Source organism: Neoarius graeffei, chromosome 11 (genome assembly GCF_027579695.1).
Source record: "Neoarius graeffei isolate fNeoGra1 chromosome 11, fNeoGra1.pri, whole genome shotgun sequence".
NCBI classification, from domain to species: domain Eukaryota; kingdom Metazoa; phylum Chordata; class Actinopteri; order Siluriformes; family Ariidae; genus Neoarius; species Neoarius graeffei.
The window spans coordinates 35,250,098-35,322,186 of record NC_083579.1 but is presented as its reverse complement, the minus strand read 5'-3'; the positions used below and the strand labels follow the sequence as shown (position 1 = coordinate 35,322,186).

At 42.4% G+C, this 72,089-nt stretch overlaps 2 protein-coding genes across 2 annotated transcripts; one reads left to right on the top strand and one right to left on the bottom strand.

Moving 5' to 3' along the window:
* Positions 1–46,179: 46,179 nt before the first annotated feature.
* jkamp (jnk1/mapk8 associated membrane protein) lies at positions 46,180–67,440 on the bottom strand. Its single transcript, XM_060933781.1, has 7 exons — positions 67,306–67,440; positions 66,682–66,761; positions 58,863–59,017; positions 54,040–54,246; positions 53,470–53,651; positions 51,047–51,123; positions 46,180–47,593 (listed from the first exon to the last, which is right to left on the bottom strand). Exons 1-7 carry the CDS (start codon positions 67,307–67,309, stop codon positions 47,375–47,377), a joined length of 924 nt encoding a protein of 307 aa, XP_060789764.1. The 5' UTR covers positions 67,310–67,440; the 3' UTR covers positions 46,180–47,374.
* A 2,522-nt stretch (positions 67,441–69,962) lies between these two features.
* LOC132893817 (G-protein coupled receptor 135) lies at positions 69,963–71,760 on the top strand. The gene has a single exon (XM_060932959.1). The coding sequence runs from the start codon at positions 70,072–70,074 to the stop codon at positions 71,410–71,412; it is 1,341 nt and encodes a 446-aa protein (XP_060788942.1). The 5' UTR covers positions 69,963–70,071; the 3' UTR covers positions 71,413–71,760.
* Positions 71,761–72,089: the final 329 nt, after the last annotated feature.

Here is a 72,089-nt window from a genome sequence, read left to right as displayed (position 1 = left end):
TCTTGTACGTGGCTTATAGCCAACTCGGTGCTATGCGCTTCATCAGCTATCAGCTCATGTATGATTTGATTTCATGGAATAACTTAAATGAACAATCCTAGTTGTAATTATCACATTAATCACTGGTTTAATTTAACAACTTTTTCCACACTCATTAGCATATTAACTTATTTGTCAGGAGTGAAGTGAGGACCCAAGAGCAGACTCAGAAAACAGGCAGTGTAAAAAGAAAATTTCTTTAAATGAAGTAGATGGCAGAAAGGCAAAAAGGTACAGTAAGGCTCAGGCAAAAATCAGTAGTCAAAAAACAGGCCAGGAGGTCAAAAAAATAGGAGCAGGTAGACACGATACAGGGACAAAAAACAGGGCAGAAAAATCTTCACAAAAACCAATGAACACAGGGACAAGGGAAATCCAGGCAGAGGTAGCAAAAGACACAATCCAAAAGAACAAGCGGCAAAAAACTAGACAGAAAAACTTGACAAAAAAAAAAAGCAAGGAGGAATTCAGGCAGGGGGAATCAAGAAGCCACAATACCAGTGAGCTACAGCAAGGAAAGGAAAGTCTACAAGAGACAGTCGGGCAAATGGAGTAGCTCCAAACAGTTCTTAAAAAGCCCTGGCTGATGGGAGAGGAGTGGTAGCAGGTGTGGGAGTGTCGCTTCGGTAAATGGTCTTCAGCAAGGCAGGACTGAATTCCTGTCCTGGAGCCAGCGTGGAAGTCCCACAATCTACGGCATGGATGGACTGGACCGGACTGTGACAGTTATTTATTAGCACACTCATTATTTATTAGTACTTGATCCAGCACATCCTGTTAACATTTTGCACTTTGTATTGTTATATTGTGCATTGACAGTTACTGTACTTACAGTAGTTGCAACTTAATGACGACACCAGATACTAAATCAAGGTTTATATCACACAAGAAAAATACACTTAAATCCAAAATTAGAATCTTGCAAAACTGAGTGGCCTGTTTTAGAAAAAGCTGCGACCCACGTGAGTAATTCTCACATAACTTTTGAATAATGCTCAAGTCTGTAGTTACATCTGAGTTTTGAATACCGATATGCACAATTTCAGTATTAGATCTTCCCAGCATATGGAACTCTCAAATTGTAATTTCTTTTAACATGAAGAACCCGGGTGGCATGGTGGTGTAGTGGTTAGCGCTGTCACCTCACAGCAAGAAGGTCCGGGTTCGAGCCCTGTGGCCGGCGAGGGCCTTTCTGTGTGGAGTTTGCATGTTCTCCGCGTGGGTTTCCTCCGGGTGCTCCGGTTTCCCCCAGTCCAAAGACATGCAGGTTAGGTTAACTGGTGACTCTAAATTGACCGTAGGTGTGAGTGTGAATGGTTGTCTGTGTCTATGTGTCAGCCCTGTGATGACCTGGTGACTTGTCCAGGGTGTACCCCGCCTTTCGCCCGTAGTCAGCTGGGATAGGCTCCAGCTTGCCTGCGACCCTGTAGAAGGATAAAGCGGCTAGAGATAATGAGCTGAGATGAAGAACCAAAATATTTTTCCTTCCTCCTCTGATATAACATTGCATTCCTCATCATCTGTAGCCGCTTTATCCTGTTCTACAGGGTCGCAGGCAAGCTGGAGCCTATCCCAGCTGACTACGGGCGAAAGGCGGGGTACACCCTGGACAAGTCGCCAGGGGCCTCATGTACAAAGCTTGTGTACGCACAAAAAAGCTACGTACGTCACTTTCTGCGCAAACATTCGGATGTACAAAGATTGACTTGGCGTGGAAAAGTGCGGTACTCTATGCAAACCTCATGGCTGGCGTACGCACATTTCTGGTGCATCTTGGTACTTGGCGACACTTAGAGGCAGAGCAACACAACTACATTTAGGCCTACTCGGTCAAGAGTCATGACATGGCGATAAGAGGCATCCAAAAATGCATCGGAACATCAGGATGCGTGAATTGAAATGTATGTCAGTCATACGACATTGCCGAGACACATAATGCGAGACTGTTAGGTAAATGCCAACAGATCCATCAACCATCCCTTCCATATTGTAATTACGGGAAATGAGAAACCCCAGCAATATCATTTCGATATTATTCCCATTGACTATTGGTTAATTAATTAAATTAAAGAATGCACATGCAGGACCATGCATTGCAGCTAGCTTAATAGATCTTCCTCGCGCATTTGCCGCGAGGTGTCAGACTGAAATATTATTATTAGTTGATGTTGCGTGGGGTAGCCTTATCACATAATTACTAAGATCAATATATGAAACGATTTCCAAGTGCATACAAATCAGACACAACCGCGGTGTGTGGGGACCAATCACTAGCATGCATCAAATTAAATGAGGATATAAAAGCATGCGCAACATGTGGCGATAACCGATAGAATGACAATGGCATGGTTGGCCTTATTGGAAGACGCTGCAAATGGTCGGATTAGGAGGGAACGGGTGTTCCGTGATTACACCAATTTCCTGGCTCACGATGATGACTGGTTTATCAGCCGATTCAGACTTCCAAGAGCCATTTTTTTGGAGCTCTGTGCTGAGTTGGGCGCGGGGTTGGAGAGGGAGACAGCGAGGAGTCACGTCTTACCCGTTCCTATCCAAGTCCTGACCACGCTTGGGTTCCTAGCAACAGGCTCATTCCAGAGGGAACTGGCCGACCGGTCGGGAATGAGCCAGACAGCTCTCAGCCGCGCTATTCCATCTGTGTTAAATGGGATCATCCGACTGTCGGCCAGGTACATACGGTTTCCCTATGATGTGGCAGACCAAGCACAGATAAAAGCGCAATTTGCAGCGATAGCCGGTTTTCCAAATGTAATCGGAGTGATCGACTGCACGCATATTGCTATAAAGGCGCCATCTGAGGGTGAATATGCGTACGTGAATAGGAAACATTTCCACTCTATAAATGTACAGATTATATGTGATGCCCAAATGCGCCTGACAAATATCGTGGCAAGGTGGCCTGGGGCGACCCACGATGCATTCGTCCTGGCGAACAGCTCGGTGGGAAACAGGCTGGATGCCGGCAGAGTGCATGATGGGTGGTTACTTGGTAAGCAATCTAAAACACTTGAAGTGAATTCACTTGAAATATACACATGTTGGATAGCTTATGCTGGACCTATCCCAATTGCTCATAGGAGACAGCAGCTACCCACTCCAAAAATGGTTACTGACCCCCCCTAGCCAACCCACGGACTGATCAGGAGCAGCGCTACAACAACCTCCACGCACGGACACGGTCAGTGGTGGAGCGCACCATTGGCCACCTGAAAAGCCGGTGGCGCTGCCTTGACTGGAGTGGGGGGGTGCTGCTCTATCAGCCCGACAAGGCGTGCCGTATTGCGCTGGTGTGTGGCGTGTTACACAATGTGGCGCAGCAGCACGGCATGCCAATAATGGAGCGAGACCTGCTGGAGGACCCAGACCCTGGGCCTCACAACGAGGTGCCACAGCGACATGGCATACAAACCCGGCAGCGCTTAATAGCCACAATGTGAAAAGGTAAGGGCAGACGGGACACAGGACACCATTCATTTTTTAAGATATTCTTTGAATGTGTTATTCAGTTCCTTCAATTCCTCACGGATTCCCTCGAGGTTGTCGTTAATCGCCTCTATCCCCTTTAAAATTTCCCCCTGCGACTCAAGGACCACGCGCGTCAGCACCCGGCCTGTGGACCCGGCGACAGGGGCAGGCGGTGGAGAAGGGGGGCAGGTGACAGTGACGCTGGATCCGCTCGGCTGGGGGTCCTCTTCCTGCTCGGGTGGGATGGACTGGGGGCCTCCTGTTGTTCCCTGGCACCCTGCTAGAATACATTTGTCATTAAAATCCTATTATGGAAAATATGTGCACGTTTTATTTCTGGTTACATGTGGCTAGGAATATTGGGCCTACTAAGAGAGGAAATTTCCTCAAATACAGGGTGTCCCCGAAAAAATGTACACATTAGAGCACTAAAGGTGTTTTTTTGTTTTCAAAACCCATGTAACTCAAATAGACACTCATTGTGGCGCAGGCACTGCGGACGATGCGAATCATACCGTTATCTTGGTATAGGCTACATTCACATTCAGTGGCATACAATCAGTGACCGTTGCATGTCTCATAGCATACACTTTGAACATCACTTTAATTGGAGGTGACAGAACAATTAAGTGATGTATGTGAATTCTGTTACACTGTGCTAAAGGCAGGGATTTCGGTTCACACATACTTTATGGCGATTTAGACTATAGGCTACATTTTTTGGGATGCCCTGTATGAAAATGATTACAGCACCTGTGAGATCCTGCTGGGCCAAGTCGGAGTCCCCCTCTTCGGGCGGAACCACGCCGACTAATGCATGGTCACCGAGGACCGCGGTCACCATCTGGTCGAAAGGGGAGAGGGCCTCGACCCCCGGCCCGCCACCCGTCTTCATTGTGCTCCTGTGCTGCGCAGCCATCCTCCTTTTCACATCTACTTTGATGTCCGACCATTTTTTTTTAGTGTCGGCTGTGGATTGATTGTTGGCCCCGACTTGATTGATGACATTAGTTATTTGCTCCCAATTCAGACGTTTGGTTTTGGTGCTGATTCCGGAGGAGAGGCTTCCGAACAAGATCTTGTGTCTTGCCTCTACCTCCGAAATCAGCGCCTCCACCTCGCAATCTGTGAAATTTCTTTTTCGAGATTTCGCCATGTCTTTTACCTAACGCGGGCCTTACTGCAGGTCTATTTATACTAATTAACATATTCAGTGTGGAATAATTGAGGGAGGAGACGGGGCGGGGATCGGGGCTCGTGCATGTGCGCCGAATTCCACGTTGATTGGGATGTACAACAGGAGAGTGCGTGGAAACCTTCGTACGCACTGATTGATACATCCGGATTTTTTTGGTCGTATGCAAATTTCCCGATTTTGACGTGCGCACATATTTAGTGGGAAATCCACGCAGGTCTTTGTACATGAGGCCCCAGGTCATCACAGGGCTGACACATAGACACAGACAACCATTCACACTCACATTCACACCTATGGTCAATTTAGAGTCACCAATTAACCTAACCTGCATGTCTTTGGACTGTGGGGGAAACCGGAGCACCCGGAGGAAACCCACGCGGACACGGGGAGAACATGCAAACTCCACACAGAAAGACCCTCGCCGGCCACGGGGCTCAAACCCGGACCTTCTTGCTGTGAGGCAACAGCGCTAACCACTACACCACCGTGCCACCCACATTGCATTCCTGTTTAGGTTTATTTTAAGTGGCTAATTTTCATCTCATCTCATTATCTCTAGCCGCTTTATCCTTCTACAGGGTCGCAGGCAAGCTGGAGCCTATCCTAGCTGACTACGGGCGAAAGGCGGGGTACACCCTGGACAAGTCGCCAGGTCATCACAGGGCTGACACATAGACACAGACAACCATTCACACTCACATTCACACCTACGGTCAATTTAGAGTCACCAGTTAACCTAACCTGCATGTCTTTGGACTGTGGGGGAAACCGGAGCACCCGGAGGAAACCCACGCGGACACGGGGAGAACATGCAAACTCCACACAGAAAGACCCTCGCCGGCCACGGGGCTCAAACCCAGACCTTCTTGCTGTGAGGCAACAGCGCTAACCACTACACCACCGTGCCACCCACATTGCATTCCTGTTTAGGTTTATTTTAAGTGGCTAATTTTATAACTGGAAATCAGGATAAGTAAAGCACAGTTGGTGCCCTCGTTAGGGAGCTATTCATCATGTTTAAAGTGTAATAATTAAAACTTGCTTGTGGCTTTTTTTTTTAGCAAATCTCATTGTTGGAGAAGAGTATGGTCAGACTGAAGACATCACAACAGAAACACGTAGAACAGATCAAGAACAAGATTGAAAAATCAGACGAGCTCTTTAAGCAGAAGTAAGCTAGCTAATGTAGCTTCACCTTTGATTCCTTGCTGTTTCTTTTTTTTTTTACACCCCCACTTTGGGTTATCGCCAGACAGCTCTGTGAGAAAGAGCTACAAGAGCTGAGAGAGGCATTGAACCTGCAGCTGCTCAACCTTCAGGAGAACATCAGAATGGTAAGAAATGTGCTGAAACTTTAAAAACATCTCTTTTTTTCCCCCAGACAGAAGTCAAAGCACTAAATCCAGTCTCTCAAATGTGAGATTTAAGGCATCGATTTGTCACCTAGGCTAGATCTCACTGAGCCGATTCTTCACACTGAGCTTTTGAAAAACAGACCTTCAAAGGTGCTTCATGTAGAGATGACCTTTAGCAGAAACAAGGATTGGATGGCTCACACCAAACGGCTGGAGGCCATCACTTCTGAGATAACAAAACACAAAATGGACTCAGATAAGCCTTCAGAAGACCTGCTCAGATCAAGATTGGCCAGTTTCTTATTTTTGTTAAAGTAGAGCAGGATTAACCATTTGTTTCCAAGATGAAGCTGAACACACACATTTGAAAAGTGATGTTTAAGATATTCAGGTCATATACACTCACTGGCCACTTTAATAGGAATATGTTCTTGATTCTAAGATTCCTGTTCTTGGCTGCAGGAGTGGAACCCAATGTGTTCTTCTGCTGTTGCATGCTGAGATACTTTTCTGCTCATCATGGTTGTAAAGAGTTGCTATGAGTTGCTACATCCTTCCTAGCAGCTCGAACCAGTCTGGCCATTTTCCTCTGACCTCTCTTATCAACAAGGCATTTCCACCCACAGAACTGTTGTCCATTCAGTGTTTTTTGTTTTTCGCACCATTCTGTGTAAACTCTAGAGACTGATATGTGTGAAAACCCCAGGAGATCAGCAGTTTCTGAAATACTCAAACCAGTCCATTTGGCACCAACACCCATGCCACAGCAGAGATGGGCAAAATGCTCAACTTCATTACGTCAAAGTAGAGATCCCACTGGTCAAATGTTACTCCGATACAAGTGAAAGTTGTACAGTCAACTTTTTACTTAAGTGAAAGTACTGAAGTACTTGCTTTTAAAAATACTTAAGTATTAAAAGTACATTTTCTGTCAACGAATGTTTGTATTATTGCCACAACGCTTACAATACCGAGTGCCTCTGAAGCAACCGACTGGATTTACGAAATGAACGCATGCTGTGCCATCATGGTGGTTTAACGTTAAGCTAGCTAGTCAGTGAAGCACCACCTGACATGCTAGCATACGCTTTTCAACTTGAAATCATATTGGGTAGCTAATGTTACTAGAAAATAAAGATTTCTACATTCTGTTTATTTGGCAAGATTATGCTAAAACATATTTCTGAAAGGACTTCAGATAAGTTAATGTTATTCATGTTAGCGTAACACCATTTTTACATGCTAACTAACAGTGTTCAAGTTAACTAGCTATGTGTAAATGTTAGCTGTGGACAAGGTGATGGCAACTTGGCGGGCAAATCCATAGAAAGTAATTTGACTAACCAGACTTCATAGCTATTGCAACATTATTGCTAGCTCTAAAAGCACAGACAACTTAATTGCAAGCTTTCTCTTGGAATAAAACGTTTACATACCTCAATATGCTTCTGCAGGTTGGACGGTGAGTTTTCGTAGGCCATGATGTGGTTAATTTTAGGCAAACAAAGCAAACATTTAAAATGAAACAAATCTTTAATCCTTTCAGAAAACTGAAACATGGTTTCTCTGTATGGCCATGGGTGCCTGCATTCTCCAGAAGAACCAACTCAATCTTTCTGCCATCAACTGATCATGTTAAATAATGCTGCTGAGAAATCCTTGAACTTGATTTTATACAGTCTATGGACATGACGTGACCCTAGTGATTACTGATAGGCTGTCTCAGTGTCACCTGCGAAAAAAACAATCAAATTTTAGAAGAGAAAAGAAAAAACATCCACTTTCAAACTGCTTCATAGTGACGAGTAACGAGGACCTCGATAGAAATGTCTCATCTCATTATCTCTAGCCACTTTATCCTTCTACAGGGTCGCAGGCAAGCTGGAGCCTATCCCAGCTGACTACGGGCGAAAGGCGGGGTACACCCTGGACAAGTCGCCAGGTCATCACAGGGCTGACACATAGACAACCATTCACACTCACACGGAAACCCACGCTAATAAAGTGACTGGTGAGTATAGATTTTTTTTTCACTTCTAAAAAGTGGAAGAAATAAAACATAGTAGTCATTATATAGAAGTAATTTGATTACGGATAGTGCAGTTATCCATTATTTCCTCTAAAGGGGACCCAAACCATCCATCCATTTTCCGTAACTGCTTATCCTGTTCTACAGGGTCGCAGGCAAGCTGGAGCCTATCCCAGCTGACTACGGGCGAAAGGCGGGGTACACCCTGGACAAGTCGCCAGGTCATCACAGGGCTGACACATAGACACAGACAACCATTCACACTCACATTCACACCTACGGTCAATTTAGAGTCACCAGTTAACCTAACCTGCATGTCTTTGGACTGTGGGGGAAACCGGAGCACCCGGAGGAAACCCACGCGGACACGGGGAGAACATGCAAACTCCACACAGAAAGGCCCTCGCCGGCCCCGGGGCTCGAACCCAGGACCTTCTTGCTGTGAGGCGACAGCGCTAACCACTACACCACCGTGCCGCCCCTTCGATAGAAATGTAGTGGAGTGAAAAGTATGATATTTGTCTTTCAAATGTAGTGAAGTTAAAGTCATAAGTTTCCAAAAATAATAATGGTCAAGTAAAGTACAGATACTCAAAAAGTGTACTTAAATACAGTACTCAAGTAAATGTACTTTGTTACTTTCCACCTCTGTGCCACAGTGAAAGTCACACTTTGTGATTGCAATTTTTCCCAGTCTGATGCTTGAAGTGAACATTAACTGAAGCTCTTGATTTGTATCTGTATGATTTTATGCATTGTGCTGCTGTCAAGGGATCGGCTGATTAGAGAACTGCATCAAACAGCAGGTGTATGGGTGTGTAGATGTGTGTGTCCACAAAATGTTTTATTCCTCTTATAACACAGTAGTTGCAATCGATATTTATTAAAGAACAACATATTGTACTTTTTATCCATTTATTTTTCTATTTAATATCGAGGAACATTCATGAAACAAGTCAGTTCATGTTGTCATTATTTTAGGGGGGATTGTTATTTTAAGAATTTTGACTTTTCCATGTGGCGGCACGGTGGTGTAGTGGTTAGCGCTGTTGCCTCACAGCAAGAAGGTCCAGGTTCGAGCCCCATGGCCAACGAGGGCCTTTCTGTGCGAAGTTTGCATGTTCTCCCCGTGTCCGCGTGGGTTTCCTCCGGGTGCTCCGGTTTCCCCCACAGTCCAAAGACATGCAGGTTAGGTTAACTGGTGACTCTAAATTGACCGTGAGTGTGAATGGTTGTCTGTGTCTATGTGTCAGCCCTGTGATGACCTGGCGACTTGTCCAGGGTGTACCCTGCCTTTCGCCCGTAGTCAGCTGGGATAGGCTCCAGCTTGCCTGCGACCCTGTAGAAGGATAAAGCGGCTAGAGATAATGAGATGAGACTTTTCCATGTTTTACCCCCCTAGAAATATGGAGATGGTCCATCTATGTGGGAAAATGTCAAATTTTATTAAATTGAACCTTGCTAACCCCCCTGTACATACCCTCTGAAAGTTTCCATTCTTACAATATGACAAAATACATTACAGTGCTGTTTGATATTAGAATGCTGCTTGTTTTAATGTGTTTTAAAGTTATCGATGAATGCGAACCTCTTCAGGTATGTCACTAGGTACGACTACAACATTTTCAGTGCAGATGATCGTTATTTTAAGGTAATAAGCTTAGTGGTAAGTAACCTTACATTCAAGTAAATTAAACATATGGTAATTCTGCTCTTTTTCAGCAAGTTTTAAAGTTATTGATGAATGTCACACTCTTCAGTAATACCTCAAATATGAACTATTTTTAAGCACAGAGGATCATTACTTAAGGTTACTAATTTAGTGTTAAGAACCAGTATACACAAATGATTCATATCTGAATTATATCTCCCAATGTATTAAATAGTCATTATTTGTATTCTTGCAGGTAAATAATAGCTTCTGTTGCAACACGGTCAAAAGCTAAGAAGATACTAGGTGTAGTAGAGTACATAGAGCAGGCTGAGTTCCCTTCTGGGATGCTTCCAGTGGCGTAGCCAGGATTTTTTACATGGGGTGGCCAAAGGGGAGCCAAGGATATACAAGGGGTGGCCATGCTGTGACTAAATAAGGGGGGTCTGGGGGTCCTCCCCTGGGAAATTTTGAATTAGCTAGATTTGATTTCCTGTATTCTGATGTATCTGGTGGCATATCTGGTGCCTAACTCATGAACAAAACCCATGTGAGCCAAGAGGTCAGAAATTAATGTATTAATTTATTTATGTAACATAAAGCATCTGGAAAACAAAGAAACCATCCAACTTGTTTACTCTAGTTAAGCATCAGGATTTTAACAATCACTACTAAAATGCAAAAGTAAAAACTAAAAGATCACCTGTCCCAGGCACCTGGGAAGTAGTAAGGATATTAGTCAGGCTTGAATAAAGAGTGCTTTGCTCAGGAAAAGGAAAATACTTGTATACTTAACTCATACATACAACATACACTATATTGCCAAAAGTATTTGCTCACCCATCCAAATTATCGGAATCAGGTGTTCCAATCACTTCCATGGCCACAGGTGTATAAAATCAAGCACCTAGGCATGCAGACTGTTTTTGCAGTTTGGAGCTGGCCCCTTCCTCTTCCAACATGACTGTGCACCAGTGCACAAAGCAAGGTCCATAAAGACATGGATAACAGAGTCTGGTGTGGATGAACTTGACTGGCCTGCACAGAGTCCTGACCTCAACCCGACAGAACACCTTTGGGATGAATTAGAGCAGAGACTGAGAGCCAGGCCTTCTCGTCCAACATCAGTGTGTGACCTCCAGAGCATTTTTTAACATAGTTACTGGGAGACCAAATGGTCTCCCAGTGGCCAGATTTGGTCACCTAGTCAATGCCAAACCAGCTTCACTGGGAGACCAAATTTTAAACCAAGTTATGTCTTATCATTTGGTTCAATCAGTTGCAATTAATTAACCAAGTACCATGTAAGTATACATTTAACAAGGAAAACTTGGCACTGCATTAACTATGTTGATATTATGCTGGCTGAAACGAGGATTTGTAATGCAGCAATTTGCATCACAGAATATGCTGCAGCGGTGCAGCCGTATGGACTCTGGGGCCTGTGATTGTATTGCCCAGACCAGTTGGTCTCCTAGTAGAAAATCCTTAAAAAATGCTCTGGTGACCTCAGAAATGCACTTCTGGAAGAATGGTCAAAAATTCCCATAAACACACTCCTAAACCTTGTGGACAGCCTTCCCAGAAGAGTTGAAGCTGTTCTAGCTGCAAAGGGTGGACCGACGTCATATTGAACCCTATGGATTAGGAATGGGATGTCACTTAAGCTCATATGTGAGTCAAGGCAGGTGAGCAAATACTTTTGGCAAAATAGTGTATGTAAACACTTACAACATGTTGTGATATTGTCCATTGTAAGTACTGTACAAACTAAATGTGTTGAGTCACAAAATGTGTTTGTGTGTGTGTGCATGCGTGTGAATGAGTGAGTGAGTGAAAGTGTTACACTGATGTAACACATGACATAGATGAGGTGTAGTGCATGAGTGGTGTGTGTGAGAGAGAGAGAGGGGGAAGGTATGTGCACTGCATGTAGACGTGTGTGTGTGTGTGTGTGTGTGTGTGTGTGAGAGAGAGAGGGGGAAAGTATGTGCACTGCATGTAGACGAAGTGTGTGTGTGTGTGTGTGTGTGTGTGTGTGTGTGTGTGTGTGTGTGTGTGTGTGTGTGTGTGAAGATATGTTACATGTAAATACAAAAATGAAGTGCATAAGTTTTGTGTGTGTGTGTGTGTGTGTGTGAGAGAGAGAGAGAGAGAGAGTGTATGTTGAGAGTGCATGAGTGTTGTGTGTGTTATATGTGAATATAGAAATGTAGTGCATGGGTGGTGTGTGGGTGAGTGTGTGTTCAGAGTGCATGAGTGTTGTGTATACCAGTGAGTGTGTTACATGTAAATATAGAAATGTGGTGCATCATGCATGAGTGGTGTGTGTGTGTGTGTAAGAGTGCATGAGTTGTATCTTATAGTGAGTGAGAGAAAGACATAGTGTGTGTTAAGAGAGTGAAGTACGTGTTCATATATGAGAGTGAGAGAGAGTGTTAAGACAGGGCATGAGTTTTCATTTCATCTCATCTCATTATCTGTAGCCGCTTTATCCTGTTCTACAGGGTCGCAGGCAAGCTGGAGCCTATCCCAGCTGACTACGGGCGAAAGGCGGGGTACACCCTGGACAAGTCGCCAGGTCATCACAGGACTGACACATAGACACAGACAACCATTCACACTCACATTCACACCTACGCTCAATTTAGAGTCACCAGTTAACCTAACCTGCATGTCTTTGGACTGTGAGGGAAACCGGAGCACCCGGAGGAAACCCACGCGGACACGGGGAGAACATGCAAACTCCACATAGAAAGGCCCTCGCCGGCCACGGGGCTCGAACCCGGACCTTCTTGCTGTGAGGCGACAGCGCTAACCACTACACCACCGTGCCACCCCCAGTGCATGAGTGTTACATTTAAATATAAAAATTTAGTGCATGAGTTGTGTGTCTGTGTTGAGAGTGTATGAATGTTACATGTAAATATAGAAATGTAGTGCACAAATATGCCTTTTAAAACTTTTATAACTTACCTCCCAAATTAATCGCACGTTCACGTAGTTCGTAGGTTGTTGTGTTGTCGGACTAGAGCATGACTATCTGATACCACCACTGTCACGACAACCTGCTCATCCACCTGCTGCTTGAACACGCGAAATGTTTATGTGCGACGGTCATATGCATCCCTGCAGAAACCAAATAGGCGGAACAAAAATCCAGCGGACAGAACTAACATTTCGTGGGACATATCGGTTTTATAAATTTTTATTGTCTGGCCCTGGGGTGGCCAGGGCGGGGCCAAGGCGTGCCCTGGGGTGGCCACGCCCCCCGGCCACCCCTTAGCTCCGCCCCTGGATGCTTCTAACAGGGAAGGACATCATTCAGAATATGCTCTATCTGCTGCGGCCGAAGCATGCTGGTCAAGCACAGATATCCAGGGATGCTGCTGCTCAGTTGCTGGCAGAACTTGTTCAAGAGCACTGGTTATTTTGTAACCATCCACACCAGACATATAAAGAAGCATATCTTGAAACTTTATGGAGAATTTGTTACTCTGATTCAAACCCGTAAACAGAGACAAAATGAGGGTTTCTAACAACTCTTTTTGTGAGAAATAAATGTTATTACTGTGATTTTTGATGTTATATTTAAGAGTTATTTCCATTAAGGAATGCTTATATTAGTGAAAAAGGCAGTTTTTGACTATTTGGAGGGGTTATTAACTTCAGAGGGTATGCACAGGGGGGTTAGCATTTTTCAGTTGGCCAAATATTGGTATTTCCATACTTAGATAGATCATCTCCATATTTTGGAGGGGGTAGAAAAAATTTTTTGGTCTAACCCCCCCCCCATTATAGCAGCTATAAACAGCTATTCCTTCACCAGCCTCTCTTCTTTAATGAACTTAATGAGACAAAAAAAAAAAGAACTCAGCCTGCCAAGCATAGCCTCCTCTGTCCTGAAGACTTTCCCGGATCAGAAGCTATTATTTTTTACTTATTATTTAGACTTATTATCACTACATTTTGGGTTAAAGTTTTTTTTTTTTTAATGTTTGTTTTGTGTTCAGGTTGAACAAGAGATAGAAGAAGAACAGAATGAGAACTGTGTTCATCTCGACACCATCTCTAAGCTTTCATCCACCTTCAGAGTTCAGAGGAAAAAGGAAGACGATGCTTTGGCGGATCACAGCAGCCTGAACAGAAAGTAAATATCAAGTCACATGTTTCATACTTCACATGCTTGCTCATGTAATTGATTTAATGAGCTTTAATGAAACCACAATGCTGTTGAATTCTGGATTGTGATTGCTCAGAAGGTGTTGAATCATTTTCTCTGACAGTAGTGTTGCTGCAAGTCACAGGTTTATATTAATGTGCTTGTTCTAATGCATTATTGTTTCCATAGTAGCAGCTCATTCACAGGGACCTGAAAAGTGGGTGCACCATATAAACAAAAAATATGTAATTGTCAATATGGTGACATTTTCTCTCATTTATTTAGCATTTCCATTACAGTATGGAAGGAGTCTCCAGTAAAGCTGTAACTTTTATGTTTCCCGACATCTTCAGGACAGAGGAGTTTACACTGTTTGCAGTTTCATAGCTGACAAGCTGGATTTTTTTTTTTCTGTTTCATGCATGTCCTTCAACATTAAATGTAACTGTAAAATATACAGAGATTTGAAGAAGAGGTATAAGAGGAATAAAACAAATGCAGACTTTTACAGAACATTTTCCTTTTTTTCTTTCAGACTGGAAAAATCAAAGCAGAGACTGGATGAGCGTTTTGCCTCAATCGCCAAATATAAACTTGAAATGAAAAAGATGGAGGAAGAGATTAATCAGCTTCATGAAACTAACAAGTATGACTCGGTTCTGTTTTAAGTATGCTCTGTTTTATGTTCCGAAGCTTTATATATTATACGAGCTACACAAGTGTTTTACTGGGAAATACACCACTCATAGTTTTCATACAAGCTACGGTACATCCGGGACATGGAGAACCAAAACTGTGACATAAATCTCTATATGGCACTTGTGAGGAAATTGATGAATTGTTTTTGTTTTTTGATTAAATATTTTTTTGTTTGTGAATGTGTCTATATAATAAAAAGAAAACCATGCTTTGGCTTGAAGATATGAAGTTTATCTTGTGTTGAAAAGCTCGTATTTTTCATACAAAATACATCGTGGATCTCAGAGACATATTTAAATAATATTGGCTGGCTTTTTTGTAGTATATCAGATATATTCAATTCAGCTAGCATGATATTGAACGAGTCAAAGATGAGTTCAGTGTCATGCTAGCTGAATGGAATATATCTGATATAGATGACTTGCAACCACGTGATCAAAATGTGCTACATCATGAGCATCCACCAAGATGGTGGATATACAAAGCAACTAGGATGGCAGCCACTGAAAGTGTGTCTGTAAACAATGCTGAATTTTCTCAGTATTAACATGATTGGAATGGTCAAGCGAAGATTCAATACAAAGAGAAGATAGATATTTGTGGGTTTTGACCCATATTATTTAAAAAAAGTTGGATTTTTCTGAGGATAAGGCGCTTCTACCAACCATCGAGTACCCAGATGAGTTTGGAAAACTTACGGTATATTTATGGAAGTTTTGAAATAATATTACTTTGTTTGTCAAAATTAGCTGACCTGGTATTAATTTCTCAGCTTCAACTGTGGTTTCTTGGATGTCTTGGAACTCCATGGGCGAGCTACCACATGCAGCTTCCGCAAATTCAGCTGTCTTCCTCCTCCTTTGAACTCTTTGGTGTCATTTGGCTGCCACAGAATCAAGTCCGACCTTGGACGAAACATAGCCCATTTTCTGAGTGGGGGCCCAGACTGGATTGTTTCTATCATACAATTTTGTTGGCGCTCCTAGAAGCGAAATGGTAATACACGTGTTAAAATTATAACCACAACAAGAGAACACTAATTTTATAGCAAAATTCTAGCAACACGGAATAAAATTCTTCCATGATATTATTGAGAGAGCTTTTGAACCTCACCTGAGATAAAATGATTAATGCAAACACAAGCTGTTTTGGTTTTAGCCTCTGTTAGATCAGCCCTGCTGATGTTGTTCAGCCGTGCTCGTCTCCTTTCCATACTAAGCCTCAGTTTCCTCACCTTCTTCCCAAATCACGGATAGAATTCTAAAAAATCGGAACGTGCCATGGTCATGAGTACTGTTGTGACCACAACTATGTACAGCACGAAGATATGGCATAGCTAAAAGAATGTTTTTCCACTGCTTTAACAAAGAGAGTTGTGCATGCGTGACTGGAATGTTGCTTGACCCCGCATTTGTATATCCACCAACATGGCCGACATCCTGGTTTCTATTTTGCTTTGACGTCACTTGCAAGTCAAGGATACCATGAAAAAAGCCAGCCAATATTATTATTATTATTATTATTATTATACAGTGGTGCTTGAAAGTTTGTGAACCCTGTAGAATTTTCTATATTTCTGCATAAATATGACCTCAAACATCATCAGATTTTCACACAAGTCCTAAAAGTAGATAAAGAGAACCCAGTTAAACAAATGATACAAAAATATTATACTTGGTCATTTATTTATTGAGGAAAATGATCCAATATTACATATCTGTGAGTGGCAAAAGTATGTGAACCTCTAGGATTAGCAGTTAATTTGAAGGTGAAATTGGAGTCAGGTGTTTTCAATCAATGGGATGACAATCAGGTGTGAGTGGGCACCCTGTTTTATTTAAAGAACAGGGATCTATTAAAGTCTGATCTTCACAACACATGTTTGTGGAAGTGTATCATGCCATGAACAAAGGAGATTTCTGAGGACCTCAGAAAAAGTGTTGTTGATGCTCATCAGGCTGGAAAAGGTTACAAAACCATCTCTGAAGAGTTTGGACTCCACCAATCCACAGTCAGACAGATTGTGTACAAATGGAGGAAATTCAAGACCATTGTTACCCTCCCCAGGAGTGGTCAACCAACAAAGATCACTCCAAGAGCAAGGTGTGTAATAGTCGGCGAGGTCACAAAGGACCCCAGGGTAACTTCTAAGCAACTGAAGGCCTCTCTCACATTGGCTAATGTTAATGTTTATGAGTCCACCATCAGGAGAACACTGAACAACAATGGTGTGCATGGCAGGGTTGCAAAGAGAAAGCCACTGCTCTCCAAAAAGAATATTGCTGCTCATCTGCAGTTTGCTAAAGATCACATGGACAAGCCAGAAGGCTATTGCAAAATGTTTTGTGGACAGATGAGACCAAAATAGAACTTTTTGGTTTAAATGAGAAGCGTTATGTTTGGAGAAAGGAAAACACTGCATTCCAGCATTAGAACCTTATCCCATTTGTGAAACATGGTGGTAGTAGTATCATGGTTTGGGCCTGTTTTGCTGCATCTCAGCCAGGACAGCTTGCCATCATTGATGGAACAATGGATTCTGAATTATACCAGCGTATTCTAAAGGAAAATGTCAGGACATCTGTCCATGAACTGAATCTCAAGAGAAGGTGGGTCATGCAGCAAGACAACGACCCTAAGCACACAAGTCGTTCTACCAAAGAATGGTTAAAGAAGAATAAAGTTAATGTTTTGGAATGGCCAAGTCAAAGTCCTGACCTTAATCCAATCAAAATGTTGTGGAAGGACCTGAAGTGAGCAGTTCATGTGAGGAAACCTGCCAACATCCCAGAGTTGAAGCTGTTCTGTATGGAGGAATGGGCTAAAATTCCTCCAAGCCGGTGTGCAGGACTGATCAACAGTTACCGCAAACGTTTAGTTGCAGTTATTGCTGCACAAGGGGGTCACACCAGATACTGAAAGCAAAGGTTCACATACTTTTGCCACTCACAGATATGTAATATTGGATCATTTTTCTCAATAAATAAATGACCAAGTATAATATTTTTGTCTCATTTGTTTAACTGGGTTCTCTTTATCTACTTTCAGGACTTGTGTGAAAATCTGATGATGTTTTAGGTCATATTTATGCAGAAATATAGAAAATTCTAAAGGGTTCACAAACTTTCAAGCACCACTGTACATATACACTCTCTTCATATCAGAATTCTCGAAGTCCAGCGTGAGCTTACCCATGAGTCAGCACCATCAGTGCAGCAGTGAAGTCATCTTCCAGCCGGTGTAGTGTTCATCAGTATTGTTAGCAAATGCTAATAAAGTGGTCAAGCTAGTGCTATCGAGAGCACGTAACACAGGCTAACAACTGAGAAACTAAGATTTCTATCTCCAGACTCTTCTTCCACACTCGCTCGCCACAGTATTTTTCATTCAGACGTCAGTATTCATTTTCCTGTGTAATTTACTTACCTACTTTTGAAATCAACATCGACAACTGCACACAATGCAGTGAACTGGCAGCCTGCCACTAAGCCCTTTGCAAAATTTTTTGCCCTGTTGCATTTTTGGTGTCTGGCTAAGTTTTGGCTGAGCTGAAGTCCCAGCTCTAATAGTAACAGTACGTCACTGCTTGTAAATACAGTGGGGCAAAAAAGTATTTAGTCAGCCACCAATTGTGCAAGTTCTCCCACTTAAAAAGATGAGAGAGGCCTGTAATTTTCATCATAGGTACACTTCAACTATGAGAGACAGAATGGGGGGAAAGAATCCAGGAAATCACATTGTAGGATTTTTAATGAATTAATCGGTAAATTCCTCAGTAAAATAAGTATTTGGTCACCTACAAACAAGCAAGATTTCTAGCTCTCACAGACCTGTAACAACTTCTTTAAGAGGCTTCTCTGTCCTCCACTCATTACCTGTATTAATGGCACCTGTTTGAACTCGTTATCAGTATAAAAGACACCTGTCCACAACCTCCAACAGTCACACTCCAAACTCCACTATGGCCAAGACCAAAGAGCTGTCAAAGGACACCAGAAACAAAATTGTAGACCTGCACCAGGCTGGGAAGACTGAATCTGCAATAGGTAAGCAGCTTGGTGTGAAGAAATCAACTGTGGGAGCAATTATTAGAAAATGGAAGACATGCAAGATCACTGATAATCTCCCTCAATCTGGGGCTCCACGCAAGACCTCACCCCATGGGGTCAAAATGATCACAAGAATGGTGAGCAAAAATCCCAGAACCACATGGGGGGACCTAGTGAATGACCTGCAGAGAGCTGGGACCAAAGTAACAAAGGCTACCATCAGTAACACACTACGCCGCCAGGGACTCAAATCCTGCAGTGCCAGACGTGTCCCCCTGCTTAAGCCAGTGCATGTCCAGGCCCGTCTGAAGTTTGCTAGAGAGCATTTGGATGATCCAGAAGAGGATTGGGAGAATGTCATATGGTCAGATGAAACCAAAATAGAACTTTTTGGTAAAAACTCAACTTGTGTTTGGAGGAGAAAGAATGCTGAGTTGCATCCAAAGAACACCATACCTACTGTGAAGCACGGGGGTGGAAACATCATGCTTTGGGGCTGTTTTTCTGCAAAGGGACCAGGATGATTGATCCGTGCAAAGGAAAGAATGAATGGGGCCATGTATCGTGAGATTTTGAGTGAAAACCTCCTTCCATCAGCAAGGGCATTGAAGATGAAATGTAGCTGGGTCATTCAGCATGACAATGATCCCAAACACACCACCCGGGCAACGAAGGAGTGGCTTCATAAGAAGCATTTCAAGGTCCAGGAGTGGCCTAGCCAGTCTCCAGATCTCAACCCCATAGAAAATCTTTGGAGGGAGTTGAAAGTCTGTGTTGCCCAGCGACAGCCCCAAAACATCACTGCTCTAGAGGAGATCTGCATGGAGGAATGGGCCAAAATACCAGCAACAGTGTGTGAAAACCTTGTGAAGACTTACAGAAAACGTTTGACCTCTTGGTTTCATCTGTCATTGCCAACAAAGGGTATATAACAAAGTATTGAGATGAACTTTTGTTATTGACCAAATACTGATTTTCCACCATAATTTGCAAATAAATTCTTTAAAAATCAGACAATGTGATTTTCTGGATTTTTTTTTTCTCATTTTGTCTCTCATAGTTGAGGTATACCTGTGATGAAAATTACAGGCCTCTCTCATCTTTTTAAGTGGGAGAACTTGCACAGTTGGTGACTGACTAAATACTTTTTTGCCCCACTGTATGTGTGAAGAATATCTAATGAAGTTTTGGGAGCCTTTTGGGTGTTCAACATGTCTTTCTCTTTCCCAGTGAACAAAGAAATGCTTCTGTGCATGGGCAGCAGTAAACTTTCTCATTGAATATTCGTATCAACTTCAACGTGTGATTTCATGTTGGCTTGACAACCATGCAATATCATAAATCATATTCAACGCTCATTCTCCATTGGGTAGAGTGGCATAATACATGTAGGATAAGTGATATGTTAACAGTATTGCATGCTATCAAACCAAATGAATAAAACCCGCTAGAAGGGAATAGAATACATGTTTTTATTCCATCAAAAAAGTGTCCTGTATGTACAGTAATTCCCAATATTTCACTCCGATGATGTCACTCCCAGTGTTTTCCTGCTGACTTGATGTGCGTTGTCAAACTGGCTAATCAGTTCAAAATTAACTATTTTTGATTAACTTGCATTTTTTGTGTGGACGTGTCCATATACCATAATACAACCCCGATTCCAAAAAAGTTGGGACAAAGTGCAAATTGTAAATAAAAATGAAATGCAATAATTTACAAATCTCAAAAACTGATATTGTATTCACAATAGAACATAGACAACATATCAAATGTCGAAAGTGAGACATTTTGAAATTTCATGCCAAATATTGGCTCATTTGAAATTTCATGACAGCAACACATCTCAAAAAAGTTGGGACAGGGGCAATAAGAGGCTGGAAAAGTTAAAGGTACAAAAAAGGAACAGCTGGAGGACCAAATTGCAACTCATTAGGTCAATTGGCAATAGGTCATTAACATGACTGGGTATGAAAAGAGTATCTTGGAGTGGCAGCGGTTCTCAGAAGTAAAGATGGGAAGAGGATCACCAATCCCCCTAATTCTGCGCCAACAAATAGTGGAGCAATATCAGAAAGGAGTTCGACAGTGTAAAATTGCAAAGAGTTTGAACATATCATCATCTACAGTGCATAATATCATCAAAAGATTCAGAGAATCTGGAAGAATCTCTGTGCGTAAGGGTCAAGGCCAGAAAACCATACTGGGTGCCCGTGATCTTCGGGCCCTTAGACGGCACTGCATCACATACAGGCATGCTTCTGTATTGGAAATCACAAAATGGGCTCAGGAATATTTCCAGAGAACATTATCTGTGAACACAATTCACCGTGCCATCCGCCGTTGGCTGCTAAAACTCTATAGTTCAAAGAAGAAGCCGCATCTAAACATGATCCAGAAGCGCAGACGTCTTCTCTGGGCCAAGGCTCATTTAAAATGGACTGTGGCAAAGTGGAAAACTGTTCTGTGGTCAGACGAATCAAAATTTGAAGTTCTTTATGGAAATCAGGGACGCCGTGTCATTCGGACTAAAGAGGAGAAGGACGACCCAAGTTGTTATCAGCGCTCAGTTCAGAAGCCTGCATCTCTGATGGTATGGGGTTGCATTAGTGCGTGTGGCATGGGCAGCTTACACATCTGGAAAGACACCATCAATGCTGAAAGGTATATCCAGGTTCTAGAGCAACATATGCTCCCATCCAGACAACGTCTCTTTCAGGGAAGACCTTGCATTTTCCAACATGACAATGCCAAACCACATACTGCATCAATTACAGCATCATGGCTGTGTAGAAGAAGGGTCCGGGTACTGAACTGGCCAGGCTGCAGTCCAGATCTTTCACCCATAGAAAACATTTGGCGCATCATAAAACGGAAGATACGACAAAAAAGACCTAAGACAGTTGAGCAACTAGAATCCTACATTAGACAAGAATGGGTTAACATTCCTATCCCTAAACTTGAGCAACTTGTCTCCTCAGTCCCCAGACGTTTACAGACTGCTGTAAAGAGAAAAGGGGATGTCTCACAGTGGTAAACATGGCCTTGTCCCAACTTTTTTGAGATGTGTTGTTGTCATGAAATTTAAAATCACCTAATTTTTCTCTTTAAATGATACATTTTCTCAGTTTAAACATTTGATATGTCATCTATGTTCTATTCTGAATCAAATATGGAATTTTGAAACTTCCACATCATTGCATTCCGTTTTTATTTACAATTTGTACTTTGTCCCAACTTTTTTGGAATCGGGGTTGTATAAAGAACATTACATGGCTGCATGAAGATATGGAAGTTTATCTTGTGTTGAAAATATTTTCACTTGTTCGCTTCACTCACTTGTGAATGTGTTCACCACTCGAAAATAAACTTCATATCTTCGTGCAACTGTATAATATCCTCTATGTATGCTCTGCTGTAAAGGTATAACACGGTGATTCTTGGCTAGTTCTGATGTGAGCACATTTCCTCCTGTTTCCACAAGCAGCTAATATTCAAGCTAAATTGTATATTACTTCATGCTCCTGGTGACATTTCTCAGTAGGTTTAGTGGTTGGTGCTCAGTATAATTACAGTTAATTAGTTATACAGGTTTTTTTCTAATAATTTACCAACATATTTTTGGGAAATGTTGACATTTCTGATGTTTCTGTCTCATTTCTGGACCTCTCAGAAGTTAGCAGTTGATGCTAAGTGTAATTAAAAGGTAATTTCAGTCACATGAAGTCCATTTTTCAGCAATTTATCAACATGTCTGAGAGAAATGTGGTTATTCCTGATGCTTCTGCCTCATTTAGAGTTACCAGTAAGTAGAACCCTCAGAAGTTAGCAGTTGTTGCAAAGTATAATTAAGATGTAATTTTAGTCACCTTGAGGGGTTTTTTTTTCCAGCAATTTCCCAACATATTTTCAGGAAATTATGATTTTTGTAATGTTTGTCTCATTACCACTGTTACTGTTCCTTTACACTGTTTTAAAAGCTATATACTAGCAAGCTAAACCATTGTCCTGGTTTCCAGTTAGACAGCAGATTGAATTAGCAACAGAATTCTCACAAATTCAACAACTTAACATAAGCACTTGTTGTGATGTTGAAAGTGTGTACAGTGTGCGATGGGTCAGTAGAGACATAATAAAGATGAGTGTAATAGCAGTAATGATAGTCAGTGGTGATACTTTTTGTCTTTCTCAGAGTTAGCATGGAGTTGTTTCAGAAGAACATGGTGGCGCTCGAGGGGCAGCTGGCCAAAGAGAAGACGAGCAGGTTCATCTCAATTTAACCACTACTCCACGAAAGCCTCCAGAAACAGAATATACAGTATTAATGTTTTATACTATATATATATATATATATATATATATATATATATATATATATATATATATATATACCGTATAAACAATTATTCACCGAAGGTGAAGTGACTGTTGGTGAATAATAGCCGAGACAAAGTCGACGAAATCACTGATATTCACTGAGCCTGAGGCAGATAATTGTTTTAGTATAAATACACAGGTGATTATTATTGTTTTAAAATCTTATTAAAAAATAATTTATTTCAGTCTTCAAGAGCGGCATGCAAATGTAATAATGGCGCAGAGCAGACTTGTGTCACTTATCTATGCCGACTCACATAAAATACTTTGTTTGGAAATAGATAAAATAAATCACAATTCCACCTTACCTTTGAATAGTTTTAGACCAAACTTCGGAGCATCTTTAGTGCTTTTAGGAACAGCATTTTCTTTCATAACTTATAATTCTTCCTCATTTATGGTGACAAAGCAGTTGGCCGCCATTTTGCCTAGTCGCTCGAGGTCATTATTGAGAAATAGTCCGAATTTCTATAATCACCTGTGTGTGTGTGTGTGTGTGTGTATATATATATATATATATATGTATATGTATGTATGTGTATATATATGTATGTATATATATATATATATATATATATATATATATATATATATATATATATGTATATGTATGTATGTGTATATATATATGTATGTATATATATATATATATATATATATATATATATATATATATATATATATATGTGTGTATATATATGTATATATATATATATATATATATATATATATATATATATATATATATATATATATTAGGGCAGCATTTGAGGTCGAGAAAGAAGAACTCCTTGTGCAGATTGAAACTCTAAAAGAGCTGCATGAGGACAGCATGAGGAAGCTCTGTTCAGCCATCTCTTTAAACAAGACAAGATACAGCAAGCTCGCTGAGGAGGTCAGAATTACATTATTTTTTTGTGGGGTATTCACTGAGAAAAGAAAATTGAAGTCTAAGGATACTTGTTGAATTTAGTCTATAAACAATTAAAACTGTCAAACTCCAACAATTACCGTGGTGTTTGGATATAAGACAAATGTCAGCTGTTCTAATGGAGGTTCTGTTTTTGAGAAATATGCTGAAAAAAAAAAGTTTCTTTAATTTCCTGTTAAAAAAATACCAGTTTTGTGGTATTCATCCAGCATCACAAATTCTTCTGTCTAAAAAGTTTGGCTTCCAAAAAGACCACTTTTACAGATTTAGAGCTTCATTTATTAACAGCTGATGAAGAGTTAATAATAGTATTCTAACCAAATGTGTTTCACATAAATGCTTCTTGTTCAGCATCTTCCCTTAGACTTCTATTATAACCGAGTTGACTGTAGAAAATGTAGGTTCTTCTTTCTGTTCTCTTCTTGTCTGGTAATCAAAGTCTTACACACACACACACACACACACACACACACACACACACACACACACACTTCAGACACAATAGATAAAGATCCTATTGAAAATTCCTGTATTATTCCTTTAATAATGTTTATTATATTTTATAGAAGAAGAAACTCCAAGAACATGAAGCCATGAGCTCTATAATCAGGGAACTAACACACCAGATCTCCAGAGCGGAAGAGGAGCATAAACAGACGGAAATCATGTACAGCAACATAATACAGCAGCTCACTGTAAGATACATTTCATATGATGTGCAAAAGTTTTGGTGCCCTGCATTTTTTCCTTTTCTATAGAAAAGAATAAGAAATACATTTCCAAACACTATTTTTCTAAATATTCGATGTTACAGATAACTTTTATGTCCAACCCCGATTCCAAAAAAGTTGGGACAAAGTACAAATTGTAAATAAAAACGGAATGCAATGATGTGGAAGTTTCAAAATTCCATATTTTATTCAGAATAGAACATGGATGACATATCAAATGTTTAAACTGAGAAAATGTATCATTTAAAGAGAAAAATTAGGTGATTTTTAAATTTCATGACAACAACACATCTCAAAAAAGTTGGGACAAGGCCATGTTTACCACTGTGAGACATCCCCTTTTCTCTTTATAACAGTCTGTAAATGTCTGGGGACTGAGGAGAAAAGTTGCTCAAGTTTAGGGATAGGAATGTTAACCCATTCTTGTCTAATGTAGGATTCTAGTTGCTCAACTGACTTAGGTCTTTTTTGTCCTATCTTCCGTTTTATGATGCGCCAAATGTTTTCTATGGGTGAAAGATCTGGACTGCAGGCTGGCCAGTTCAGTACCCGGACCCTTCTTCTACACAGCCATGATGCTGTAATTGATGCACTATGTGGTTTGGCAGTGTCATGTTGGAAAATGCAAAGTCTTCCCTGAAAGAGACATCGTCTGGATGGGAGCATATGTTGCTCTAGAACCTGGATATACCTTTCAGCATTGATGGTGTCTTTCCAGATGTGTAAGCTGCCCATGCCACACGCACTAATGCAACCCCATACCATCAGAGATGCAGGCTTCTGAACTGAGCGCTGATAACAACTTGGGTCGTCCTTCTCCTCTTTAGTCCGAATGACGCGGCGTCCCTGATTTCCATAAAGAATTTCAAATTTTGATTCGTCTGACCACAGAACAGTTTTCCAGTTTGCCACAGTCCATTTTAAATGAGCCTTGGCCCAGAGAAGGCATCTGCGCTTCTGGATCATGTTTAGATACGGCTGCTTCTTTGAACTATAGGGTTTTAGCTGGTAACAGCGGATGGCACGGTGAATTGTGTTCACCGATAATGTTCTCTGGAAATATTCCTGAGCCCATTTTGAGATTTCCAATACAGAAGCATGCCTGTATGTGATGCAGTGCTGTCTAAGGGCCCGAAGATCACGGGCACCCAGTATGGTTTTCCGGCCTTGACCCTTACGCACAGAGATTCTTCCAGATTCTCTGAATCTTTTGATGATATTATGCACTGTAGATGATACGTTCAAATTCTTTGCAATTTTACACTGTCGAACTCCTTTCCGATATTGCTCCACTATTTGTCGGCACAGAATTAGGGGGATTGGTGATCCTCTTCCCATCTTTACTTCTGAGAGGCACTGCCACTCCAAGATGCCCTTTTTATACCCAGTCATGTTAATGACCTATTGCCAATTGACCTAATGAGTTGCAATTTGGTCCTCCAGCTGTTCCTTTTTTGTACCTTTAACTTTTCCAGCCTCTTATTGCCCCTGTCCCAACTTTTTTGAGATGTGTTGCTGTCATGAAATTTCAAATGAGCCAATATTTGGCATGAAATTTCAATGTCTCACTTTCGACATTTGATATGTTGTCTATGTTCTATTGTGAATACAATATCAGTTTTTGAGATTTGTAAATTATTGCATTCCGGTTTTATTTACAATTTGTACTTTGTCCCAACTTTTTTGGAATCGGGGTTGTATTTTGTTAGGTAATAAACCACATTTCTGATCTACTTTGTAATTTTATTTGCAGAGACAGAAGGACTGTAGCTGGTTGTTCAAAAAGTCAGTGTAGCTAAGAGAATTTATGCAGTTTTAAGCACAACAGTTATGATTTTATTTAATTTATTGGTTGTTTTTGTGTTTCTTGTTCATAAAACTAATAATTGTGATACAAGGAAATGGTTCATTTCGTGATTTCTAAAATCATCTTGTTACAGGATTTCTTCAGATGCTTCTAAGACTTTTGCACAGTACTAGTTTTAATTGTAACCTACCAAGGGATTTCACTCTAGTACAATACATCAAGTGGTCACATTTATGTTTAATATCGTACATGGTCCCTTGTAAATAAAATAAACAACTGTACAATATTGCAGGCTTATTATGTAAAATGTAAGCAAATTTTTAACTGCTTTCAATTTTAACCCTTTACAATCCCAGGAGCTCTCTGATGTTTCTCATAGTTTTACTGGGTATACTTAATAATGTGCTTTAAAATGAATAATAACCCAGGGGTTAAGAGCTACAATAATTTCCTACAGATTACAAAATGCTCAGAGACATACTCATCAAAAAATCAAAGGCAAATTTATTTCGATAGTGAGGAATGAAATGAATAATCTGTCAAATTATAAACATGGTGCTGTGGCATACATCATGTTCAAGATGTGCAACATGCAAATTTATGCAAATGTATGGTGTTGAATATCAATTGTCTCACCTATTGAATCTTCAAAAGCCCTTACACACACACACACCTAAATAAAGCATGCATGTTATGTTTTTTATGAAAGATGGAGGCTGATTCAGTCGCTCGAGCTCGACTAGATGAAGAAAAGAAGCTGAAGGATCAAGAGTCGGTGCTGTCGAAGGTCGAGGCTCAGTTTGATGTTGAGCATTCTCGATATCAAGCCCTCAAGCAACAAACAACCGGTACACACACACACACACACACACACTTCACTTTATTACAGCCGGCTCCAAATATCTGTAAGAATTATCTCATAAAAACTAACATCATATCAATCATACTGTACCAAAGACTTCAAAAACTCTACCTATACGACGACTGATTGTACTCTCTGCTGCTGCTGTGTGTGTGTGTGTGTGTGTGTGTGTGTGTGTGTGTGTGTGTGTGTGTGTGTGTGTGTATTTATTGTCCATCAGTATGTCTTATTATTGCACTGTGTGTGTGTGTGTGTGTGTGTGTGTGTGTGTGTGTGTGTGTGTGTGTGTGTGTTTCACTGCAGTGTGTGTGTGTTTTCACTGCAGTGTGTGTGTGTGTGTGTTTTACTGCAGTGTGTGTGTGTGTGTGTGTGTGGGTGGGTGGGTGATTTTTATCAATAGTATATGTATGCTTAGTTAAACTTGCACATTGGAGACTGGTCAAACGCAATTTCAAACTTCTGTGCTAACCCTGTTACATAGATTTTTGACAATAAAGTACACTTGAACTTGAACTTGAAAAACTAATTTTGTTGACAAAAAATAAAAGGATAGCACATATAGCAGCGTGTCCTACAGTACCAATGGAATCATTGATATGGTGAAGTTTTCTGACATGGGAACATGTACGATGTTGCACATTATTACATGAAACAACTTGTATAGCCTACACTGATACCAAAAAAAAAAGTCATTGGCAAATTGCTGTGGTATAAGAGGAGTAGAACATTTGCTGGATGGGTGGTTAGGGGCCGTGGTGGCTCAACAGTTACTGATCTGAAGCTCATGGATTCAAGCCCAAGCACTGACAAGCTGCCACTGTTGGGCCATTGACCCCTTAGCCCTCTCTGCTCCAGGGGCACTTTGTCATGTACCCCCTTGTCATATATCACTCTGGATAAGAGCATCTGTAATGTAATGGTTCTAGGAAATAATAAACTTTGGGATGGTCATCGTACACCACCCTGTTACTCAGTATTTTATTGTAACAGCGACATACACACTGAGTGCTTTATTTAGTAAATACTGTATATACACATTGTTTTCAGTTTTATGCAGTGGGTTTTTGAATTGAATACAAACAGGCAGCTCAGATGTCTGGCATGTCTGAATTTCTGACCATTTGTCTGACCAACAAACAGTTCATGCACATTTTATTTGCTGCGCATTGATTCTTGAGAAATCAGGATATTTATTAACCTATTAGTATGTTCGAACTACTGAAATAAAACCTGGTAACACAGTCTGACTTTTGGGACTTTGTATTTCAGACCTCCATAAATACTGAATATGGTCATCTTTTTTTTACTGCTTTCTCAATGTTTTGTTTCCTTCTTTCTTATTAGAGCTGAAGGCCAGAGAATATCACCTGGAGCTTTCGATACAGGAGGTGAAAGAGCGAACAACAGCGATGCTACAGCCAAAGGTAACACAAAGATGGAGTTACTGTTATCAGCCTAAAATCACATCACATCAACACATCATAACTGATCCGTATATCGTTATGTTTAATGTTATGGAATGTCCATGAAACAAGTTTGTGTCTAGGCTCAGTTGAAGTTAATAAGGGAAAAAATGCAGTTTGTCATATTACTGAGAAATCTCAAAGGATAAACTCCTCTGTCCTGAAGATTTTAGAAAACTTAGTTACAGCCTTACCTCTGACTGTTGCACTGACACTGGAGACTCCTTCCGTAAATGTGAAATAAATTACAGAGAATATCGCAATATCAACAATATCAAACACTTTCTTCATCCGTTTACGTGGAGCGTCTGCTGTAAAAGTCCCTGTGAATGAGATGTTACTATAGAAACAATAACGTATTAATAGAAACGAGTGTGTTAATATAAACCTGTGATTCAGAGCTACATTACTTTCCGAGCTACTGTTATAGAAAATTAATCAACACTAAAGACTCAACATCATCTCAAGCCACTTTATCCTGTTCTACGGGGTCGCAGGCAAGCTGGAGCCTATCCCAGCTAACGATGGGCGAAAGGCGGGGTACACCCTGGACAAGTTGCCAGGTCATCACAGGGCTGACACATAGACACAGACAACCATTCACACTCACATTCACACCTACGGTCAATTTAGAGTCACCAGTTAACCTAACCTGCATGTCTTTGGACTGTGGGGGAAACCGGAGCACCCGGAGGAAACCCACACAGACAACATGCAAACTCCACACGGAAAGGCCCTCGTCGGCCGCGGGGCTTGAACCCGGACCTAATTGCTGTGAGGCGACAGTGCTAACCACTACACCACCATGCCGCCCAAGACTCAACATCTCATCTCATTATCTCTAGCCGCTTTATCCTTCTACAGGGTCGCAGGCAAGCTGGAGCCTATCCCAGCTGACTACGGGCGAAAGGCGGGGTACACCCTGGACAAGTCGCCAGGTCATCACAGGGCTGACACATAGACACAGACAACCATTCACACTCACATTCACACCTACGGTCAATTTAGAGTCACCAGTTAACCTAACCTGCATGTCTTTGGACTGTGGGGGAAACCAGAGCACCCGGAGGAAACCCACGCGGACACGGGGAGAACATGCAAACTCCGCACAGAAAGGCCCTCGCCGGCCCCGGGGCTCGAACCCAGGACCTTCTTGCTGTGAGGCGACAGCGCTAACCACTACACCACTGTGCCGCCAAGACTCAACATAGTAATGGAAATTTAGTATAAATACAGAGGTTATTACAGAAAAATCACACATGCTGATTGGTCGAGAAATTCAGACTATTCCTTGATAATCACCTTGAGTGACTCGGCAAAATGGCGGCCAATTGCTTTGTCACCGTAAGTGAGGAAGAATTACAAATTATGAAAGAAATGCTGTTCCTAAAAGCACTAAAGATGCTCCGAAGTTTGGTCTAAAACTATTCAAAGGTAAGGTGGAATGGTGATTTACAATGTCTTGCAAAAGTATTCATCCCCCTTGGTGTTTGTCCTGTTTTGTCGCATTACAAGCTGGAATTAAAATGGATTTTTGGAGGGTTAGCACCATTTGATTTACACAACATGCCTACCACTTTAAAGGTGGAAATTTTTTTCTTTCTTTTTCTTTTTTTATTTTTAATTGTGACACAAGCAATAAATAAGATGAAAAAACAGAAATCTGGAGTGTGCATAGGTATTCACCCCCTTTCGTATGAAACCCCTAAATAAGAGCTGATCCAAGAAATTCATTCGTAAGTCACATAATTAGTTGATTAAGATCCACCTGTGTGCAATCAGTGTCACATGATCTGTCACATGATATCTGTATAAATCACCCTGTTCTGGAAGGACCCTGACTCTGCAACACTACTAAGCAAGCAACATGAAAACCAAGGAGCCTCCAAACAGGTCAGAGACAAAGTCATGAAGTATAAATCAGGGTTGGGTTATAAAAAATATCCCAAACTTTGAATATCCCAGGGAGCACCATTAAATCCATTATAGCAAAATGGAAAGAATATGGCACCACTACAAACCTGACAAGAGAAGGCAGCCCACCAAAACTCACAGACCGGGCAAGGAGGGCATTGATCAGAGATGCAACAAAGACACCAAAGATAACACTGAAGGAGCTGCAAAGATCCACAGCGGAGATGGGAGTATCTGTCCATAGAACCACTTTAAGCTGTACACTCCACAGAGCTGGGCTTTATGGAAGAGTGGCCAGAAAAAAAAGTCATTGCTTAAGAAAACACATTTGGAGTTTGTCCAACAGCATGTGGCAGACTCCCCAAACACATGGAAGAAGATTCTCTGGTCAGATGAGACAAAAATTGATCTTTTTGGCCATCATGGGAAATGCCATGTGTGGCGCAAACCCAACACCCTGAGAACACCATTCCTACAGTGAAGCATGGTGGTGGCAGCAGCATCATGCTGTGGGGATGTTTTTCATCTGCAAGGACAGGAAAACTGGTCAGGATTGAAGGAAAGATGGATGGCACTAAATACAGGGCAATTCTGGAGGAAAACCTGTTTGTGTCAGTCAGAGGTTTGAGATTGGGACAAAGGTTCACATTCCAACAAGACAATGACCCTAAACATACTGCTAAAGCTACACTGGAGTGGTTTAAAGGAAAACATTTAAATGTCTTGGAATGGCCTAATCAAAGCCCAGACCTCAATCCAATTGAGAAACTGTGGCATAACTTGAAGATTGCTGTACACCAATGCAACCCATCTAACTTGAAGGAGTTGGAGCAGTTTTGCCTTGAGGAATGGGCAAAAATCCCAGTGGCTAGACGTGCTAAGCTAATCGAGACATACCCCAAGAGACTTGCAGCTGTAATTGCAGCAAGAGGTGGCTCTACAAAGTATTGACTTGGGAGGAATACCTATGCACACTCCAGATTTCAGTTTTTTCATCTTAATTATTCTTTGTGTTATGATAAAAAAAATGCATCTTTAAAGTGGTAGGCATGTTGTGTCAATCAAATTATGCTAACCCTCCAAAATCCATTTTAATTCTAGCTTGTAATGCAAGAAAACAGGACAAACACCGGGGGATGAATACTTTTGCAAGACACTGTATATTATCTATTTCAAAACAAAGTATTTTATGTGAGTTGGCATAGATAAGTGACACAAGTCTGTGCTGGGCTGGTATTATATTACCCCACCACTTTTGAAGATTGAACTATATTTTGAATACAATTTTTAAAATAATCACCTGTGTATTTATACTCAACAGTTATCCACCTCAGGCTCAGTGAATATTGGTGAATAATATCCTCGACTTCATCTCTGTTATAATTCAACGATATTCACTTCACCTTCAGTGAATAATTGTTAATTAATAACCTGTAATGTTCAGTTCCTTTATTTTCAAGATCAATGTCAGTGTCAAGCTCAAGAATTTTTTTATTGTCATTTCAACCATGTACAGTTGGTACAGTCCACAGTTAAAATGAAACTACATTTCTCCAGGACCATGGTGTTACATTAAACATCACAGGACTACAAATCTATATAAAGTGGTGCTTGAAAGTTTGTGAACTGTTTAGAATTTTCTAGATTTCTGCATAAATACAGTGGTGCTTAAAAGTTTAGAATTTTCTATATTTCTATATTTTCCAGAACATCATCAGATTTTCACACAAGTCCTAAAAGTAGATAAAGAGAACCCAGTTAAACAAATGAGACAAAAATATTATACTTGGTCATTTATTTACTTGAGGAAAATGATCCAATATTACATATCTGTGAGTGGCAAAAGTATGTGAACCTCTAGGATTAGCAGTTAATTTGAAGGTGAAATTAGAGTCAGGTGTTTTCAATCAATGGGATGACAATCAGGTGTAAGTGGGCACCCTGTTTTATTTAAAGAACAGGGATCTATCAAAGTCTGATCTTCACAACACATGTTTATGGAAGTGTATCATGGCACAAACAAAGGAGATTTCTGAGGACCTCAGAAAAAGCGTTGTTGATGCTCATCAGGCTGGAAAAGGTTACAAAACCATCTCTAAAGAGTTTGGACTCCACCAATCCACAGTCAGACAGATTGTGTACAAATGGAGGAAATTCAAGACCATTGTTACCCTCCCCAGGAGTGGTTGACCAAAAAAGATCACTCCAAGAGCAAGGCGTGTAATAGTCGACGAGGTCACAAAGGACCCCAGGGTAACTTCTAAGCAACTGAAGGCCTCTCTCACATTGGCTAATGTTCATGAGTCTACCATCAGGAGAACACTGGACAACAATGGTGTGCATGGCAGGGTTGCAAGGAGAAAGCCACTGCTCTCCAAAAACAACATTGCTGCTCATCTGCAGTTTGCTAAAGACCACGTGGACAAGCCAGAAGGTTATTGGACAAATGTTTTGTGGACAGATGAGACAAAAATAGAACTTTTATGGTTTAAATGAGAAGCATTCTGTTTGGAGAAAGGAAAACACTGCATTCCAGCATAAGAACCTTATCCCATCTGTGAAACATGGTGGTGGTAGTATCATGGTTTGGGCTTGTTTTGCTGCATCTGGGCCAGGACGGCTTGCCATCATTGATGGAACAATGAATTCTGAATTATACCATCAAATTCCAAAGGAAAATGTCAGGACATCTGTCCATGAACTGAATCTCAAGAGAAGGTGGGTCATGCAGCAAGACAATGACCCTAAAGACACAAGTCGTTCTACCAAAGAATGGTTAAAGAATAATAAAAATGTTTTGGAATGGCCAAGTCAAAGTCCTGGCCTTAGTCCAATCGAAATGTTGTGGAATGACCTGAAGCGAGCAGTTCATGTGAGGAAACCCACCAACATCCCAGAGTTGAAGCTGTTCTGTATGGAGGAATGGGCTAAAATTCCTCCAAGCCGGTGTGCAGGACTGATCAACAGTTACAGGAAATGTTTAGTTCCAATTATTGCTGCACAAGGGGGTCATACCAGATACTGAAAGCAAAGATTCACATACTTTTGCCACTCACAGGTATGTAATATTGGATCATTTCCTCAATAAATAAATTGCCAAGTATAATATTTTTGTCTCATTTGTTTAACTGGGTTCTCTTTATCTATTTTGAGGACTTGTGTGAAAATCTGATGATGTTTTAGGTAATTTTTATGCAGAAATATAGAAAATTCTAAAGGGTTCACAAACTTTCAAGCACCACTGTATGATCTAAAACAGGGGTCTCAAACCTGATCCATAAAGGGCCTTGTGGCTGCAGGTTTTCATTCCAGCCATGCAGCAGCACACCTGACTTGGCTCATTCAATCAACTGAACTGTCTTCACACAGTCAAATACTTGCAGCCACACCCACCCTTGATTAAAGGGTGGGTGTGTCAGTTGATTGAATAAGCCAAATCAGGGTGCTGCTGCATGGCTGGAATGAAAACCTGCAGCCACACGGCCCTTTATGGATCAGGTTTGACACCCCTGATCTAAAACATCAGATTTTCACACAAGTCCTAAAAGTAGATAAAGAGAACCCAGTTAAACAAATGAGACAAAAATATTATAATTAGTCATTTATTTATTGAGGAAAATGATCCAATATTACATATCTGTGAGTGGAAAAAGTATGTGAACCTCTAGGATTAGCAGTTAATTTGCAGGTGAAATTAGAGTCAGGTGTTTTCAATCGATGGGATGACAATCAGGTGTGAGTGGGCACCTTGTTTTATTTAAAGAACAGGGATCTATCAAAGTCTGATCTTCACAACACATGTTTGTGGAAGTGTATCATGGCACGAACAAAGGAGATTTCTGAGGACCTCAGAAAAAGCGTTGTTGATGCTCATCAGGCTGGAAAAGGTTACAAAACCATCTCTAAAGCGTTTGGACTCCAACAATCCACAGTCAGACAGATTGTGTACAAACAGAGGAAATTCAAGACCATTGTTACCCTCCCCAGGAGTGGTCAGCCAACAAAGATCACTCCAAGAGCAAGGCGTGTAATAGTCGGCCAGGTCACAAAGGACCCCAGGGTAACTTCTAAGCAACTGAAGGCCTCTCTCACATTGGTTAATGTTCATGAGTCCACCATCGGGAGAACACTGAACAACAATGATGTGCATCAGTGGCGGCTGGTAGTCTTTCAAACAGGGGAGGCTGGTTGGTTACAATATTTCCAGATTTTAAAAGAAAAAAGAAAAAACACATCAATTTTGCCCATACTCTTGCCTCTGATCTGGCTGATTGTTGGCAGGGTCACAAACTGTGAAATAACAGATTCTTTTGGCCCATTAGCCTACTGTCCAATATACATGATGGTGGTGTTGGGGGGGATATATTTTAACATTTTATATTTTAAAATTGTGGCATGTTGTTTAAAAATTGATCATTATTGAAAGCAGCTCTTTGTCAGGAACCTCAGCAGTAACAGCAGAGTGTTCTGGAATAGGCACAAGCACTGACCTTGGGGAGCCAAACATAGAGCTGGGTGCCACACATTTCATTCAATGACACTTTCCCTATATTTTACTTATTTTGACTGAGAAATGTTTTATTGACAATTTTGATAACCCTTCACTTTTAATCCAGGTCTGTAGTGTGAAATGTTCTCGGCTGTGTTTTTGTTTAAAAATGTTTTCCAAATTGTAGCGGTGTTTAATTCATATCCAGAAAAATATATATTCCAATATAATATACTCAGCATAAACATTTTAAATAGATTCTATATTTTTGGTCCATCCATGACATATTACTAAAGTAGCCTATTTACTGTTGTTGATGTGGGTCACTTGCTGTTAGCCAATTCACTTTCTCGTATCAGGAGAGCTGAAAGGAACGAGTATTATTCCCTACCATTTTCACCAAGTCAATTTGAGGCGTTGGTCTACCCTGCTCTTTAATTTTAATTTTTTCCTCGAAAGGAAGACTGGCAAATGGCTTTGCCAAAATTAAATCAGCCATGCTCGGCATCCGTGCGCAGCTTTCTTGCTAGCTGACTAGCCCCCTCAAGTTCAGTCACTCAAATAAACGAAATTTCTGGAACTAAGATAGCAAACTTGACAACACTATATTTACACTTTATTTACAATGAAAATATATACAAACTTAAAAAGCTGGTAGAAACCGTATGTAATGAATGAAATCGAAATGTAAGCTGATCTCTTACAATACACCACAGCACTTGCGAATCCGCATGGGACTGAACTGAGATTCACCGCTGCCTGTCTATATTTGAAACGAGCTGTCAATCAAAGAAAATATCCGGCCGCTTTCACCAATCACCAGTCTCCTCGCAGAAACTGCCATGTCCCTCCCACTGTGAGGCTGGGAGTCCGTAGGCAGGCATTTTCGCAGTATTTGTCCAATAATCGTCTTGCATTTTGATATTGAAAGCGCAGAGCTCCCAAATGCCATTGAAGTCCACTGAGGCTGGGACTCCGTGGGCGGGCGTTTTCACAGTATTTGTCCAATAATCGTCTTGCATTTTGATATTGAAAATCGCATAGCTCCCAAATGCCATTGAAGTCCACTGAGGCTGGGCTGCATCGCGCTGTCACGAGGGGGAAAAACTCACGCACACATTAGGCGAACTGGGGAAAGTTATAACGGAATGATTTCACACTGTAGTTGGGTTGAGCACACATATTTCTATGATTCTGGATCTGAAATAGCAATGTTATAAGGTCGGCTATAACATAAGCCTAGCGCAATTCATCCTACATGATGTTCGTCATTTTTAGAGGAGGCTGAGCCTCCCTCGTTGTCTTAGAGCAATCGCCCGTGGTGTGCATGGCAGGGTTGCAAGGAGAAAGCCACTGCTCTCCAAAAACAACATTGCTGCTCGTCTGCAATTTGCTAAAGATCACGTGGACAAGCCAGAGGGCTATTGGAAAAATGTTTTGTGGACAGATGAGACAAAAATAGAACTTTTTAGTTTAAATGAGAAGCGTTATGTTTGGAGAAAGGAAAACACTGCATTCCAGCATAAGAACCTTATCCCATCTGTGAAACATGGTGGTGGTAGTATCATGGTTTGGGCTTGTTTTGCTGCATCTGGGCCAGGACGGCTTGCCATCATTGATGGAACAATGAATTCTGAATTATTCCAGTGAATTCTAAAGGAAAATGTCAGGACATCTGTCCATGAACTGAATCTCAAGAGAAGGTGGGTCATGCAGCAAGACAATGACCCGAAGCATATAAGTCGTACTACAAAGAATGGTTAAAGAAGAATAAAGTTAATGTTTTGGAATGGCCAAGTCAAAGTCCTGACCTTAATCCAATCGAAATGCTGTGGAAGGACCTGAAGCAAGCAGTTCATGTGAGGAAACCCACCAACATCCCAGAGTTGAAGCTGTTCTGTATGGAGGAATGGGCTAAAATTCCTCCAAGCCGGTGTGCAGGACTGATCAACAGTTACTGGAAATGTTTAGTTGCAGTTATTGCTGCACAAGGGGGTCACACCAGATACTGAAAGCAAAGTTTCACATACTTTTGCCACTCACAGATGTGTAATATTGGATCATTTTCCTCAATAAATAAATGGTCAAGTATAATTGTGGCAGCGGGGGCGTGGTCAAGCATCGGTCTGTGACAGGAGGGTGGAGCCGGGGACGGTGAGTGGCAGATTCGCTACACCTGACTGTAATTAACCTGTGTTTTGTGTGTGTTTCCCCAGTAAACCGCTCCCTATTTTAGGAGGCTGAGAGAGAGCAGAGGGAGCGCGACCCGGGATTGGAGGCTGAGTGTGTGTCTGTGTGCTGCGAATATTTAGGCTGAAAAGTTTACTAATAAATACGTTGTCACTACCTCCAAACGTTGTCCTGCCGTCCTCTGTGCTCCACCCACTCATTGTCCGCGCTACAGTGGTGCCGAAACCCGGGAAAAGGTGGAGCACCAGTGCTGCAGCTCCATGGAATCCTCCCCGTTCGCGGACTTGGTCCATGCCCTCGCCACGGCTCAGCAGAGCCAGCACCAGGCACTCGTCACGCTCCGAAAGGAGCAGGAGCGCCGCTTCGAAGCCCTGGTGCTGGCTCAACAGGAAGATTGAGAGGCGTTCCGGCAGCTCCTCGCGTCGGCGGGGTCCACCAGCGCCCCGGCCGCAGGCCCGTCTCCCCTCACTGTGACGAAGATGGGCCCGCAGGACGACCCCGAGGCTTTCATCACCTTGTTCGAGCAGGTCGCCGAAGCCTCGGGGTGGCCGATGGAGCAGCGCGCGGTGCGCCTCCTCCCCCTCCTGACTGGAGAGGCGCAGCTGGCCGCATTACAGCTCCCAGCCGACCGCCGGCTGGCCTACGCTGACCTTCGCCGGGCCGTCCTCCAGCGCGTGGGGCGCACGCCGGAGCAGCAGCGCCAGCGCTTCCGCGCGCTGCGGATGGAGGAAGCAGGCAGCCCGTTCGCGTTCGGCCAGCAGCTCCGGGACGCCTGCTGGCGGTGGCTGAGGGCCGAAGATCGCGACGCCGAGGGAATCATTGACCAGGTGGCGCTGGAACAGTTCGTTGCCCGCTTACCAGCCGGAACCGCGGAGTGGGTCCAGTGCCACTGCCCGGCGTCGCTGGATCAGGCCGTAGGACTGGCGGAGGATCATCTGGCGGCTGTACCGGCGGCAGGACAATGGATGACATCGTCTTCTGTCTCCTCTTCTCTCTCTCTCTGTCTTCCCCCCCCCCTCCTCCCGTGTCCCGTCCCCGCCCCATTCCCCCACCACGGAGGCGGGGGCCGGCTCCACCCCAGCCGGCCCGCCGCACCCGTGGTGCTCTCCCGTTTCTCCCTTCTGTGTCTGTCTCTCCCCCCCCTCAGGTGAGTGAGCCCCAGAACACAGCTGCAGAGGGGAGGCCCGGGCCGGTTTGCTGGCGCTGCGGGGAACCGGGCCACCTGCAGCAACAATGTGCAGCGATGGAGGTGGGGGCGGTGGTGCGGATCCCCGACGCGCCAGAGGCTGCCCTCGATCGGGCCGGAGCGTATCGCATACCGGTAAGTGTACAAGGGGCTACATATCAGGCCTTGGTGGATTCAGGCTGCAATCAGACCTCGATCCGCCAAAGCCTGGTGCAAGACGAGGCATTGGGGGGAGCACAAGGGGTGAAGGTGTTGTGTGTGCACGGGGATATTCACAGCTACCAGTTGGTGTCGGTCAACATATATTTTAGAGGGGAAAAATCTATAGTGAAGGCGGCGGTTAATCCTCGCCTTACCCACTCTTTGATCTTGGGGACCGATTGGCCGGGATTTCGGGGTTTAATGGCACGCCTAGTAAAGAGTGGGTCCTGCCGGTTGATGGGGGAGGGTCCCGGTGTTGCTTTGGCTGGAGCGGCGGTCGCAGAGCCGTCTATGTCATCTCCGCGACAGGGGGAGGAGCCGCCGGCCCCTCCTCTTTCTATTGGGGAATCCCTCGTGGATTTCCCACTGGAACAATCGCGAGACGAGACTCTGCGACACGCGTTTGACCAAGTGAGAGTAATCGATGGTCAAACGCTCCAGCCGAACGCCACCCCGTCCTTCCCCTATTTTTCCATTTTGAAGGATAGATTATACCGAGTGACGCAGGACACTCAGACGAAAGAGCGAGTCACCCAGTTATTAATTCCAAAGAGCCGCCGGGAATTGGTATTCCAGGCGGCCCACTTTAATCCCATGGCTGGACACCTCGGGCAGGATAAGACACTCGCCCGGATAATGGCCCGATTCTATTGGCCGGGGATTCGCGGCGACGTCCGTAAGTGGTGTACGGCGTGCCGCGAATGCCAGTTAGTAAATCCAGCGGTCATTCCAAAAGCGCCCTTGCGCCCCCTACCATTAATCGAGACCCCGTTCGAAAGAATTGGGATGGATCTCGTCGAGCCATTAGATCGGTCAACACGAGGGTACCGCTTTATATTAGTTCTGGTGGACTATGCAACGCGATACCCGGAAGCGGTGCCTCTTCGCAATATCTCAGCACGCAGTATTGCAGAGGCCCTCTTCCACGTCATCTCCCGGGTTGGAATCCCGAAAGAGATTCTGACTGACCAAGGCACCTCGTTTATGTCACGAACACTGAGCGAACTGTATGGGCTACTAGGTATTAAGCCGATCCGCACCAGCGTTTATCACCCACAGACGGACGGTTTAGTTGAACGGTTCAATCGCACCCTCAAGAATATTATTAAAAAATTCGTAAGTGAGGACGCACGTAACTGGGATAAGTGGCTCGAACCCTTGTTGTTTGCAGTGCGAGAGGTCCCCCAAGCCTCCACGGGGTTTTCCCCGTTTGAATTATTATACGGGCGTAAGCCGCGCGGCATCTTAGATGTACTGCGGGAGAATTGGGAGGAGGGACCTTCACAGAGCAAAAACGAAATTCAGTACGTTATGGATCTGCGCGCAAAACTCCACACGCTCACCCACCTAACTCAGGAGAATTTGCGGCAGGCCCAGGAACGGCAAGCCCGCCTGTACAACAAGGGCACGCGCCTTAGAGAGTTCACTCCGGGAGATAAGGTACTCGTCCTGTTGCCCACGTCGAGCTCCAAATTAATCGCCAAGTGGCAAGGACCCTTTGAGGTCACACGGCGAGTCGGGGACGTCGACTATGAGGTTAGGCGAACGGACAGGGAGGGGGCGCTACAGATCTACCACCTCAATCTGCTGAAACTCTGGAATGAGGAGGTCCCCGTGGCGTTGGTGTCGGTAGTTCCGGAGAAGGCGGAGCTGGGGCCGGAGGTCCCTAAAGGGTCATTGGCATCACGTACCTCTCCGGTCCCCTGTGGAGACCACCTCTCCCCGACCCAACTCGCAGAGGTCGCCCAGTTGCAGGCCGAGTTTTCGGATGTGTTCTCGCCCCTGCCCGGTCGCACGAACCTCATAGAACACCACATAGAGACGCCCCCGGGGGTGGTAGTGCGTAGCCGCCCTTATAGATTACCCGAACACAAAAAAAAGGTGGTTCGGGAAGAACTTCAGGCCATGCTCGAAATGGGCATCGTCGAGGAGTCCCACAGTGACTGGAGCAGCCCGGTGGTCTTGGTTCCCAAGGCCGACGGGTCGGTCCGGTTCTGTGTGGACTATAGAAAAGTCAACGCGGTGTCTAAATTCGACGCGTACCCAATGCCTCGTATTGATGAGCTGCTCGATCGACTAGGCACGGCTCGCTTTTACTCGACACTGGATTTGACGAAGGGATATTGGCAGATCCCCTTGACTCCATTATTCCGAGAGAAAACGGCCTTTTCCACACCGTTCGGCTTACACCAGTTCGTCACACTTCCGTTTGGGCTGTTTGGGGCGCCCGCTACGTTTCAGCGGCTGATGGACCGGGTCCTCCAGCCGCACGCTACCTATGCGGCCGCGTACCTAGACGACATCATCATTTATAGCAATGACTGGCAGCGGCACCTGCAACACCTGAGGGCCGTCCTTAGGTCGCTGAGGCGGGCGGGGCTCACTGCCAACCCGAAGAAGTGTGCGATTGGGCGGGTGGAAGTACGGTATCTGGGCTTCCACTTGGGCAACAGGCAGGTGCGTCCCCAAATTAATAAGACGGCAGCGATTGCGGCCTGCCCGAGGCCCAAGACCAAAAAGGGGGTGAGACAGTTCCTGGGGCTGGCTGGCTACTATCGTAGGTTTATACCTAATTATTCGGACGTCACCAGCCCGCTGACTGACCTCACTAAAAAGGGGGCGCCAGATCCGGTCCAGTGGACGGAGCAGTGCCAGCGGGCTTTCTCTGAGGTAAAGGCTGCACTGTGTGGCGGGCCACTCTTACACTCCCCTGACTTCTCTCTCCCTTTTTTGTTGCAGACGGATGCGTCGGACAGAGGGCTGGGGGCCGTTTTGTCCCAGCAGGTGGAGGGGGAGGACCGCCCAGTCCTATACATCAGCCGCAAGCTGTCAGTGCGTGAGGGGCGCTACAGCACCATTGAGAGAGAGTGCCTGGCAATCAAGTGGGCGGTCCTCGCCCTCCGTTACTACCTGCTGGGGCGCTCTTTCACCCTCTGTTCGGACCACGCGCCCCTCCAGTGGCTCCACCGCATGAAGGATGCCAACGCGCGGATCACCCGTTGGTATCTGGCACTCCAACCCTTCAACTTCAAGGTGGCCCACAGGCCGGGGGCGCAGATGGTCGTGGCGGACTTCCTCTCCCGTCAAGGGGGGGGGGGGGGGGGGGGGGGGGAGTCGGCTGCGGGCCGGACGGGCGCCCGGCCTGAGTCGGGCGGTGGGGGTATGTGGCAGCGGGGGCGTGGTCAAGCATCGGTCTGTGACAGGAGGGTGGAGCCGGGGAAGGTGAGTGGCAGATTCGCTACACCTGACTGTAATTAACCTGTGTTTTGTGTGTGTTTCCCCAGTAAACCGCTCCCTATTTTAGGAGGCTGAGAGAGAGCAGAGGGAGCGCGACCCGGGATTGGAGGCTGAGTGTGTGTCTGTGTGCTGCGAATATTTAGGCTGAAAAGTTTACTAATAAATACGTTGTCACTACCTCCAAATGTTGTCCTGCCGTCCTCTGTGCTCCACCCACTCATTGTCCGCGCTACAATAATATTTTTGTCTCATTTGTTTAACTGGGTTCTCTTTATCTATGTTTAGGACTTGTGTGCAAATCTGATGATGTTTTTGGTCATATTTATGCAGAAATATAGAAAATTCTAAAGGGTTCACAAACTTTCAAGCACCACTGTATAAGAACATAAAGTGCAAGAGTACAGCAGGTGCAAACATTGCTGACAATAAACTACACAAACAGCATAAAGTGCAGACAACAAGAACCGTGCAAAAATGACAACTAGCACAAACAGACAGTACAGTGCCAACCAGTACCTGTCATGGATAATGTGCGGAAAGTTGAGTGTACATTTTGAGGTAGTATTATGTAAAAAGAAATAAATAGATGTCAAAACTGTGTCTGTGATAGGCATTGTAAACCTTATAAAATGTGATAGTGCGTTATTGTTCACTGTGCAAAGATTGCAGTGTGAGTGGTGTGTTCAACAGTCTGTGTGTTATCAGTCCAGTCCCTCAGATTTGAGGAGTCTGATGGCATGTGGAAAGAAACTGTTACAGAGTCTGGCTGTGAAGGCCTGAATGCTTTGGTACCTTTTTCTAGATGGCAGAAGGGTTTTAACCAAACAATGCATTAAATTCCTTGGTTCTTTTTAAGAACAAAACTAAATATATGGTATTTCCAAATCAACAAACTGATGTCCGCTTTGTTTGATGTCTATAACACTGGTGCAGGAAGTTCTGAAGAAGGAGCTGCAGACTTTACGAGAGAACCACATGGAGCTCCTGTATTCTCACGCTGAGCAAATCAGCGCCACGGAGAGGAGAATTTATGAGAATGGACTGATGCTGGAGCAAGTGAACATGGAAAACAGTCGCCTACATCTGGTGGGTCAGTTAAAAATTAGCTTCTCTTTAAATTAAACGCTGGATGGATCGTCTACAGCAAGTCTGAATGATCAGTCATGACGTTTATGATTTTAGTGTATTGAACAAATGAAGGAGGACATCATTAATGCAAGGAAAGAGAAGGAGAAGCACATACAGGAAATGGGATGGATGAAAGAGGAAGTGCAGTCCATCTACAGTGAGTCTACATGTTTCATTGCATTTTTAATTATTTTTACACTGGAGTCATGTCTGTGTGTATACAGTGTCCAATTTTACTCGCTGTCTTTCCAATCCAGCAGTCAATTACTCCTCAAACTGAAATGCAACATGTTCAACACGTTCATTACAACATTTTGTTCCGCTAACAATCCAATTTCTTTTATTTCTCCAGGAAGTTTAGTGGACGCCTGGATCAAAGATAAACACGCTACAGAGGTGCGTTTCCTATAGCAGCACACCCCAAAGTGTTTTATTCCTCTTATACAACAGCAACTTACTACAAATTACATTTCTTTATTTATTACAGAACATCATAATTTTTATGTCTATAGTTAATGTACCATCTGCAAAACTTTACGTTATAGCAGCTATAAACATTCATTCCCTCACCAGATTCTCTTTATTTTTCCTTTTGAAGCTACAAAGCACTGATGCTGAAGTCTCCTTTCATAAATGCTAAATAAAAAATGTTAAATAATGAGTCAAGACCTTCTGATTAATCAGATTTGAGAATTCAACAACCGCATGCTATAAGAATTGCAGTACTTCATAAAAATACAGCTGCAGTCAGAGATTTACATACACGGACATGAATGGCATTGCAATATTGGTTTTTCAATGATTTTCTTTGAACTGTTCTTTTTCTGTGGAAGAATAATTGTAAATCATACATCTTTAAAAGGAAAAAAAACAAGCCTTTGGTGCACAAGTTTTAATTTAGTTTGGGTTTTCTGAAATCAACACAGGGTCAAAATTATACATACAACACATCTAATATTTGGTTAAATGTCCCTTAGGAAGTTTCACCTTGACCAGATGCTTTTGATCACCAACAAGTTTTTGTTAGAATTCTGGTTGGATATTTGACCATCTTCTTGGCAGAATTGGTAGAGTTCAATTAAATGTCTGTCTTCTGTCACAGGCCTGACTTTTAAGCAGAGTCCACATATTTTTGATTGGGCTAAGGTCAGGACTTGTTTTAAGCTAATGTTAGCCTGCTTTATCCATTCCACAACCATCTTTGATGTGTGTTTGGGGTCACTGCCCTGCGGACACCTAATTGTGTCCAAATTTGAGGTTATGGTAAAAAATTCTGAAGTAGTCCTATTTCTTCATTATTCCATCCACTTTGTGCAATAGACCAGTTTCCCTGGCAGCAAAACAGCCCCAGAGCATGATGCTACTTGCTTGACTGTAGACAGTGGCACTGGTGGTCCAGCAGCTTCCAGTTCATGGCAGACCTGTGCCTTAGTGGTTCCTGACCATCCGGACCAATTTCCTCCCTGCTGAGGGTGACAGTTTGGCTCTTCTCCCAGGAAAGTGGCTACCCCCCCCAATAACTTGTACATAATGATTTGAACTGATGATATTGGAATCTGCTGTTATCTAGAAATGGCTCCAAAAGACATTCCTGAGTTGGGTAAAGTCTATGATCCTCTTTCTCAGATCTGCACTGAGCTCCTTGGACTTTTCCACGATACTGTCTCATCTCATTATCTGTTGCCGCTTTATCCTGTTCTACAGGGTCGCAGGCGAGCTGGAGCCTGTCCCAGCTGACTACGGGCGAAAGGCGGGGTACACCCTGGACAAGTCGCCAGGTCATCACAGGGCTGACACATAGACACAGACAACCATTCACACTCACATTCACACCTGCGGTCAATTTAGAGTCACCAGTTAACCTAACCTGCATGTCTTTGGACTGTGGGGGAAACCGGAGGAAACCCACGCGGACACGGGGAGAACATGCAAACTCCGCACAGAAAGGCCCTCATCGGCCACAGGGCTCGAACCCGGACCTTCTTGCTGTGAGGCGACAGCGCTAACCACTACACCACCGTGCCGCCCTCCATGATACTGTGTGTTGGTCAATCCAATGAGTGCTGACAAACCAACTGTTTTTATGTTAGCACAGAGGAGATACCAGCTGTAGTCAATCACTAACAGGAATTTAAGAGGCCTTGAACTTGGCAAGCTAGACATTTTGGAACTTTCAGCACCACTGAATTAATAATCTAAGTGGGTGTACCCACTGTTAACCCTGTATGTATAATTTTGACCGTGTTGATTTCAGAAAGCTCGAAATAAATTTAAACTTTTGCACCATATTATGAAAGATATCTTGTACAATTACTCTGCCACAGAAAAAGAACAGTTCAAAGAAATCACTGAAATCCCAATATTGTCATAACATTCAAGTGCATGTAAACTTCTGACCGCTGTTGTATTCAGACATTTGTTGCATGCATAAAAGTTGTAACTGGGTGTGTGGATGTGTATGAATTATAAAAATTAAAAAATGAAATAATTATCCCTCATACTGTAGGAATCTGCAGAAAAAGACCAGAAGGTCTTGGAGGCAATGCAGATGTTTATGATACAAGTCCAGGAGAGGACACAGCACATCGGAGACATCAACAGCAGGCTGGAGGCGGAGCTAAAGGCCATGAGCACACTGCTAGAAATTACGAAATCTCAATAGATACTAACGTAAAGGAGATCAAACAGATTTTAAAAGAATATTAAGGTCTTTATTACACTTGCAGCTCACATCACTAAAAAGTTGCCTGGAACTTGTTTATCCCTCTGTAACATGGCAAGCTACATTTTTGTCATTAACCTCAGGAGAGAAAATGTAAGCAGTTTATTTCATGGGATGTTCCACAGAATAACAATGAATGTAACTATAAATGGATAAAACATGTAATTGTCAACAAACTGCTGTGGTGTAAAAGGAATAAGACACTTTGACAATCATGATATTTATTTATGAAACATGATAAAAGCTGAAACAGTCATATCGTGTAAATCACTAATAGTGTCATATTTTATCCATTTATATTGCACCATTAACTGGATTTTTTTTTTTAATATTTATCAAAAAGTAAAACTCTGAATTTACATGCAAGATTAAGAGACATTTATTTCTCAACAGAATCCAAAAAGCCAGTCCTATTTTTTTTTTTATATATGTATATGCACATATGCATGCTAGAGTATATATGCTTTAAAATAAAAAGTCTATATAGATATATAAAAAGTCTATATATCCATTATTTACCCAGCAAACACATTTATAATTCTCAAACCACACATGATAGTTTGGCACACAGTAGTTTACAAAAAGAGACAAAATTACAGAATAAATAACGAGTACATTTCACAGACCAGCTGCAATACAGACAACAGACAGAAATGGAAAAACACAAACACACACCTGTCCAAAGTTACAAAGTAAGAAAATGTACCATTCAGTTATAATTTACAGCTTTCCTGCAAAGTATTGAGGCGGTTCAGTGTCTCTAAACGTGGGGATGGGGGCACAAACCAGATTCCAGAGACATTTATAAAGGAAAATCAATCTGTGCTTTTAAAAAAAAAAAGACCAAGATGGTTATGGCTCTTGACTGATTGTATTACTGTATTTATCATCTCCAGCATCAGTGAGCTGCTTTAAAGTCTACATTTTTCTGGTAAAACATGCAAATGAACAAACTGCATGCCAATTTAAAGCATAACCACTATTCCTTTTAAACCATTTATGTCCTGAATGAATTATTTCAATTATTCTTCAATGAACAGTGAAACAAACATGCACAGGACATGCATTTCCTCGGTTTAAAGAAAAAGTGAAAAATTAAATGTACAAAAAAAAAAAAAATTATATATACACACACACTTTAACCTTGGATTTACTCAACTACGTAGCTAATGGAGGTAGTCACGGACGTCTGTTTCACCAAAAAACAAAATAAATAAATGTAAAATCATCCAAATCTCATTAAGCTGTGAAATGTCACTTCTAAATAAATGCTTCATTAAAATAGCAGCAAAAGTCCAGATTTATAAACTGTTCATATGAATTCAACATGGAACTTTTTAAATCAGCTCCTGCAAGGCAGGTAGACAAAAGATTTTAGGTGAGACAGACTTCCTTTTCAACATTCACCCCGTAGCTCATTTAGGTAATAATACACTGATGGACACGCAGAGACACACAGACGGACGCCTCAGTGTCCATTTCCTCCTTCTGATAAAATGCGGTTTGGTTCGGTGAATCGGGCTGTGAGTAAATAAAAGAGTGCAGGTCCAGGCACGAGGGCCAACAGCGGCAAATCCTGCCCGAGTTTATCCAGTCGGGATATGGATATGATGCCGTAAGCATGGAGAAGCCAGTGGCTGAACAGAACCACCAGACGCTTCTTTTTGGCCACGAGGTTCTTAAAGGACTGCACACAGACACAGAGAGAGAAAGACAGTCATGTAATTAGTGTTGTCATTAACGTCATAAATGGAGTTCACATTCAATGAAAAGTGCTGAAGAAAACCTGAAAAGGCAAACCTAAATATCTCAGAACCTTTTAGACCAGAACAGGGGTATGTAGACTTTTCAGAAAATTTGGAAAAAACATATGGACAAAAATAAATAAATAAAACAACCCACACCACACATAAAAGAAGGAAAAAGTGTATTTTGTAAAAATGCAACATATATAGCCAATTCTTCAACAGAGGCCAAAATTATGAAATTATTCAGATTGCCTTAACTTGTCAGCTGAGTGATTTTGCTAAAGTATGCAATTGAAGGCAAAATGCACTGAAAACCATATTTAAAAATAACCCCCCCAATTATAGCAGTGTCACTTCAGAGAAATTTTGGTTTGAATTTTAAGAAATGAAAATTCAGGTTTTTTTCTGATGTAATTCCGTTACTGACTTTTCTTTCCTCATAAAAGACTTTGCATTCAGAGTTAAACAACCAATTTTTCTATGCTTTGTGAGGGTCAAAAGATGCCTGTAGTATGTACAGGTTAAGGTGGTATTCCTGCTTGGCATTTTGCCTGTCGCACCTCCTCCAGTGCACTTTGGGTCAGATGCAGGGTCGTCAGCTGGTGCCACCCTTCTCTGATGTTTCGCCCCCTAACCAGTACATCTCCGGGGGGGGGGCAAGTGGCATCTTGGGACATCTCCCTACCACTCCCTGCATCTGACCCTGCTGGGGTGTCTGACCCCATCTACTGTCCTTCCTCCTTAACCACAACCAGTAGCTTGCTTTTTCCGCCTCTTCTGCTAGCTCCTTGATTGCTCGCTGCAATCTTGCCCCTGTTGTTCCTAGAGCGCAGAGAAGCTGGATCGCCGACCTGGCAACGAAACCCCTGCACCCGACCTCCACTGGGTGGATGGATGCTGCCCACCCTGCCTCTTTGCACTCTGCTGCCAGCTCGGTGTACTTGAGCCGCTTGATCTCGTGTGCAGATGGTATTCCCTCTTCCCATGGCACGGTTAACTCGATGATGAGGACACGCTTGGCAGCCGTTGACCACATCACGATGTCTGGTCTTAGGCATAATCTCACTCGGGAAGGTGAGCTGCCTGTCCAGGTCGACACGCATCTCCCACGCCTTCCCAGGGGTTAGCAATGATCTTGCCTGACTGCCTTGTGGCTTTTGCTGGATCTCCCCTGGTCGTACGAAGGAGATGCTAGTCGTTTGGCTGCTTGCTGAGGAGTTAGCAGCTGTTCTTCTCATCTCCAGGTACTCAGCCAACTTTCTAAGCACTTGATTGTGCCGCCATCTAAGACGTCCTTGTGACAGTGCCACTCTGCATGATGCCAGGATGTGTTGAAGGCCTGCTTTGTCACTTTCACACAGAGGGCATCTGTCCTCGCTTCCGAACCATGTGGAGAGGTTCTGAGGGCACGGGAGGGTGTCGTACGCTGCCCTAACCATGAAGCTGAGCCGTGCCTGTGGGGCTTGCCAGATGTCCTGCCAGGTTACGACCCTGTGGATAATATCCTCCCACCGGGTCCATGCCCCTTGCTTGCCCTGGGACACAGCTTTGCTGAAGTACTGCTCTTGCTCCACACGGGCCACTTCTTCCACGATCATGGCCTTTCTCTGCTGTCTTGAGGCTTTTGACCAGAATCTTACTGGTTCCCCGAAGCCGACTCCAGCCCAGCCTTCCTGCACTCTCCCGGTGATCTCTCTGTGCTGCAGCCTACTGACAGCCTGATTCACTTCTGATTGGGCCCTCCATTTGCGCCCCGTTCTAATGGCTACTGCCGCGGCTCTTACTGCAGGGTCCCTGGACTCCTTGATTTCAAACACCAGACGGGCCTTTTCCTGTTTGTACCCCAGACACACTGACTTCAGCGGAAGCTGAAGTGCATTTCTTCCAAAGAGTCCTGCATTGGAGAAGCAGCGCGGGAGACCCAACCGTTTCCTTATGAAGGTGTTTGCAATACTGTCTAGCCTGCTGACCGTGGTGTATGGAATTTCACAGACCTTAAGTGGCCACATCACATGCTGGAGTAATGTGAACTGGTAGCACCACAATTTAAACTTCCCAGGGAGTTGGCTGCTATCAATCCTGACCAGGCCACGCCCCAGCTGTTGTTGCACCAGCTTGCCCATCTGCCTGTCAGAGAGCTCAGCGGTGTATTCTCTTCCAAGGCTTCTAATAGGCTGTTCTGACAGCAGGGGTATCCTCTCCCCCCTTGCCCTGAACACCGTCCCATCAGACCTTACTCCTCTCCTAATTGACAGGCTCCGGGACTTAGCTGGCTTTATCCTCATTCTTGCCCATTGCGTAAGCTCATCCAGGCGTTTGAGGACCCTTGCTGTACACGGAGCGGTCTGTAAAATACTCGTCACATCGTCCATGTACCCTCTCAGGGCGGGAAGTCTTTCTCCAGACGGCAGCCTCACGCCTCCAACTACTTGTCTTGCTCCACGGAGAATAAGCTCAAAGGCAGCCACGAAGAGCATGGGTGAAATCGCACAGCCCATTACGATGCCCACCTCCAGCTGTTGCCACCTTGTTACAGAGCCTTCTCGGGTGAAGCACATGTGGAAGTTACCGAAGTATTTGGTTATGATGGTGCTAACAGATGTTGGGACGTGAAAGAACTCCATTGCGTAGTCAATCACCTTGTGTGGTACTGACCCATATGCATTGGCCAAGTCTAGCCACACCACATGAAGGTCAGTGCGCTCCCTCTTGGCCCGCTGGATCTGCTCCCAGATCACGGCTGAGTGCTCAGTACACCCTGGGAACCCTGGAATCCCCGCCTTCTGGCAACTCGTGTCGACATACTCGCTGCCCTTCAAGAAGCTGGTCATTCTCCTTGCGAGGATCGAGAAGAACAGCTTCCCCTCCACGTTCAGTAACGCAATGCTTCTGAACTGATTGATGGTGGTAGAATTCAACTCTTTAGGGATGAATACGCCAACTGCCTGCTGCCACTCGGCTGGGACTGACCCCTTTTTCCAAGCCACCCTCATGAGCCTCCACAAGATTTCAGCCACTTGTGTGCAGTTCTTGTAGAACTTATAGGAGAGCCCATACAGTGTGAAATTTTTATTTAATACCATCATCTTCAGTACTGCAACTAAAACAAGTTACCACGTTTTGCTGTGAATGCAATTCTGTTACTGAAGAACTACCCATATACACGCGTGCAGATAAGATTTGTAAGGGAGGAGAAAAAAAATATCTTGGCTCGACTAACAAAAGTAAAATCAGCTGAAGAAAAAATATTAAATGAAATATTGGGTAAATAAATAAATCACTTACAAGTTAAAGCTCACACAGCGTTATAGACTCTTTCAAATCTGATTTAAATCATAAATCTTTGAGGTAATAACATCCACTGTAGTGTGTGTGAGAGAGAGGGGATTTACCTGGATCTCTGAAGCGGACATGTACACAGCCAGCGTGACCAGCGACAGGACCAGAATGATGTAGGGAAACGCGTAATCTGTTCTCACACACACAATCATACTCAGCTCAAACAAACATTTTATTTACCAATTTCAACGTTCCTATAACCTTTCCAACACGCTCATCAAGGTTTACTGATGAATCAGAAAAAGATGTTCGGAGTCAATGGGGACAGAGTGCAAGTTAAATCCAGTCAGCTAAACTCCAAAATTAAATTAGATCATCATCATCGGTGCTCCAATTTTAACTAAAGCATCTCTCGACATTTAAAACACATGCGCACGGGAAACGACTTGCATAATTAAATGAATATAAATTAAACATGGCAATTTAAATGAACTGTAATGACCCTCAACTCAATGTGTCCAACAAGATGCAGAGGTCTTAAATTGACTTTTTAAACGCTATAGTGCCTTCCACAATTATTGGCACCCCTTGGAAAGATTCGTGAAGGGGGGGGGGTTGATTCACCTTTTGGAGAAGCCGCATGGCTCGAAATTCGCGGTGGTCAAGCGAAGATTCAGACACCGTCAACTAAAGCCGCCACATATTAAGCATGTGCCGTGTCTGTGTTAATCGATGTGTTTATCGACAGGACAGAAAATACCGAAGAATTCCGAATCATATCGTGTACGAGTCAGGCTGTCAGTTTCTTCACTACTGCGCATGCATATAACGCATTTCGTTGAATATCGTGGTAATCACGTTATCAAATTCAATAGACGTGTCCACATTATCACCCATTTAAACACGTGTTTTTGTTGTTGTTTACATCTACCAAAGCTACGTTGCGATGTGGAATTTTCTGAAAGGTGTACAGAAACCGCCAGAGATGGGGACAAAGCGACCTCGGTGTGAAGAGGAGAAAAAGGCCGCCGATGAAGCGTACGAGAAGGAGAAACGACAAAGGACTTATAAGCAAACGTGAGAGCAGGGTAGGCCTCGGCTGCGATACGATTTTTATGGAATAATTAATTTTTTTCAAGTTGATTCCTAGTCAATATGAAGCTCCTAATGCTTTCTCTCTCATAAATGGTTAAATACAGAAAGCATGTTGGACATATTTTGGGTGCTATAGTCATGATAGTAAGTATATTTGTTTTCAATACTCATACACCAAGTTGCCAAGATTTCCAATATATTATTATTTGTTGATATTATATTATGGTGCTGTGTGTTGCTCTCATTTATGTATTTAACAACAGTATCAAAATACTCGGGTCTTGAAATAAATGCACATTAGTCATGAACAATGGTAACTACTCTCTTTTGTGTTATTTTTGACAGAAGTAAAATTCATACATGAACAAAATTTTGGCTAGTTGATTTTCTGTTTGGCGAGTTACTTTGGAAGGTAACTAGTCCGGCTGGCTGGTGAAAAAATATATGAATTTCTAGGCCTGAGCCGCTTCATCTCCCACTGAAAAAAAATGAGAGAAATCCAACTTTTAACTGAAATTAATTTATTCAGAGAAAAACAAATCCCTCATCAAGAAATAATTTTAAACAAAAACATATGTGCCAGGGCGGCACGGTGGTGTAGTGGTTAGCGCTGGCCTCACAGCAAGAAGGTCCTGGGTTCGAGCCCCGTGGCCGGCGAGGGCCTTTCTGTGTGGAGTTTGCATGTTCTCCCCGTGTCCGCGTGGGTTTCCTCCGGGTGCTCCGGTTTCCCCCACAGTCCAAAAGACATGCAGGTTAGGTTAACTGGTGACTCTAAATTGAGCGTAGGTGTGAATGTGAGTGTGAATGGTTGTCTGTGTCTATGTGTCAGCCCTGTGATGACCTGGCGACTTGTCCAGGGTGTACCCCGCCTTTCGCCCGTAGTCAGCTGGGATAGGCTCCAGCTTGCCTGCGACCCTGCAGAACAGGATAAAGCGGCTAGAGAAGAGACATATGCCACTATTATTAGCACCCCAGCATTTAATACTTTGTACAACCTCCCTCTGCCATGAAAACAGCACCGAGTCTCTCCTATAACATTTCATAAAGCTGGAGATACAAAGCAGGGCATCTGAGACCATTCCTCTTTACACAATCTCTCCACATCATCCAGGATCCGAGGCCCCCTCTTGTACTCTCTCCTCTTCGGCTCACCCCATAGGTTCTCAAAACCTGTCTAAATGTCTAGATTGTAAGAATACAGCTTATGCACCATTTTGTTTGCCATTTTAAAACGCACACTGCATCTTGGTAAAAGCAATGCCTTCTGGGTAATGTCTGCCCCTCAAGTCTACAGTGGCGTTAGAGGAGTATCGAGGTGACAATCATTTAAAGAAGCTCAGGCTGATTCAGTCATGAAACCATGCTTGAAAGCAAAGTGTAGAGGAGGAGTGGACGAGTGGGTGTGGAGAAATGGAACACAGCTGTGGTGTTAAATACTCACAGAGGAGTCCTCCTCCGACCGCCTGCAACACGGTGAGGATGGGGAAGAAGTACAGCGCAGCATAGATGCTTTTGAAGCGGTCAGTCTTTCCCAAACCGCACGCAATCTTCTTCACCAGCAGCGGCCGCAGCAGCATCATGAACACCAGGCAGAAGGCGTAGTAGATCAGCACAATAGTGTAGCTGCAACACACACAAAATTTAATTTATATACTATATAATTTATATACCACCATGAAGTTATTCATTTTCCTGTAACAGCACATCCCCATGTGTTTTACTCCACTTATACAGTACCACAGCAATTTGCTAATGCTTACCATATATATATTTTTTTTTATTAACATGCAAGTCGTACCTTTTGTTGTCACATTTAACACTGTGGAATGTTTGTGAAATGAGTTTCTGTTCTCACTTGTGTTACAGCAGCTATAAACAGTTGTTCTCTTGCCAGACTCTTTTTGCTCTCTCTCAAAGTTCATACCCCCCCCCCAATAAATAAATAAATACCCTCCTGACCAATCACAGTCCAAAATTCAACAGCCACCCCCCCATGCACACAGTCACTCACAGGGGGAAGACGGCCTCCTGGGTGCAGTGCAGCGTGGTGATGTAGTCTGGACTCGGGTTGTACAGCATGGTGTACCAGTCGGAAAGCATCTGGACCCTACAGGAGCGGATGGTCAGCTCGCCCACTGGGTCGTTCAGCAGCAGGGTAATCACCGCTGCCACACCGCACTCACACAGGGCAGTCACATGCTGCAGAACGGCACTGGAACTGCACACAACAGCGACAAACATCATCACACACTGACACCAAGGTCAGCTTCAATTAGAAAAACAGAACACACAGTCCATCGAAAACTGCACTTAATTCTGTTTAATTTCATCATCGTTTTTTCTGTCTCCGTTTTCTCCCTGCATAAACCTGACAAACCATTTCACTCTATAAATATCAGCAGTGACAGTCATCAGTATGGCAAAAATATTGTACATTGTGCTGGTTACACCTGTTCCAGTGAAGTTGATAAACTACAAAGCAAGACAATTATTAATAAAATGAACTCATAACACATTACAACCCCGATTCCAAAAAAGTTGGGACAAAAGTACAAATTGTAAATAAAAACGGAATGCAATAATTTACAAATCTCAAAAACTGATATTGTATTCACAATAGAACATAGACAACATATCAAATGTCGAAAGTGAGACATTTTGAAATTTCATGCCAAATATTGGCTCATTTGAAATTTCATGACAGCAACACATCTAAAAAAAGTTGGGACAGGGGCAATAAGAGGCTGGAAAAGTTAAAGGTACAAAAAAGGAACAGCTGGAGGACCAAATTGCAACTCATTAGGTCAATTGGCAATAGGTCATTAACATGACTGGGTATAAAAAGAGCATCTTGGAGTGGCAGCAGCTCTCAGAAGTAAAGATGGGAAGAGGATCACCAATCCCCCTAATTCTGCGCCGACAAATAGTGGAGCAATATCAGAAAGGAGTTCGACAGTGTAAAATTGCAAAGAGTTTGAACATATCATCTACAGTGCATAATATCATCAAAAGATTCAGAGAATCTGGAAGAATCTCTGTGCGTAAGGGTCAAGGCCGGAAAACCATACTGGGTGCCCGTGATCTTCGGGTCCTTAGACAGCACTGCATCACATACAGGCATGCTTCTGTATTGGAAATCACAAAATGGCCTCAGGAATATTTCCAGAGAACATTATCTGTGAACACAATTCACTGTGCCATCCGCCGTTGCCAGCTAAAACTCTATAGTTCAAAGAAGAAGCCGTATCTAAACATGATCCAGAAGCGCAGACGTCTTCTCTGGGCCAAGGCTCATTTAAAATGGACTGTGGCAAAGTGGAAAACTGTTCTGTGGTCAGACGAATAAAAATTTGAAGTTCTTTATGGAAATCAGGGACGCCTTGTCATTCGGACTAAAGAGGAGAAGGACGACCCAAGTTGTTATCAGCGCTCAGTTCAGAAGCCTGCATCTCTGATGGTATGGGGTTGCATTAGTGCGTGTGGCATGGGCAGCTTACACATCTGGAAAGACACCATCAATGCTGAAAGGTATATCCAGGTTCTAGAGCAACATATGCTCCCATCCAGACGACGTCTCTTTCAGGGAAGACCTTGCATTTTCCAACATGACAATGCCAAACCACATACTGCATTAATTACAGCATCATGGCTGCGTAGAAGAAGGGTCCGGGTACTGAACTGGCCAGCCTGCAGTCCAGATCTTTCACCCATAGAAAACATTTGGCGCATCATAAAACGGAAGATACGACAAAAAAAGACCTAAGACAGTTGAGCAACTAGAATCCTACGTTAGGCAAGAATGGGTTAACATTCCTATCCCTAAACTTGAGCAACTTGTCTCCTCAGTCCCCAGACGTTTACAGACTGTTGTAAAGAGAAAAGGGGATGTCTCACAGTGGTAAACATGGCCTTGTCCCAACTTTGAGATGTGTTGTTGTCATGAAATTTAAAAATCACCTAATTTTTCTCTTTAAATGATACATTTTCTCAGTTTAAACATTTGATATGTCATCTTTATTCTATTCTGAATAAAATATGGAATTTTGAAACTTCCACATCATTGCATTCCGTTTTTATTTACAATTTGTACTTTGTCCCAACTTTTTTGGAATCGGGGTTGTAGAATAAACACTACAAATGCAGCATAAATAATAATAATAATAATAATAATAATAATAATATTAATAATAACGCTATAAAACAGCATACATTTTTTTTTTTATTTCCCTGAGGGAACCAACCCAAAGGGATCAATAAAGTTCTCTCTCATCGCTTTTTATTTATTAGAATATTCTGCCATTTAGATATTAATTTATTTCCTCCACGCATTTCATTCCCTTTAAAAAAAAAAATCCTCAACATTATATTAATGCATCTCATGCACACACAACAAAAAAGCAAAAAAAAAAAAAAAAAAAACCCACACAAAAAACTGGGCCCCTGGTCTAAGGTGGGGTTTGTTTGTTTGGTTTTTTTTTAATTGTACATTATGGAATTGATTATATTTTTTTTTTCCTCCAATGATTGCTAACATTACTACCTATTTATTAACTGAACATGGTCTTTACGTGAAAATTTTCCCATAAAGACTGAGCAAGCGAGGTTATTAAGTTTATTATATGGCTTTTTTTTTATTGCCAAGATTAAAATAGATGGTCATTATAATGAGGCGTGATGCTGCTTTAAGTCACATCACATTTGTAACGTAGTTGAGTCATGTATGCAGAAAAAACGGCTAACGGTTTCAAAACTGAATTTCTGTTAGCGGTTTCTGAATGCTCATATGCCGCTTTTCCACTACAAACGCGGCTGAGCCGTGCCGTGCCGAGTCGAGCTGAGTCGGGCTGAGCGGGGCTGTTGGAGTTGCATTTCGACTACAACCGCGCTGAACCGTGCTGGCTGGAAGTGGGTGGACACATTGGGTGGAGTTAGCGAAAGTGGGTGGACGTCACGTGATGTCGTTAAGCAGCGCAAACAGTGACATCAGTGACAGTGGCGGAACAAGTCAGAGCCGGGCCGGGGGCGGGGCAAATGACCGGGCCCTTTATTAAAGCTTATCATAACATCATTTTAGGCTACAAAATGTCCGCAACTGCGGTGTTTACCAATTTCAACACTACCGGGTGCAACTATGTTATTTAGTACATCAAGTCCTTCAAACGAACATGTAACTCAGAAACAAAAAACATTAGGATACTGTACATGGCTCATAATAAAACATCAATAGCCTATACTGCGCACATTATTTGAAGGGCATACGAATGAGCGCTCAGAGGTTGCAGCAGTGACAGGAAGAGTCAGAAATAAAAGGAGGGCGGTGCAAACCTCACTGAATGCACTGTGTTTACCAATTTCAACACTCCGGGGTGCAACTATGTTATTTTGTACATTAAGTCCTTCAAACGAACATGTAACTCAGAAACAAAAAAACATTAGGCGACATACTGTACATGGCTCATAATAAAACATCAATAGCCTACTGCGCGCATTATTTGAAGGGCATACGACGAGCCTTGCGCTCCGCGAACTCGTCCACGATGCTCTGTATGTCACTGATTCAGTGAGCTTTTAAGCGGTAGTCTCACGACCTGAATAGTAAACAATAAACATGGAGGACATGGAGTCGTTAGTGTTGCTGGTCTCGGTGCTGTGGCTTGTTGTCACCGACAACGCGGACAGATACTGGCAAGAGCGTATAGATGAGGCGAGGCGCATAAGGCTTCAGAAATTCTCGTAATTCGTAATTATTCACCTTCTGGGTTTGCGGTGTTTACAGATCCCAGCGCGCTCGCGGGGCGTGTGTGGGCATGTGAGGACACTCCTCCTCACCAATCAGTGCACAGGGGAGTGTCTGCTCACGCCCCCAACCTCAGTCGGCACGGTTTGGCTCGCTTCAGCCCCACTCCAAAACGGTGCGAGTTTTAGGGGCTAAGCAGGGCTGAAACGAGCTGAGTCGTGCTGGTTTTTGGTAGTCGAAACGCGAGCCGTGTCGGGCTGAAGTGAGCTGAAGCGAGCTGAAGTGAGCTGAAAAAGGGTAGTGGAAAAGGGCCATTAGTTGCCCATTTCTTGAATAACTCTGTGACTTGTTTGTCTTTCGGCTGTTTTTGATTTTACCGAAAGTAGCTTAGGCCACACCAATTTAATTAGTTGGTTCTCGGATTTTTTCAGGAAAAATATGAAGCGAGCGGGCGAAATAAAAATAAAAAAAAAAATGCTCTGATGGTAAAATTAGCGGTGGAAATAGACGAAACAATACAGGCAAACCAGTAAACAGAGAGGCTAAATAAACGATTGAATTACAGTCAATTGAACATCTACAATGCACAGAAAAAGAGATTTGACCAGGAGTAGGCTACTTCACAAGTCTTTAACAAAAGTGAAAGGGGCGATTTGACTGGTTTTCAACATCACGTGATCTCACGTCACGTGACCTTTTCTGCTGGCGGGAGTTTGATTTCGATTTTTTTTATTGCATTTTCTTCAAGCGGCGATTCCGAGAACCAACTAATCGAATTGGTGTGGCCTTATGCCATATAATAATGAAATATATTAAATAATTCACTACCACAAAAAAAATTAAAACTTTGGGGAAAAATTAAATATCACATTTGAATAATCATCATGAAAATGATCTATTTTGCTGTGATTATAATAGGTATAATCTATCTACAGGTTTAAAATGCAAATGTATAGAAATTAAAAAAAAAAATCTACATTTATAGTATTATTAGCATCTCTTCAGTTTTACAGCATTGTGACGCCTGTGTAAACACAATTATATGGTACAAGTGTAAGAAAGGCCGCCACCGCTGCTGCTGCTACTGGTGGTTTTACCTTTTCTTGCCAGAGTACCACTCGATGAAGAACCAGTGCAGGACCAATGGCAGCATGGCCATGAAGCCCATGTACAGCCAGTCGTAGAGCTCCGGAGAACCCGTACACTTCTGACAGATCTTGTCTAGGTTTGCTCTCTCACCTCGGGGACATACCTGCTCATGCAGGAGGAACACACCACAAAGCACAGATATGAGTTTATAACATAATAAATGTACATCACTGAACAGTTGTTTAGTTTACTGACTTTAAGGCCCTCAGATGTCGTCTTGAGAGCCACAATGTGGTTTGATCCTAGAGGACAAGATGCAGTGCGTTTTTGGAGTTACGGTGTACGTGTCTGAGACGAGGTCAAGTGTCACCAGGTGACAGAGACCGTATTTTAAATTCTTGATAGAGGTGGTATATGAAGACAGCAGATCAGGGGTTCTCAACCTTTTCCACTTTAAAGCAGATACACAGAGCCATGGCCTCACTTTGTTTATAAAATGCCTTGAGACCTCAAGAATGGCACAGGAATAGTTTTAAGCGTTAATAATAAATCTAATATAGTAATTTTTACGATTAAAGTGATTTATATAGGTAGCAGTCTGAGTGAATGACCTTGACGTCCGTAACATCACAGCAGGAAGTCTATCGGTCTCATCGCCATTTCTGCTATACTAAAACACAGAGCTGACTGCAACTCCAATCCTCCATTTTGAGCTAATTTATTGCCATGCCACGTAGATGTGTGTTTGGCCGGTGCAGCAACACGACAGAAGCTGGATTTACGTTGCATTCATGGCCCAAGAATGTTCAAACTGCAAAAATTTGAACATTGGACGCATTTTGTAAGAAATTCACGGGCACATTGGGCGCCTATGAAGTGGTCTCTCCTCTGCTCTGCACATTTTACTGAAGACTCGTACGAAACCTCTGATCTGTTGAGGAGCATTGGCTAGAAGCCCGTATTGGAAGAGGGTGCAGTATCAACAATTAAAGAAAACTACAAGAAAAGGAATTTATTTATTTTAAAAGGAAAGTGAGTTCAGTTGCACCAGTCCTCCCGGAGTGAGCCGAGGGTTGTTGGTAAAACCTGGGACGGAACATATTGCTTGGGCAGTGACCTCCCTGCAGTTGTTGCTAAAACCGGTGACATCCCGTTCCATCCCGGGTTTTAGTAATTACCTGAGCCCAGCAGTAATGGCAGACTACACAGTATGAAGAAAAGTGAATGAGTGGAGCAGCCGTCTTATTTCTAAACTGGATATCGGTGCCATCTCTCCCTTACATGGAAGAAGTGAATGAACGGAGAACTGAACAAACAACTGAAAGTCAGATCGTTTCAAAAACAATCGGCCTTCAAGAAGCGAGAACACAGACGGGTATAAGTTCTGACTCATTTGAATATTAAAAAAAAAAAAAAAAAAACATGTTGTTCACCTGCATTTAGATTAATACATGTAACTTGTATTGTGTGTTTAAGTTACCGGTATAAGATTATTTAATTTGCTTCAGAATGTGATTGTCTCAGTTCGTCTGATTATTTAATTAGCCTTTTACGTTTTATCAGTGAAAATGCATGCATGTACATGTATGCTGCATAAGTTATAACACCTATCCTGTTTTAATGGGAGTCAACCCACAATCAATGAAGTCAAATCAGTCTTAGTTGAGCAAGTCGGTAATGGGAGTTCTTATCTTCACCATAAATTTCTATTTATAGGACTTTGGTCTATAGCTGCAAAAGGCTTCGGCCTTAAAATCAGTTCCCGTTGTGACGTCACACACTCAGGGCTGGCTGGCTCAGCAGGGCAGCTCGAATGCCAACTTTGCGGTCGATTTTAACTCTCAAAAATATATTTTTTAATTCCCATTTATGCAGCATACAAGAGTCAAGGATGGAGATACTATCCACTCAGAAATTTATTTAAAAATAAAGGCTCTGCATATCTCCTTTAAGGCCCACCTATTCATACTTGTAACGAGTCGGGGCCCATTAAAAAAAGATCCCCAATTATTTTGGCTTATCTATTCTATTAGAATCTAATAATCTAATGTAAAGTGGATTAATGAGAATGCAACATCACTCCCTGTTACAGATGGGAGCCCAGGATTAAATAAATGTGATAAAAACAAACTGTTTTAATTGTAGCTATTGTATTTAAAACTGTATGGATGTGCCAGAAGCCAACATAAAACCATGCATGCAGGGCATTCTCAGTCAAAAGGGATTAATGATCCAAAAGTGGAGTCTGGCCATTAACACAAGAACTTATTGCCATGTTTGTGTTCAGCAAACAAGCAAGTTATTAAAACCAAGAAGTGCACTCAAAAGAAGTGGATACAGAAACCACTCAACAGGATTAGATCATTACACACTAACAAAGAGTTTTTCCTTTGAAGGAAAAATTTACTTGTTAAATTTGACATTAGTAGAATAAATTTTGATCCTATTGTTGTCATAACTAAATACAAAGACAATAGTTATGCATACTATTAATTAACTTAATGTGAAGATAATTAACAGAAGTTTTTTTTTTAAGATTGTGTTTATTTTTTAGTCTTTTGTATTCGTAATTATTTTTATCTGTACATGCATGACCCCACCAGGTCTGCTGATCAACTTATCGTTTTTAAATAAAGTGATTCATTCATTCATTCTGAGTTGAAAAATTATCCATCCGTCGAGTTCCCCAACATCTCAAACTACCTGGAGCTGCAGACATCGTTTAATACGGACACAGAGATGAAAACCTGGAAGAGCATGGAGGAGTACAACTTTTTTATATGTGGCTGGGTTAAAGATCTGGGGATCAGGACACTACAAGATAAATCCTGTATCGTTTATTTCCCAGGTAAGGAGGAATTTTTGGGCTTTGTACGCGTCTTTGTGATAGTTGCTAGGATGCTAGAAGTTTTAGTATAGGGTGTAAACAAACCACAGCTGTTTGATTCTCAATCCTCCCTGCTCTTCTCTTCCAGCAGGCATAACAGATCCATAGAATTTACTCACAAATGTATTTATTTATTCTGCCCACTGTGCATGCACGCTGTGTGTGTGAGAGAGAACACGGGGGGTTAAATGCAAAGGAGAAACGTGACAATAGCCCTGTTCACACGGCACATATTTGCATCGATGCTGCACCGATGTATTTTGTTGCGATATATCTTACACCGGTGTAAATTTTGTGGAGCGTTCACACGTCACAACCCTGCTTACTAGAGAGAAGCGTGTTAGCACCGGTGCAGCCCCACTTGCGGTCACACGGCAGTTTCTGCGACCGTGTTATAGTAGCAAAAACTTTATTACTATCATTTCCTTTGATAGTAATAAAGTTTTGATATCATTTCCTTTTATTATTATCATCATTTCCTATCATTATTACTATCATTTCCGATAGTAATAATGCGGAAATGAAATATGCGCATGCGTGAAAATGTACTTCCTTTTCCCGGTTGTCATGGCATCATCAAGCGCCGGGAAAACAACGTGGATGAAGACACCAGTGTTGCCAGATATTGCTGACTTTTTCCATCCCAAAATATGTTCAAATCCACCAAAATGCACTTAAAACTGACAATCTGGCAACACTGGAAGACACGCAGTTCTGTTGTTGTTGATATTCGCCATTTTGGAAGCGCAAAATACCAGGATGCAAATTATGCAATGCCCGTATGTAATCAACTCTCCTCACGCGTAGCGAGTCTACCCCTGTAGCGTTCAGACGGCCCATTTTATATCGGTGCTGCCCCGCAAACTAGCATTTACTCCGGAGTAAATTTCTTAAACCACCTCCCGAGCAGGGTTAGATTTGCACCGGTTTAAGCAGCTTTCAGGGGCTACACCGCTATAACTTTGTACCGTGTGAACGCTCTACCGGGGCAGCCCCGGTGCTACACCGGAGTAAAAGTTGCCGTGTGAACACCCCTAATAATAAAGACTTGTTCTTCTTAATTTACTCACAAATGTATTTATTCCACTTGTAAGGTGTACGTCAAACCAGCTACCAGATTTGGGACACTACAACATCCTGAACTAATTAGGGTAGTATCTCACTGGGCTACAACAGCCTGTGACTAGTTGGAGACACAACAATTGTGATAAAATATGCGAATTAGCGACAATTTTCACTTGGAATCACACTGAATTGATATTCGCATATTTTATCGCAATTGTTGTGTCTCCAACTAGTTGCAGGCTGTCGCAGCCCACTGAGATACACTCGCACTTCCTGTCTCACAGAAACTGACTTGAGAAGGGTTCGTGACAACTTTGCGACACCAGCAACGCATTTGCGGCTATCTTAAGAGAAATTTTGTCGCACGAATTTTTTGAACATGTTCAAAATTTCAGCGACGAAGGAGCAACACTTTGCGACTCATGCAAGGAAATTGAGAAGCCCCGTGAATGTTTCAAGACACTTTTGAAACTCTCTCGCAAATGACGTTCGCAATTTGTCGAAAGCTGTCACAGCCCAGTGAGATACTGGCTTTAGCATTTGGCTTCAAACTTGGAAAAAAAAAATTTCACGGCCCACGAGATGGCGCTTCGAGGCCCACTAATGGGTCACGGCCCAGTGGTTGAGAAACACTGCAGTAGATAATATTCTCCATCAGTCTGAAGGAGGTAAAACACACCACCAAAAAAACCCCCAAAAAGTCATAAGATTCAAGTTGCACAAACTGCATCCTCTTCCACATCAATAAACTCCATTTATCATCAGTTGGAAAAGGGGTGTGTGTGTGTGTGAGGGCACATGACCAAAAACACACCAATAAAATCACATTTAGTGTGAAAAAGCTGCGACTGGAGAGTAAGACACGCCCCCGAGGGCAGGACAGATACATTCTATGGAGCATTTAATTGGATAAACACAAGACTAGTACAACATGAATCATCCATAAACACACATGCATACATAAATAAAAGGCCTAGAAGTGACACTCTCCATTTCAAACTCCTAAACTTAATAATAATAATTTATTATGAGGGCAGCGCGGTGGTGTAGTGGTTAGCGCTGTCACCTCACAGCAAGAAGGTCCGGGTTCGAGCCCCGTGGCCGGCGAGGGCCTTTCTGTGTGGAGTTTGCATGTTCTCCCCATGTCCGCGTGGGTTTCCTCCGGGTGCTCCGGTTTCCCCCACAGTCCAAAGACATGCAGGTTACAGTAGGGGTGTGCAAAAATATCGATACAGCGATATATCGCGATACTTTGTCTTCTGATTCAATATCGATACTCAAAATTTGAATATCGATATTTTTTCAAATAATAAATCATGTTTCAGACGGGTTGTAAATCCATTCTTTAAATTCGTTTTTTAAGACAAGGATTTTTTTAAAGATGTTACCTTGACAGTTTCGGCGATAAACTTCCGCCTTCTTCAAACAGTTTGTTCAGGACTGTTTGAAGAAGGCGGAAGTTTATCGCCAAAACTGTCAAGGTAACATCTTAAAAAATCCTTGTCTTAAAAAACGAATTTAAAGAATAGTTTCAATGGGTTGTAAATCCAGTACGACTTCCGCTCCGCGAGGTGTCGCTGTGCCGCTCCCTCACTGCAAGGCACTCTTCGTCTTCTCTTTTTCCCCCGGCGGTTGCAGTGAGGAAAAAAAACAAGCAAGTATGGCTGTTAACGTAAACCTAGAGACGCCGCCGAACTTTAAGGCAGATGTTTGGAGGCACTTTGGATTCCAAAGGAAAGGAGAAAAAAAAAAAAAAAAACAGTGAGCCGGTGTTCTGTAAAGTTATCCTACCTCTTGGATTTGTCCTACCAAGCCTACTGCGCATGCGCGAAATCCAGGAGGGTAGGAAAATTCAACAGTAGTTTTGTCCTACCGATCAGCTGGGCTGATAGAAAATCGGTGAGTATTTCACGCATTTGCTGATTTTTATGTTTTGTGCGTATTGGTCGAGTCTTTGGCCGAGTCAAATAATTTGTAATGCCTTGTTTTGAATAATAAACTGGTCTGTATGAGAACTTGCTAATTCATGTGTTCTGCGCATGCGCAGTAGGCTTCGCGCATGCGCAGTAGGAGACTAAGATGCACACTGCACTTTTCAATGTTTCAGACAGTGTGTTGTTCCTGCAAAATAAGCACAAGTTAAATGTTCTCAGGTATATGTTCTCAAGTTTACAAAGAACAAATTGATGTTAGTGTTAGCACTGAAATGTATGTGCAGTCTGCAGTGCAAGTTTTAAGTTTTCATAAAACAATTTGATTCTGCTTGTTAAGCAGCACTGATGTGTCCATGCTTACAGAAAAGTTGATAATACTAGCACAGAAATGGGAATTTTCTGTATGTTGTAGTGAAGCAACTCTTGGTTTTGCCAGCAGTGGAATAGAGACAAATATATGTCTGGCAAGAGTGTGTAGTTATGTATGTGAAATGTAATTTTAAAGTGGTCAATAAATTCAGATTTTCTTCAGTGACACAGATATCGTGATGTGGTTGAAATTTCTTGCAATATATCGATTATCGCAGAATCGCTGTACCATGATATTATCGTTATCGTGGGCAAAATATCGCCATAGTATCGTATCGTGAGGTATCTGGTGATACCCAGCCCTAGGTTACAGTAGGTTAACTGGCAACTCTAAGGCCCTGTCCACACGGCAACGGATTCAGTTGAATCTGATAAAATTGTTTATCGTTTCAGCCTGGCGTCCACACGGCACCAGCGTTTTGGGTGCCCCAAAACGAAATATTTTGAGAACGGGTTCCAGAGTGTAAAAATCTGGCAACGGAGCCGTTGCGAAGTCGTCTGGATGAGTAGAACGTATTTGTTTACGATGACGTCACAACCACATGTGCTTCACGCCGGGTAGAAGTGTAACGAACTTGATGCGAGTTGTCAACAAATCCTATAACTTGGTTCATGAAACACGCTTACAAAATATTTTCACTGTGAATATTTATTGTGTAATGGTGCAAAGTGAGAGAGAGAGAGAGAGAGAGAATAGCCCTTAGGGCAGAGTCAATCCCGCCAGCAAAAATAGGGAAAAAAAAGGAGCGATCTCACCTCTTCAGATGTTGGTTTAAGTCCGACAATACATTCCTCAAAAAGGGCGTAGAAGAACAAAGTAATCCATCAACGTGTAGCATTCAATTTATTCCGGACCATTAAAGAATTCTGGAGGATATCAGAATGTTGGCGTACCGGCTTCCATCTACCCCCGTTCATTCCTCTTTCCGCATGTCCATTCAAAACCGAGCACATGATTTAAAGGGACTATATCCATAGGATAGGGAGTGAGAAAGTGTGTGGGTGTGACAGTGACAAGGATAGGCAGTTATGCGCATGCGTCTACTTCTATTTTTCTGATGTCTCCGATGGGACCGTCTTACAGCGCACGTAGAGGTGTGGCATGTGTATTGCATCGTTTTCAGCAAGTGTTGCGTTGCCATATGAACCTGATATTTTACTGATCCGTTGCCCATGTGGACACGATATTAAAAAAAAAAAAAATCTCGTTGCCGTTGTCGTGTGGATGTAGCCTAAATTGACCGTGAGTGTGAATGGTTGTCTGTGTCTATGTGTCAGCCCTGTGATGACCTGGCGACTTGTCCAGGGTGTACCCCGCCTTTCGCCCGTAGTCAGCTGGGATAGGCTCCAGCTTGCCTGCGACCCTGTAGAACAGGATAAAGCCGCTAGAGATAATGAGATGAATTTATTATTACCCCTAGATATACTGTCATACAACAGTTACAGGTCACAGGAACAGAAAATGAAACTCAGTCATCTTACAGAGTCACCTGTGGAGCTCTGTACCTGTCAGGTGTGTCACGTTCAACAATAATAATAATAATAATAATAACAGATGAATGAATCACTTACCCCACATTCTCCTTCTATTGTCCCGTTAATGAGGGTTTTTCCACAGTAAAGGCCCGGGCAGGTGGAGCTCATCGCCACAGCTACAGTAAAACACAACCATTTCTAATCACTCACATTAATTAGGGAGGCTAATCAGCTAGCATGATGCCTAACTAGCTGACTAGTTAGCTAACCTGACGCACAACAGGATTTTAAGAAACACTTTATGTTAAAAGGAAAACCCTAAATCAACACTTCCTTCTGCCGAGTTGTAGCAATAAATGCTAACGGCATGTAGCTGAAATGATAAAGTGTGCAATAAGTTATTGGCGCGTTACTTAGCTATTTAAGCTAGCTAGCTTCTTATTTTCCACCCGTATTCGTCAGAAAAATCCCGCCCTTGCACTGGGATTGGCTACTGTCGTTACACTGCCAAACCGCCCAATCAAAGAACTGCTCATGCATCCTTTCTTTCGAACACCCAATCCCAGACTAGAACGGGGATTTTTCGAAATACGGGTATGGAAAAATATTAACTAAGTAACAAGCTAGCAATCCTAAACGCTTTTCCCGTGACTATATTTCAGACTGTTGCTAGTTTCGTGGTAATTCGAGAGAATGGTTGCCATTTTAATTTGTACATACCCATTACATTAATGTAGGTCCACACCGGCTGTTACAGAGGAGACTGCTGAAACGCTGGCTGAGGTAACCACATTTGCCAACAAGTAGCTTAGCAACGCCGCGAGCTCAAACTTGCAGGATTCAGTAGTACTCCGGTAGTCATGTGTCGCTCATGAAAGAGTCGGCTCTTTGAACCGGTCGGCTCTTTTGAGACTAGCATGCATGAGCCGTGGTCTCCGTTTTCAAGGAAAATGTAAATATTTAATTAAACAAGCTCAAGTAGTTATGCAAATGAAGAATAATCACAGAGGTGACTCAAACGTGCAGGATTCAGTGAAGTCTCTAGTAGTGATGTGTCGTTCACGAAAGAGTCGACTCTTTTGAGACTAGCATAGATTAGCTGTTTCCCCCCTTTTCAAGGAAAATGTAAACATTTCATTGAATAAACTCAAGTAGTGATGCAAATGAAGAATAATCACAAAGGTCTAATACTTTGCTTTCGGCAAAATATTTTAAAATAAAAATTCGACTAAAATCTCATGGTGTTTAGTAGATATCGTTTAGAAATGTAATACTACCTACTTATTATGGGGATATGAACAATTTAAATATACAAATTTAATGAATCAGAATGTTCCAGAACTTACCAGAACTAGGTACTTTGCTAGCTATTAAACTATTGGCGAATTTAAAAGAAATGTTAAATTTGAATGAATGAATGAATGAATGAATAGACAACAAAACAGGAAAAATGCATAACAAAATCAACTTTAAACTGTTTTGTTGTTGTTGTTGTTGTTGTTGTTTTTGTTTTTTAATATAGGGGTATTACATGTATGTTAAGATTTTAAACTTTGATATTTGTGTTTTGGTGATCAGTTTCTGTTATAAATGTGGTTCTTTAACAGTTTGTCTTTTACATTTATAAATGTTTTGTAAAAATATATTCTGCCGTTGTATTCAAAATATTTATTATTTTATGTCGTAATAATAATAGCTAACTCAACCGGAAGTGATTCTATTCAACTCTTTTATTCAACGATGTCTTTGGTTGCTTAGTAACAGACCGTTTGTGGGAAGGGCGTCAAAAAACGTTTCTGATACCCATTTATTTAATTGTTTGTTTACTTTCAATGGATTTTATTTGCGTTTAGTTTTATTTTATTATTTTAGTGAGAATGTTTTTCATTCTTTTTGTATTATAAACAATAAAAATAAAAAGATTAAACCTAACACTACTGCACTAAAACAGATTTTATTATTATTATTATTATTATTATTATTATTATTATTATTATTATTTCAATTTTATTTATTTATTTATTTATTTATTAAACAGAACAGGCAGAATTTCAACAGAGAAGTCCGCTGCCTTGGACGTAGCCAATAAAAATGCAGCTCTGTTGTCATGGTAACACTTGGATACGTCACAGCTTTGAAGCCCGGGAGAAGACGGTTGCCATGTTGTTCCAGTCAATCCCCCCTTTAAATATTATTGCGCTGCAAAACAATATCTATGATGTGGGTGCCAATAATGGGGTGTTTGTTTGTTTGTTTGTTTGTTTGTTTGTTTGTTTGTTTGTTTGTTTGTTTGTTTGACATTACACATTACATTGAGTTGTTTTCTTTTATTTACTCAGAATTCAAATCATGACTAGTCTATAAGTATTTATTTTATTTATGTATTTATTCAATTTTTTCATTTATTTACATGAATTTCTTTTTTTCACATTTTACGTTATATTCATCGATCACTTTAGACATACATTTTATACTTTACTTTTAATTCAGCATTTAAAAATTGGCCTGCTTTGTGCATTATAAGGCCGTCTTTTAAAATGCAGTTTTAAAAATACACAAATTTTTCATTTATTTATTTTTGATTGTCCTTGGGTGACATTAAATGTTTATTTTTTGTCTTTCAAATGCTAATTTTAAACACAAACTCGAAATAAATACCTAAAATTACCCAACATTACCTAACCTCACATTTATAAAAGTCATTTATGTTTAATTCATTAAGAAACCACACAATTCTTTTTTAATTACAATTAAAATATGATGAATTCTGCAGATTTACTCCGGTTAGTGTTTTATTATATCACCCATTTGGTTCCAGGGAAATAGATTTGTTTAAATCTGGCTTATTCAAAGTTACTTTGTCCTTTTACTAATTAAATATACAGCTTATATACATAGAGTTAATTAAATAATATACAATAGTTTATGCAGTTAAATATACAAATATTCACAGTAATGTTCATACATTTGTAGTTAATGGATTGTTAGTAGATTGTCAAAGTGTTTCTTTATCCTTTAATATTAAATTTAGCATTTAATTTAAAAATATACAGCACTGAGATTTCCACAAATAAAAAAGTGCTATTTAACCTTGCACTGCAGTAACTGGATAATAATAGTATTAGTTTTAGATTATTAGCACTGTTATTACAATAGTTTGGCTGTGAAATAGTTCACCAAAATGGCAACCCTGAGCAGAGTTGGAGGAGGGGAGCTGCACAATGTCCATCTCAACATGCACAAATAAGACCGTAATTCTGCTGCTGCTGCTTCATCAGAGCAAAGAAAAAAAAGAAAATGAACCTGCAGAAAGAGACACTCTGTTTGAGAAGTCCACCATCTGGGGTTCCTCAGGGATGGATGTGTGGCCCGGGGACGGTTTAAAATTTTTTTTAATCCAGTGTCTCCTTTCTTAGGCTGAGACTCAGCACATTATTGTGAAAGGGATGAGTTCTCTCCGGCTGTGTGGCTCCTCGATCGTGTCCGATGGATGTGAGTGGCAGCAACATGACTACAGTGGTGGACAACATGTCAACTTCGGCTCTGATCTGGGAAACAAAGACGGCGAGTTCTCTGGCTCCTCAGATCACAGCTGTAAACAGCACATCTGGAGCAATGCCACTGGAGGTCTCAGAAGGAAGCTCAGTGCTGCAGGGAATAGCCGTGGCCGCTCAGGCTCTCCTGCTCCTGGCCATATTTCTGCTCTCCAGCTTGGGAAACTCTGCTGTGGTGATTGTGATCATCAAACACCGGCAGCTCAGGACGGTCACCAATGCATTCATCATGTCCCTCTCGCTGTCCGACTTCCTCACCGCCGTGCTCTGCCTGCCTTTCTCCTTCATCATGCTGTTCAGTAAGGATGGCACTTGGATGTTTGGCGAGCACTTCTGCATCGCCAATGGGTTCTTCAACACCTGCTTCGGGATCATCTCCACCTTCACCATGACGCTCATCTCCTTTGATCGGTATTATGCTATTGTCAGGCAACCACAGGAGAAGATTGGGAGAAAGAAGGCCATCCAGCTGCTGGCAGCCGTCTGGCTTTCAGCAGTGATCTTCTCTTTCCCGTGGTATCTCCTTATACGGACGTCGGAACACCTTGTCATTCACAAGCGTGGATTTTACCACTGCATGTATGTTTTCCACTCGGGGACGTCCCGCATGGGCACGGTGTACAGTGTGTCCTTAATTGTCGTGTGCTACCTCCTTCCATTTGCACTTATGTGCTTCTGCCACTATAACATTTGCAAAACGGTGCGTCTCTCCGAGATCCGGGTGCGACCCGTCACTACATACGCGCACCTGCTCCGCTTCTATAGCGAGATGAGAACAGCTACGACCGTGCTCATCATGATTGTCTTCATCATCTTCTGCTGGGGTCCATACTGCCTCATGGGGATCGTCACTGCAATCGGAAACTATGCCTTCAATCCGGCCATGGATGCCGTAGCCGTGTGTATGGCGTGGGCCAACGGCGCCATTAACCCGCTCATTTATGCCATGAGGAACCCCAATATCTCAATGCTGCTGGGTCGCAGCCGTGAGGAAGGATACAGGACTAGAAATGTCGCCGCTTATCTGTCTGCGCAAACTCGAACACGTAGGCGAACAGTGTCACGCTCGCACGCAATACGAGAGCGCTACATAACAGGAACACGTACTGGTGGAAATAGTCGAGTGTCGTCTTCAAGCCCGGCCAACGGTGGAGAAGTGGCCATGTGGGCATGCAAGAACCCAGCTGTGTTTTTCTGTACAGATGCACATCTCGACACAGCCACCGATATCGGACACGAACCAAAACATGACACGGCGAATACTAGTCTCTGATTTAACATTTTTCCCAATGGCTTGTGTAACTTGGTTTATAAACATGCATAAGTAGTTGGACTGGTGTTATAAATCTCATTTGCATCAATGTTTACGTAATGTTTTAAGTGCCAAACTCAAAACCAGGGTGCATGCAATCACATCGCAACACTGTGGACGAATCAAAACATAACATTTTGCCTTTAATATGGGGAAGACATGGGATGGTCGTAATGTTAAATTATTTTTTAACATTTCTTTTCATTTAAAGTTGCAGTCAAACCTGAAATTTGCAGTTCACCTTTGTAAACGAAAAGTAAGGAATCTAAATTATGTCGTAAAAATTGGACATGACATGAAAATCACCAAAATTATTTGCAATGAAAGTGAAACTCCTTTAAATAAATAAAAAAAAATGTACTTGTTAAATTTTCTCTTACCAAAAGCTGGTGTGACTGAGGTTTAATTCAAATGCTTTGCTCAAAATCTACCATAATGTTTTTCTTTTTACACTTGTTATATCAGTTAGGTGTATCTGTGTCTCTGCGCTGAATAAAAATGGAGTTTTCCAGTTTTGAAGGTGTAGAGAGAAATGAATTATTCATTAAAATTGAATCCACTTCTATTAAGCAAACATGGGTTTGTATTAGCTGTGCACGGTGCTCACCAAAACCCTGATTTTACACTTTGGGTTATAT

Bases quoted from the DNA above. Each gene is read 5' to 3' on its own strand.
- jkamp (XM_060933781.1), bottom strand. The intron at 54,247-58,862 runs GTAAAACCACCA...TGTTGTGTGCAG, and splicing joins TGGTACTCTGGCAAGAAAAG to TTCCAGTGCCGTTCTGCAGC. The intron at 53,652-54,039 runs GTGAGTGACTGT...TGTGTGTTGCAG, and splicing joins CAGGAGGCCGTCTTCCCCCT to CTACACTATTGTGCTGATCT.
- LOC132893817 (XM_060932959.1), top strand. From the start codon at position 70,072: ATGGATGTGAGTGGCAGCAACATGACTACAGTGGTGGACAACATGTCA.